At 40.1% G+C, this 72,089-nt stretch overlaps 1 protein-coding gene and 1 pseudogene across 1 annotated transcript; both read left to right on the top strand.

The window, feature by feature from the left end:
• The first annotated feature begins 25,310 nt into the window (after nucleotides 1-25,310).
• LOC147420099 (cytochrome P450 71AU50-like) lies at nucleotides 25,311-45,197 on the top strand. Its single transcript, XM_086504442.1, has 2 exons — nucleotides 25,311-26,340; nucleotides 44,517-45,197. The coding sequence occupies exons 1-2, from the start codon at nucleotides 25,327-25,329 to the stop codon at nucleotides 45,132-45,134; spliced, it is 1,632 nt and encodes a 543-aa protein (XP_086360568.1). The 5' UTR covers nucleotides 25,311-25,326; the 3' UTR covers nucleotides 45,135-45,197.
• Nucleotides 45,198-54,705: 9,508 nt separating this feature from the next.
• LOC147420098 (uncharacterized) lies at nucleotides 54,706-56,074 on the top strand (annotated as a pseudogene).
• The last annotated feature ends 16,015 nt before the right edge of the window (nucleotides 56,075-72,089 follow it).

Below are 72,089 nucleotides of genomic sequence, written 5' to 3'. Positions count from 1 at the left end.
CACGTGGCGTCTCCTTGCTCGACCTTTTTTTCAATTGCGTGCACATTCTGAAGGTGCCACCATCAATCGACACTTAGCATAGCTCCCTGCTCTATTTTTTTTAAAAGCTCCATAAAGAATAGGAATAGAAGTTCCTCTTTAAGATTGTCACTTAAAGGGGTTAAGTTCCTCTTTCCATGTGTCTCGCCCTGAGTCCAATGAACCTTTCTACCCCAAAATCCCAATCATTTGAATTTTGAACCAAACTTTAGGATTATGTGAACTTCTCTACTCTCTCTCTCTCTCTCTCTTTGTGTGTGTGCACGCGTGCGTTCTTTGTCTTGAATCTTAACAACGCTATACTTCTCTCTTTCCCACTGCTCGTCTGCTCTATACTATCTCTAATCTACTCACTCCTTATTGTTATGATTCTCTTAGATTGGTGAATGCCTCATTGGTCTATCCATTGTAGGCATTATACGCCTCTCTAGAGCTGATCAAGTATCAATGGTCCACTGATGCATGAGCTCTGTTTGGATACCTTCCACAAATTGTTTTTGACTTTTCGCAACTGCCAATGTGGCTATCTCATATGTGAATAAACGTCCTTTGAGTTGTGTGTGCCCTTTATGTAGCTGAGTAGTAAATAACAGTTGATGCTTGAGGTTCTTTTTCTCCCTCTGCAACACAATCACTATTTCCTTTAAAAACTTGGCCTGGGTTTTAGCACTAGAGTCCATCTTTCTAGCATCAACTTGCAAAGCCATTTGATTTAGAGATACTCCGATGATAGAGACCTGCACTACACATGAGAAGGGCAAGCAAATGGAGACCACACCAAAAGGGAAAGAAGTAGACGAATTCGAGTCCAATGTTGCTAATGGATGAAACAAAGAGTGTGTATCTACTATCATGTGTGAGGACTACAAAACAGCATAGTAGAAGGCAAAGGATGGGCAGTAGGTGTGGGATGGCATGGTGGGGGTGTGAGCTACTATTGGCAGTTGCCCCAAAAGGATTAGTCTCACACTATGAAAAGTATACTCTATCTTACGTTTTCTCCTCCTGCTCTCTCTCTCTCTCTCTCTCTCTCTCTCTCTCTCTCTCGCCCCCCATGCATATGTCAAATGTAGAAGTACATGCCTCATGTAGGCCCTATCTCTCTGGTTGGGAGTGTCATGAAGGGTCATTTAGCCTTTGAAATCTTTCTCCATGACACGTGTGTGTGTGTGTGTGTGTGTGTGTGTGTGTGTGTGTGAGAGAGAGAGAGAGAGAGAGAGAGAGAGAGAGAGAGAGTGAGAGAGAGAGATGAGGGTTGGACTCTTTGAAGGTATGATCCCTTAGAATACAATGAAAACAATCATGAAAATCAAGATAAATGGCGGATAAATACAATAAACCATGAATATGTTTCAACATCCATAGATATTTATAGCTAAATAAAGAAAATAGTGAGGTGAAAGAAGTAGCCAAAGAGGGGTCTTTACAATTATATATTAATGAAAGTGCATTCATTAATATATTTCTAATAGTATTCATTGATGTATGATGAAGAGTATTGTCAAAAAAATTCAAAGAAAAAAGAAATTTTACGTGTATAGTGATATTCCATATCTTCTCCTTGCCCAAGAAAAACACACATACACAAGCAATGTGCACAAGTACATCTTTAATATGCACTTACACACATGTGCATGCAGACATAAAGCCTGTAGGTGCACATGCATTCACTCATTTGAGAAATAAGAAAAAGCCATTGCAATTTAGGTTCTATATGAGTGATACCTTTAATGAAATACAAATTACACCCTAAAAATGTTGATTGGTTACCCAAAAATGGTATGGAGTTATGGAAGAGAAATGATAAAGGAAGACCCAAGCTTTTTAAAGGTGTTCCAAAAGTATTACCACCCTTTAAGTATGTTAAAGATAGCGAGAAAGTTATGGACGGATTAAAGAAGTATGTTAGTTAGTGAGTATGTTAGGTGGATCAACCCATTTCTCATGTACTAGGAGAATCTCATGCAAGCTATACAAACCCCTGGTGCAAACGAAGATATTTTATTTGATGACTTTTGGCCAAGGAGTATATGTGAACAAGATCATCCTCTTGGAGTTCCATTGGAAGATATTCTATATGAAGTACTTGATGTAATTGAAGGCCAATAATGTGGTCCAATGCACAACAAACCTATTGAATTCCACCCAACTCTTGATGTGGCAAAGGGAGACTTTGTAGTTGTGCAACCTTGTGATGAGAATTACCCAGTCTGTCTAGGCCTGAAAATGACAGATATTGATCAAAACAATGAGTTAACAACCTACCTTCAAGTCAAGATACATTACTAAGCACCAATTTCAAAGAAGAAGAATGCAAGTGATGTGGAGGTTTACAAGGATTGTTGGAGCAAGTATTGGAGAGAGAACATCAACGATCCTGAACATTGGGAAGACACTAGTTGCATCAATTGGGCATGGAAGCCCAAGGGTGGACAAATTTCTAAAAAATTAAGATTCCAAAGGCAATAATCCTCAAGTCCAAATAGAGGCGATTGAAACTTGATGGCATCAAATGTCAATGCAAATGAGGAGGAATGATTCCTAGCATTGGCCTTTCACCTTTGTAATCTTCTAGCAATGGTTCAGATTAGTTGACCCATAGCTAGAGTCCTTATCAACATTGATATTGGCATCCCACCTTTGTAATCTTCTAACAATGCTTCAAGTTAGTAGACGCATAGTTAGAGTCATTATCAACATTGTAATCTTCAAGAAATCTCATTCAATACGAATGGTTCTTTTTTTAATTTAGTCACCCAAATTTGTGTTACAACTTACATTTTAATTGTTTTGTCAATGAAGCATGTGTGGAAAGAAAATTTTATTTTGGGTGCATGTGTGTGTGTGTGTGTGTGTGTGTGTGTGTGTGTGTGTGTGTGTGTGTGTGTGTGTGTTTGTAAACTATCATGTGCAAACACACTCTAGGGTATAGTATGGTTGTTGAAAATGCCCAATATTGGATCTTGCAGACTGATAAGCATCCACTAAACATTTTATCACGATTTTCTTGTGTGCAACAACCTAGCACAACACAACCTTACCTCAAGTACATGAGACACAAAGAATCATCCCAAATTTGTGAATTTTTCCCTATTTTCCTAAATATGTGTTGAAAGAGAAATATTGGAAAAATAAGTCCTAGTAGTTTCCATGTTCTCCATAATTACCACATTATCTATATGGAAGGTTGCTTTTGAAGGCCTGCTGCATCATGCAAGTCATCTACGGGCATACAAATTCATCCTAAGACTAAAAAATATCAAGCTTGCACCAAGGGTTTGTAGACATGTATGTTAATGTAGACAAGCTCTAGGCAAATTAAGGGACTTTTCTCAAATGCAACTTCATATGCTGCTAACTTAAAGCCATGTGGCATTGTGTTAGACAATGACACGAGAAAGAAAATTCATGATGGCATTGATAGCATGGGCATGTTGAAAAGAAAAATGTTTATAGTAAATGCTCTAATTGATATGCATGCCAAGTGTGGTGTAATGTTTAAAGCACTATAGTTTTGGCAACCTTCCTAACTAGCATGTTGGAAAGGGGGAAAGGGGAACACACCCGACACACAATCAACACGGATCTCTATGGTGCAAGATACACACATCACCCCAATCCACTAGAGTTCATCTTCAATACTCACATGACTCACATGCAAACCACCGTTTGCACACAACCATATGCATACACTTTATGCGACAACATAAACAGACCCTGATCACCCCGTACAACACAATTCACTGTCTTCACCACACACACAACCTCTCTCAATCCCTCATGCACAACAGACCATCGGGGGCGCACAACTGTCGGCACACACCCAAAAACACACGTACACAAGCAAAGAAAAGGGGCAAGGGGCAACAAACACAAAATGCACAACAATGATGGCTTCAATTCTCAACAAATATGACCATTTACAAAACATGCTCCAAATCGGCAGCCTTCTCACTCCGCACAAGCATCACAACTCCATAGCCACACCTCGGCTCCGTCCACCATGACTCGATGCTCAACAACGGAGCAAAACGGCCCTAAAAGCCAACCTGGAAAAAAGCCCTCAATTGGTGTGAGAACATCCCTTTATAGGGGTTTTACAAAGCCTTTAAAAGAAAAAAATGTGTTTTCTAGCTCATGTAGACAATTGAGCTCCATTTAGAACTTTTGGTGCATTGTCCACCACTTGGCACTCCCAAATTAGCAACTCTTGCATGCTACTAACAACTCGGACACTTTCCCTTTCATATGCAGGTGAACCGCCCCTTGCAAGCCTCGGGATTTCTCTCTCCTCTTATCACATGAACAACTCCCTAGTGGAAACGACGGCACCATCGTTGCTCCCAGGTCTCCCTTCAAAATATTTTTGCCCTTGTGGATGTGGGAAACCACCCTGGGCAAGGCATACCACATCATCATGCAACTCACCACCAATCAAGCCGCCCTGCAGGGTCGTACACAGCGCCAACCAAAGAGCTCCATAGCCAACACCTTCGGGCCTCCACGAGCTCCCTCCTTGCTCGATGCCTTCAAATGGTACCCTCTTGGCTTTACATATGGGACCAATATGCTGACATGTGGTAGGTCACCATGCCTTTACCTCCAAATCCTTCGAGAATCACCACCACAAACTTCAAAAAAATATTTTTTTATGTCAACTTCTCTGCATGCCATGTGATGCATGAAGCTCCAATCCCCAAACTGGAAAATTCTCTTCAAGCTGGCATTGCCAACCTCAACCTCAACCTCACTCGTCTCGGCTACATTTCGACTCCGCCAAGCCCTCCAACCGAGTCAATCAAAAATACCAAAAAACATATGGCAACTTCTAGCTGGCAACAGAACAAATTTTATTGGGCTGTAACTCACTGACAGAGAATTTGATTGACAAGCAATCACTTCCTGTTGGCTTTACATTTTGTCCTCTATCTTCCCAAACCTCATCGAGCTTCAAAAAACCTATGATGGCATGCCTTTTGAAGCGGTCAAGCAAGGAGGTATAAAGTCCCGTAACTTAGTATTAAGGAATCATATTGCCGATCTTAAAATATTGACATGCTCCATAATTCAAGCTCTACACACCCATAATTCCCAACCAGATTGGACCACCTGGCATCACCTGCCCTATCCGTCTTAGATATGCAAACACCTTCAACTTCAAAGCACCATATCTTGCACACCGTGGCTCCGTTTGATGAGCCGCCTAAACCTACTGATTGAGCATCTCAAGATCTACATCCTCAAGTAGAAAACTAGCCCTTTGGACATCCTTCACCTGCCACCCAAATTGGCTCTTTCTGGATCCCTTTTTGACCTATAAACCGCATCAGACATACACAACCATTGTTATCTGTCTACCTAGGATCTTTCCATTTTCCCTAGCACTCAACCATGCACATGGTAGCATACATATCCCTGCCTGTGCCATCTTCTATGGTCGACCAACTTTGGCTGCACCAACATCATCTCTTGGCCTATGGGGAATGCCCATCCACATAAGCGAGGCTACGAGACTCTAGGCTGGTTTTAGTTTTCATGTATGCCAAATGTTATATTGATACTTCACTTTAAGCTCTAGGTTTTTTTTTGAACGCAATGCAAATTGAGGAACTCTCTCTAACTATGGTTTCATATGCTTCCGACTTGAACCCATGTGTCATCCTATGAGGCATTGACATGGGAAAACAGATTCGTGATGACATTGATCTTCTAGAGTTGTTGGAAAGCATCATTATTCTTGGTAATTGCTAGATTTACATGCATGCTAAGTGTGGTATACTTTTAGAAAGCACAAAATTTTTGACGGGCTTCCTATTTTGCATGTCATCTCTTAGACTACGGGATTGTCTACCATCATATGTAGGACCAGGAGGCTCTAGGCTATTGTTAGCACGTGTGTAGCTAAGGTTTCTCTCCAAATGCAATAAATATGCATATGTTTTGAAAGCTTGTGACATTGTTCTATGAATTTACACACCAATTAACTGTCAAAATTAGACTAATAGTCAGGTTGTTGGAAAACAATTTTGTGCTTGGCTATGGCATATAATTGATGCACAATGATTTTTTGACACACTTCTAGTGCATGAAATCTTCCGTAGTAGTGTAACCACATTGTGCTCTACAATCACCACACTAATGCAAGTCTCAAGTTCCAAAAGTACATGGAACCTATAACCAACGCAGTAGACTCACGATTGGAATATCCGTCAATCACAAACCATGCATACCATAAGTCTATGTGTAGCCACTACGACCATACCCAAATCTCATTCTTGCGAGAGTGGATATAAGAACACCAATTTGTGCCCAAAAGATACCATATGCATGTCAATGTGGGAGCAAAGTCGACCACAATAAGAGAGAATCATCCTCTCTATCCAATGACTGCAAATACATCAAAAGAATGTATGGAAATCAAGCCAAAATATATGCTGAGAAATCTCAATACAAACTCTCAAGCTGTAAACCGCATCATCCAAGATGCCAAAATGGCCCCATAATGTGCATAAAATGGCAATCCACACTCAACATACATAAACAAAGTGACCACGCATAAGCAAGCATCAAAAAATATGCAAAACCAAAAAATTGATCAATGCAAAAACAATGCTCTCAAGAGAGATCACCGACGCTCACCAAAATGCATGTACATGGGCATCAACCATGTGCCATAACCATATGAAAATTCATCCACAAAGATCATAAACCAAAGCACTGAATCAATGCCAAAATGTTTGGTAAAACTCTTTGCAAATTTGTGCACCACTCTCTTTGAAATCAGCTCAATCGTACGAGCCAACATGCATAACCTTTGATGATCCTGCTCTAGAATCCGAAGAGTCCACAAGTGTAAATACATCTACCAAATGTTCTTAGCTTATGCAAAAGAGAAAAACCAAGCTCAATCAAGTTCTCTGGAAGTAGAAAATCAGCTCCAAAAGCACTCTAAATCACCACAATATGCATACATGGTATGCATATCTATGCAAAAATTTCCTTGTGTGAAGTTGTAAATCTCAAAAAAACAGTCAGGAGATGCAAAAATGGAGCAAAAATGGTTCTGAAGCAGGTTGTTTTTACAAGTCAAAACAAATCTATAAAAATTTCCAGCTATCTACCCTCGACCTACAAGTAGTTTGCCAAACATACAACGAAATATATCACGGTGTTTCCGATAAAGACAAGGGGAATCAAGCTGAAAATTGCCTTTTTGGTTAGTCAAATCTATGTTGTAAGATAATGCTAAAATTTTGATGTTTCACTGCATTCTTTTCCATAACGTCGATTTTCTCTCTGAGATTGCCATGCACTCTGATACCAATTGTGAGTGTGCAAATCTGGTGCATGTTCAGAGAGGGAAAGAGAGAACACAAGATGTGGGTAGAGAAGCTCACCACAATGTGTAAGAGAGCCCCTTATTCTTCTATCTAATAAAGACTAAGGTGTGTACAAGTGATGGGCGATCAAATGTCTTTTGACACGGTCGAGATGGGTAAGCGGCACATCGCTTTACCCCAACACTAGGATGGTTTCATTGCATACAAGCACAAGATTTCTCAAAATCAATCACTATGTTTTGACTTTTGAATTCATGCATGAAAATGTGTGAGAGAGAGAGTCTGACTACATACAGTTTGTTAGTGGTTATGCGACCACAACCGCAAAATGATGAGTTCTGCATGGCGTTGGTGATCAAGTAGAGAGTGAGAGAAAAAAAGTTTTTAGCAAAATTGTGGCTAGCTGGAATGCATATTGTGCTGGAGTAAAGAGCGGCTGAAGTAATCTTGGTTGACAAAGTCAACGTACAACTGTAAGAACTAGTGTGCACATCTACATGCGATGCACCTAACAATTCACCGACACCGCTTTTGTATGTTGTTGAGGACACTAATGTCGGAGCAGCACCAAGTCGATGGAGGGCAATGGATGATGATGTTTCCGTCTACTGTCATGCGCTACCGATTGCGACTCTGACGACCACCCTTAATTGGAGCCCACCAAAAACTCAAACATTATATTTTATTACCATGCTACAGCTAATAATATGTATTAACATCCCTCAGTATGTATTAACATCCCTCAGCTGTTATATATCTATTTATGTACATAGCACCCCCTCTTCTGATTTGCTCATGGGAAGAATGGTCATCCCATTTCTCCCAAGAGTAACAAGTCTCGACTTTAGATCTCATTGAAAAGATGTTTGACTAGGTCTCTTTGGATTTTTCTTACAACATTAAAGATGACCCAATTCTTTGAGCTGCCATATTTACTCCATTTTCTTCTAGTTGATGTTTTGCTTTCGTCCAATTAATCATCAACCCTTCTTCTACTCTCTATGCTAGCCTACCTTAACTAGGTTGTTATCAATCACTATATCTTAATAATAAAGAAGGGATTCTCCTTAATTCTATAAATCACTAATTTTATCATGCAATCAATACTAATTATTATAACTTGAAGCAACTAAAAACATCTACAAGCATAATTATGGAAACAAAATACTCAGTTGCTACTTGTTGAAACCTTTAGTTTTTGGACTTCAACCTTTTCTCTGATACCATTGCTACAAACGGAGGCGTGGAAGACCCTGCAAAATAGCAAAAAATACATGCTGCAAGCCATAAAATCGATTAAACTGCATACCTTATAAATCCCGTAGCACATAATCAAGACTTCACACAATCAAAGAGAGACACAAAGCATGAGAGAGAGCAAGAGAGCATGTGCGGATGCACATGCTAGAGTGGAGTGCTACACCGGCATGACGAGAGAGAAGAGAGGAGAGGAGAGCAAAAGTACACATGCACTAGGTGCAATCTCCCCCCGTGCAAGAGTGAGTATTTTTCTCTTGCACATATTTATTTATAGATTTCTTGAATACTCAAAGTGAGTACATACTACTCAACCGTACACAATAATGTTCATAGCTCATAAAGAGCACCTGAATAATAATATATATATATAAAATGCATAGTCCATAGCTTGGTCAACTTTTTTCACTTGTCAGCTGCAGTTAATAACAAAATATCAATTTTCATTACATACATAACTTTACATCCTTTTTTATTTTATTATTTTTATCGATTTTTCAAAATAAGCCTTAGTGAAGAAGGGAGTTGGACATTCATTTGATATGAATCCATGAGCCTTTTTTTTTTGGCAAAACTCACAATTGTGAGTGATTCTATTATAATGTCACCAAGAAATATACAAATTAGTCTGAAGCTCATGCCAAGCCTTGAGCGATAGACGGTTACATCCAAGCTTAGTTAACAATACCTAGTATCGTACTATTAAAAAAAGTTCAATCCTCTATCAAGCAAGGCTCTACCGGATGGCGAGGGTCGCCCTAAGCCAATCATCTGAGTTATGCCTTTTACCTACCACATATATTATCTCCATGCTTTCTTGTACAATCTCTGAGAAGCTAGCCACAGAGAGATCACTATAAAAAACACGTCAATTCCTGGCCTTCCAGATATAACTAAAGAAACAATATCTGACAATTTGAGTACATATTAGCAGTACAAGACTTCGAAACTGTTTGCCACCAAGACACAGATCCTTCCTGAAAAACCCTATCTTCCATGTTCTTTATATCCATTTGTACATCTTTCTTGCAAGGCCTCTTATAGCTAGGCATTCCATGAAAAGGTGGGAGAGGCCTTTGCTAGCCAATCTGCACCCTGAACATATATCGGGCATGATGCCACGTACTTGAATCTTGATGCATGTTGGAATGGCCCCCCATAGAACCTTCCACAAAAATATCTTCATAAATTGAGGCCACTATGGATTCCAAATGTTCTTCGTAACCTCGACCCATCGAGTCTCCCACCATTGCTTCTTCCATTGCTTGTCTAACGGGGTGAACCAATCAGCCTCGTGTATTAACACTTGGTATGGGGTTTAGAGAATTGGCTACTCATGTTCTAATGTCTATCTCTGAAGCTAATCTTGATCCATATGAGGATTTAAAGTGGAAATCTTGATCCACATAAGTCTTTTTAGTACATAAGGCTTTTAACTAAAAGTACTTTACTTTACCCTATTTGTGTTAATGTATTTGTGTGTGGGTGTGTCCTCCAAAGGATCCACCTCAAAATATGTAACATACGAGTCACCCGCAGGGGTTTTCTATATTTTAAAGCGTTACAAAATTACATGTACAAGAGCGGTATAAATGGATCTTTTTGAGGCCCTTAAATGAATATACTCTTGCATGATTAAAAAAAGAATCATGAATTCATACTTCACATCATGGGATGAAACTGCTAGCTGGAAAGCATTCTTCAATCTCTTGTTCTCTAATATTTTTGAGCAAACCATCAAGGATAGTATGAGCCTGTCATGTCAGTATGTATCTACAATTTTGGGTTCATTTTTTCGAAACGAATCCAAGGAGATGAAAATGTTAAATAAAAGTGAAAAGTAAAGTAAATAATGAGGGGGGGGGGGGGGGGGGGGGGGATGTGCAACTGAGGACTTGTGGTGGGGACGAGCAGGTTGGGGAACAATGGGTGGTACCAGGGACAACACACGTTGACATGCACACCCCACAAGGAGTGGCTCTACATACTCTTTTTTTTATAAAGGAGCGGCAATCTACTAACGCAAAAAAACGATCGGTGAGATGGTTAGATCAACGTAGATAAAATGCTATGATGTTTGATGCGAGCTCTAACCTAGGCTGTAGTGTGGTGTTTTAGACTGTCGTGGTGTGCATAAAGAGATTATTGAAAGAGGATCTCGTAGGATTCCACATATTACATTGGAATATTGAAAATATAGAGTATAGAGGGACCCTTTCCAAACTGACAAAACGAGGGAAAGTTGTATAAGCCTATGACCCTTCTAGAAACTAAAATGATAAATATCAAGTCACTTTGAATATTATAACAACTCCCTTTATGTGAGTATTGCATTAAAAAATAATTCCTAGTTAGTGTCCGGACAGATGTTACATCTCCCATCAGGGAGACTGGCTTCCCTCATCTGTGATGCTATAAGTCGTCACCTCCAAAAGCATGTCGGATCATTTCCCCCTTAAGCTTCATAGCCAGGGCCAATAAAGATGCAGGTTCCCGAGAGGGAAGAAGAAAAAAAAAGTCTCTGGGAATCATCTCTTTAATGACCCCCTCTTCATGTCTTTAGCTAAGATGGCCCTGTACAAGCTAAGGCAAGATGTGGGAGCTACTAACTCTCGAGCATGGACCTCTCTGGTGCGTAGAATCCAATCCGTGATTAAACGAGCATGGCCTAAAGTGAAAAAGGCTTCAGAGGACGTGAACAAGGGGCTGAAGGAAGAGGTGGAGGAACTAGCCAAAAGAAAGCAAGAAGGAATATCTCTTCAAGAAGAGTATAAAAGATGGTTGGAGGCCAAAGCATGTCTCACTGATTTGCAAGCTGAGGAGATTAATAAGACCCGATTACTGGCCAGAGAACTTTCCCGGAAACCCGAGCCCACTAATGAGGCACATTTCTTTAGAGCTCTCAGAGTTAAAAGAAGAAGGGACTCTATTACAACAATCACTAACAAGAGGGGCAATGTTGTAAGGGACCAGAGTGATATGGCCAAGCTCATGCTCGACCATCTCAATCAAATTATTGGTCAGTCGATAGGCTGCACTCAGGGGATCGGGGAGGCTAGAGCCCTACTACTTGGTCAGTCGATAGGCTGCACTCAGGGGATCGGGGAGGCTAGAGCCCTACTGCTTGGTTTGGTTAAATGTAACCTACTTCCTACTGAATCAAAAGCATTGGAGATGCCTATCTCTAACGATGAGTGTTGGACTGCCTTGCAAGCTATGGGGAAGGAAAAGTCCCCTGGGTGGGATGGACTAACTGTCGAGTTATTCAAAGAGTCCTGGGACGATCTTAAAATCCCGATAGTGCAACTAGCTAACAGGGTTCTGTTGGAGGGTCGACTGGATGCAAGCCTAAAGAGAGGATTGATCAAACCTATCCCCAAGTTGGTATGCTGCTCTTTGTCGAAGCACTAGAAGCCTATCTCGATGATGAAAGTTGCGTACAAGATCATTGCTAAAGTGATTGCTCTAAGATTGGCTCCAACCTTGAATAGAATCATCACTCCCCACCAGCATGGAGTCATAAACGGTAGGTCAATTTATGACAACATCTTGGATACCATGGTTGGTATTGAATACAATTCCTTCACCAAGCAAGAATGTATTCTCCTCCACCTTGATCTAGATAAGGCTTATGATAGAATTTCATGGTCATACATTGAGGCAGTCATGAAGGCTTTGGGCTTTGGACCCGGAATGTGTGCGGTTGTCCCACATTGGGGGAAGGAAGTTACTCTGATCTCCTCTTCAACAACAAGATAGTGGAAGGGTTTGAGTTCAAATGCTAGATCAAGCAAGGCTGCCCCCTTTCCCCGCTGTTTTTTTGCTATTGGCTCTCACCCACATGTGACTCAGTCACTTGATGACACAGCAACAAAAGGCGAAATTCAAGGTCTCTTACTACTTGGAGGAAAGCAACTACTTGCAAATCCCTTTGAAGATGACTCTTTTCCTTTTCTCAAAGCTGAATTGGAAACGATAAGAAGATCCCTTGAGATTGTTCAACTTTTTGCCTGTGCCTCTAGTTCAATGTGCAGTATTGAGAAATCAAGATTGATATCTCTCTCAAAAAGGGACACCTTCAACCCCACGGGATGGTTAGGAGAGTTTATAGGCAAGGGAACTATGTTTAGGCACCTAGGTGCTCCTCTTGGAGTGGGCATCACAGATAAACAAACAGAGATTTGGTTGGATCTTGACCAAACTTAACAAAAAATTGAGAAGATGCATGTTTGTGCTCCTCCTCTTTCATAGTAGAGTCACGGTGATTATTGATTTCATGATAACGTATATTTCATTTTTATCATTGTTCCTAAATGAGCAAATCTAATTGGAAAGAATTCTTGAAGACTTTCAAGCGTTTTCTATGGAAAAGCAGCATGAAAGCCACAACCCCTTCCAATGGGGGAGATGGGAATGGATAGCAAGACCTAAGAATCAGGGCGAAATAGGGATTATTGATCCCATGGTGCATGCGAAAGCTTCATGTGCCAAACTTGTTGTCTCTTTGATGGGTTTTTAACAAAGACCCCACCATGGGATCTACGGCTAGGAGCTATGCGCGTAGATCTCAAGGAGATTCGACATTAAACAAAAAAAATAGATGTGGCGTGTCTCCCTCTAGACTCGAACCCGGACATGCACCGTGGGATCCCAATGCATTAACCACATGCGCACATGGCTTTTAATGTCCACAATGTGTAAACATTAACATATAAAGTGAACTAATTTGGCTGGCAAAAGTAAACTAGGACAAAAATAATAAACGCAGACACGCTTGAATAAAATCAAACAACTGATTTTGTCTTGTGTCTCTTACATGTAGGTGATCACCGTCGATCCCATGACATTGTCTTCATTAAAGACCCCATGGGCTTTAGTGTTGAGGGGGGTGAGTAGGAAGGAGACAAGTGCAAGGGGAAAAGATTCAGTGGAATCTCGCAATAAATGTATCTTATTTAAGTCAAGTAGTACACATTTTTTTAAAAGAACACCATTAAACGCGTTGAAGGTAGTAGGGAGAAACTTTACAAATACCAGTTTGGCCGGCGGCCTTCGATCACCCCTCTCCTTGTGTGTGTGTGTGTGTGTGTGTGTGTGTGTGTGTAGCCGAGAGACGTAGGGCACACTGACCGATTCATGCTGGTTCTGCCACGTGTCAAGGGGGGCCGGAATCTCTTCTCCTTTTATTATAGTATAGATCATGTAGTATTTACAATTAACTACACACTACTGTACAATACACCCTTTGCCCAAGAGAATGCAACTAGTGAGCTTCGAACTGTGAACCACAAAGAGCTCACCAAGTGAGCTACGCTTCTTTGGTACATTAAAAACAAGGTGAGAAGGCACTAAGGCCTTCTAAGTTAAGAGGGGGGATGAGAGTTATGGAAAGTAAGTTTAAATAAATGTCCATAATCAGATGGCACTTTTGTTGTATTATAATGTAAAATTGTATTATAAGCTCTACATACGTAATCACAAATGGTTTATATATTAACCAAGGGCCCCATTGAACATTAGCATTTTAAAACAAAATAAAATAAAATAAAGAAAAATAAAATCAATAAAGTAAAGAGATACATTGACAAACTAAAATCGAAAAAATTTTAATGCTATCATAAAAAAATATAGATGTAATAAGCATAAAAAATAATAAAATAGTCCTTAAACGAAGGGGCTCTTTGCAAAATAATATATTAAAAAAAGCTCATTGAACCAATATAAATTCCTTAAACGAAGGGACTCTTTGCAAATTAAATATATTTTTTAAAAAGTTCATTGAGCTAATACTTCTTTAAAAAAAAAACCATAAGCGCAAGAGTTATATTAGAAAGGTAAAAATTTACAAACAACAACCGAAGCTGACCGGACCAAGGCCAAGATAAGTACAAAAATTCAAATTTACACATCAAAGATGTCCACTAGCTCAGCTTTGAGCCTCTCCAACCAATAATTCCCTTCCTGCACTCTGGATTCTAAATGGGCTAGCTCAATATTAATCTTCTTCTCCCATTCCTCTCGTGTCAGCTCTTTTTCCACACTCGCCTGCCACCCTTCGTACTACCATTTAATTTTTCATGGTAATACTTCACATCATGGGATCAAACTCCTATGAATAATGCACTCTTTATTTTTGTTTTCTCTAAAATCTCTTTAATATGTCAAAGAAATGAATGCAGATTTTGGGAATAGCATTAGGCCTAGAAGGACATGGTACCTTTCTCTTCAAGACTTTCAAGGCCCCTTTGCATGACACATGTCAAAAAAATAGAGATTAATGACCTGCACCAATGGATACTAAGCAGTGTTCAGGAAAAATCATTTTCACAAACATACAAAAATCCCTCCAAGAAAATTCTGAACCGAAAATTTTACAATACTAGCCAGTATTTTTGCAAAATTACACTATTTTTCATGTATTTTAAGCAAAATTTTCTCCTTCTTGCCCTCCCCTCAACCGGCTACTTTGATTTTGCAACCGGCTCAAGGCTAAGCTGACGCACACTTTTCCCGAACACTGATACTAAGGCCTTCAAGAGGCCAAAAAAAAAAGCACTAACATGATGAAGATGGGAAACTTTAGGCTGAGGCTTAGTTATCAGTTATCTGAACAAATAACTAAACCTCATTCTTGGTCACATGCAAAAATGAGCATTAAATGAATAACTATGCCCGCCCTTTGTAACTATGCCGATTTTGGCATAGTTGTGAGGTTCGCTTAGTTGGGAGGATGAACGAATAACTAAGCCTCGGGTGACCATGAAAGAGGCTTAGTTATTCATTTAATGCTCTGTCTAGCATAGTTGGCTTAGTTCTTAATAACTCATAACTAGGCCTCTTATGAGCATGCTCTTAGGATATGGCCACGCGAAGCTTAGTTAGAACTAAGCCCCGACAGCCTCTGACAGGAGCTTAGTGTGTCCACCATCAGTATTAATAGCAGGTAGAGAGAGGAAGAACAAGGTGAAACTAGGAGAGAGAAAGCTTGTGTTGACCGACAGTGGGTGGACATAGCTGTGTGACTATGCCTTGTTAGCGTACGAAGCCGATGGACGTCTGTGAAAAGCTGCCTCGCGTCAGACTCTCTGGTCAAGTTTAAAAAAAACTAAGCCTCGTGTGACCATAGCCTTAAACATATCATGTATTTGCAACTGTAAATTGTTGCACACATTACACCCTCAAAGGGAGATGCTACCGTGGCCCCATTACCCAACAAGGCTATCATCACACGAGGCTTAGTTTCCACAAACAACAGCCGACCAAGCCTGACAGCATGGAGTTTTCCACCGGCATAGTGTTGTGAGAACTTGTGACTATTGTAACATTTAATGGCCTAAAAACTTGTGTGTAGCGGAAATTAGCATGAACATAGTGGGCATTTCATTAGAATAGATTCCTAATGAGAATTACAAGAGTGCTTGGGTGGAGAGAGCAACAAAAAGCATAACACCTAGTTAAATAGCATGAACAATACTTTCAAAAGAGAGAGAAATTAAGCTATTGACAATAGTTGAGGACCGGATTTCCATGGAGCCTGTCCCCCCTCCAAAAGGCTTTGTATTATGGTTTCTCCTATCAAGAGAGACATTGTACAATACAATTCTTTGTGTTCCTTCAAGACTAGCTAGTGCAATGAAGACTAAAGCTTCATGCACTAAGAAAAACAATTAGCAAACACAACATCAATTATCCCCGGTCTCAGACCCAAGACCTCACACACCTTCAAAAAAGGTGAGAGCTAGCAGGGTATGAGAGTAGATTGAGAGGAAGAAGGAGTATCTTACGAGAAATATGTACATCTCCTTACATATTAGCATAACTTAGCTTAGTAATTAGCATGGTAGAGGAGATGAGCATGCATTGAAGCTTGGCCCTTGGTTGGATTTGCATCACAAAGCCAAGAGTTGTTGGTGTAGGCCTCCCTTCTCACAAGCTTGGAGTAGGTGGTAAGTTTTCCATTAAAGCTTGAGAAGGAGAGAGAGTCTTCTTTACTTCACACATGAGATTGTGTGAGTGTGTGTGTCATAATGCCTTGCAAAAATCAGCCCCCTCTCTCTCTCTCTCTCTTGGGCGAGCCCTCTTGCTAATTGCTCTTGCTATCCTCCCATTGGACCTCCCCAGGGCTAGCCAATGACTATTAAGCAGAAGAAGTGATAGCCCTCTGACATGTGTCCCCCTTTCCCCTTTTGTGAGAGCTTTAGGTAATTTAATAATTCAACTAAACTCTCATTGCACCCCTTTGCCTCCTGGACAATAGGAATCAGGCAAGCCATTGGGCTGCTGAATGCTCATTGGACCCCTTCGGAGACTGTCCAATAGTCTTCTAGAGGACTTAATTCTCATTGGTTCTTTTATTAAGTGTTTTTAAACTAATTAAACTAGATTTACTCTAGCCTAATTCTCATTGGTCCACCTCCAAGGCCATCCAATAGGAATTGGGTACTCCTTGTGGGCATCTGGCCTAGGGAGCTGACATGTGTCCCTCATTCCCTTTGTGTAAAGGGAGCTTGTGTGTGTGTGTGTGTGTGTGTGTGTGTGTGTGTGTGTGTGTGTGTGTGTGTGTGTGTGTGTGTGTGTGTGTGGCTTTCTCTCTCATTCCCTACATGCAAGGCTCGCCCCCTCCCAAGTAGGGATTGCAAAGACTTTTTTGTACACACACGAAGCATCCAATTCCCTTAAGGTTGACCTTTGGACACAACCTTTGAATTTTGGAACCTTAGCATTTTGGAAGTCTTAATGGGCTGAACCTTAGGGTCTTTTTAGCCCATTGTTGCACATGGATCTTTTGCAGATGTCTCCCCCTTTGGATCCCTATTTTCCCTCCTTTGGCCTACTGTGGCCGGTCTGCTAGCTTAACCAATATTCTAGCTTTTTCTCCCCTGGCACTTCCCATATTAAATGATCAGTTTAACATGAGAAAATCATTTAGGAGAATTAGATATTGATTATTATGACATTACCTCTCTCTTGAAATCATAGTCGTCCTCGACTATGGTGTAGAGAAGATAGAGCATATTCATGAGTCCTTTTCTTAGCGGGTAGAGGATCCCTATGTTACCCTATGACATCATTCCACAATGGATGACTAGTCCATTTGGCGCTTGAGAGCTTGAGGATGTGGCAAGCATGTCTGCACATTAGTCCTCTCAGTCTTCCATAGTAGAGTGACAAGCTCTACTTGGTGTTTGGGAGACGTCGTCTCCGCAAACTTGATCTAAGCATGCATACTACTTCATTTTTGTGCACAATAAAGAAAAGAGAGTCTTATAAGACAAAAACATTGTTCATTTTTAACATTTTGTACATTTGCTTACTCTTGGGAAGCATTGTAAGCATTGACAAGGTTTAGGTTATCCTTTAATTGTATGCCTTGCATCCATCTAGCATCTTCAAAAGGATAATTATTAAACTTAATAAGATATCGTCGGATAGTCTTACCGCCTCTTAATACCTTGTCTTCATGTCAGAGAATGGACTCGGGCTGCAGCACCTCCTCTTGGTCCTCGATCTCCGGTGGGTCTTCAATAGTTGGTTCTTGAGGTGGCTCTCCTTTGTAAGGCTTTAATAGGCTCACATGGAAAGCATTGTGTATGAGCCAATGATTGGGCAACTTGAGTTGATAGGCCATCTCATTGATTGGCCTAAGAATCTGGAACGGACCATAGTACCTTTTTGCTAGTTTAGCATAGTACTTTTGGTGTCCCATAGGATTCTTGCCCGTCGTGTGCCTTAATCGAGTCTTGGAAAACTTTAATAAGACCCAATCATTTTCTTTAAAGGCTTGGGCTCTTCTGTGCTTGTCAGCAGCAGCCTTTTTCCTTTGCTGTGAGATAGAGATAGCATCCTTAATCTTTTGAAAAGATTCTTGTAGGTCTCGGCTATACTCATCTGCAGCGAATATCTTTCCATGTACCTTAAGTAGCAAGGGACTTTTTTATCTTCCCTCAATTACCTCGAAAGGTGCTTTTCCCGTGGAAGTATGTACAGTGTTATTGTAAGCATACTCCACTAAGGTTAAGTACTTCTCCCATTGGGATCTTTGATCTACTTCCGTTACATAGGCTTTTAGTAGATCGCGGATTGTTAGGTTAGCTATTTCACTTTGGCCATCCGTTTGTGGATGATAGGCCGAAGAGAAGTTTAGCCTTGTCCCTAAATTCTCAAAGAGACCCTTCCAAAAATTACTGGTCATTCTAGGATCTCTATCCGACACTATGGACATTGGCAAGCCATGGTACTTGAAAATTTGTGAAATGAAGAGGGTTGCCATTTGATGGGCTTTGATAGTCTTTTTGACAGGTACAAAATGAGCTTGTTTACTGAACCTGTCTACTATCGTCCATATTCCCGTATTCCCATGGATAGACTTAGGCAATCCAAAGATAAAATCCATGGATATGCTCTCCCATGGTGAATTAGGGATTGGAAAGGGTTGAAGCAATCCAAGTTGCTTCCCTCGATCAAATTTTGTCTTTTGGCATACCACACATTTAGAAACATACTCTTGTACATTCACTTTCATGGTAGGCCAATAGAAATATGTTTCGGTTCCCTTTAAGGTAGACTGAATCCCTCTATGCCCCGCATAAGGTGGAGCATGTGATTCATACATTACTTTCTCACGTAGTGAGTTAGTAACACATAGTCTATTGCCGTAGAGAAGATAACCATCTTGTAAAGTAAATGGTTCTTCTTTCTTCCCTAATGCAAGGGCTGAAGTCAGATCTCTAAAATCGGGATCAATAGCATACTCATCTATCATTGAAGATAGATCATTGTGAGTTGATATGGAAACCGCATTCACTCTCGGCCGTCTTGAGAGTGCATCAGCTACTTGATTATGCTTGCCAGCAATGTGAGAAATATGAAAATGAAATTGCGAAAGGAAATTTGCCCACCTCATTTGTTTGTCGGAGAGCTTGGTCTGCATCATGAAGTACTTAAGACTTTGGTGATCTGTTCGCAGAATGAAAGGAGTCCCCAATAAATAGTGCTTCCATGAGTCTAAGGCGTGTAGAACTGCAAGGAGTTTCTTTTCATATATGCCTAGAGCTTGCTCAACAGGGTCGAGCCTTCGACTCTCATAGCCTATGGTGTGCCCTTGTTGGAGCAAAACAGCTCCAAGGCAATCACCACAAGCATCACATTGGACCTCAAATGGTTTTCAGAGATCCGGTAGTGTAAGCACAGGTTGAGAGATAAGCTTTTCGAAAGCATTGTTCTCCTTAGCACACCATGTATACGTAACGCTTTTCTTTGTTAGGTCATGTAATGGTCCCGCAATTTGTGAGAACTTTTCTATGAAGCGTCTATAGTATGCACACATACCTATAAAGCTTCTTAGTTCATGAAGATTCCTTGGTTTAGGCCATCCTTTTATTACCTCTAACTTTGATGGATCCATTTGGATGCCATCTTGAGAGATAATGTGACCTAAATATTGAATCTCTTGCAAGAAAAATTCACTTTTATTTCGATTAACATAAAGTTTATTCTCTCTCAAAACTTGAAATATTACCTGGAGGTGTTGCTTGTGTTCGTCCAATGAATTAGAGTAGATGATAATATCATCAAAGAACACTCCAGTGAAGGTTCGATGAGGCCTGAACAGCTTCTCCATCAAGCGGTTGAATGTGGCTGGTGCATTGGTCAAGCCAAAAGGCATGACAATGTATTCATAAAGACCAAATGTGGTGCGAAATGCGGTCTTTACAATGTCTTGATCAACTATCCTTATTTGATGATAGCCACTTTTTAGGTCAATCCTACTGAAGTAGGTCAATCCTTGTAGCTTATCAAATAGGTCTTCTACCCGTGGAATGGGAAACCTATTCTTGATAGTGATCCTATTTAGTGCTCTATAGTCGACACACATACAATATGTGCCGTCTTTCTTTTGCACTAATAGCACAGGTGAGAAAAATGGAGATGAGCTAGTCCTAACCATGCCCTTCTCAACTAACTCATGCACTTGCTGCATAATCTCCTCTTGTTGAGCTTGAGAAACTCTATAAGGAGGTTTGTTAGGCGGTGAACTTCCTGGAAGAAGTTCAATTGCATGGTCATCATTACCTCGTTTAGGAGGTAGCTCACAAGGGATGTCGTCAATAAAAACATCTTGAAAGTTGCTTTTATTTTCTTTTGCTAAAGCATTAGGTTCATTTTGAGAATCTTTAACCAAAATCATGTACACGGAAATAGAGCTCTTTATTGACTTGTTGAAAGCTGGTGTATGTACAATGGGGATAGTGTTACCCATTTCCTTAGCATCTATATACATGTCTTTTTCCCTGAACTTTTCTTTTTCCCTGAACTTTAAGGAGATTCTTCTTTCATGAAATTTAACATTGGCAGCCAGGCGATCAAACCATGGTGCCCCTAGGATTACATCCTCATGCTTGAGAGGAGAGATAAAGAAGTCCTCTTTGTCCACATAGCCTTGGACATGAAGCCTCAATTTCCCGATTAAGGGAGTGACTGAAGCTTCTTGCCCCTTGAAGGTACTGTCTGCGGGTAGGACATCTCCCATCTCGTAAGCTTGTATGCCTAGCTTGGTGACCAACTCTATAGATATAAAATTGTGAGTAGAACCAAGGTCAAAGAGAATAAAGGCATCATGTTCTCTTACCTTTCCCCAAGCATGGCATAGAGGAGATCCTTTGTGATGAGTTTGGTGAGTCTCCTCCTCTTGGATTTCAAACAAGGAAGCTCTAGGAGGATCTTGGCGGTTGTTCTTTTGGGGACAAGCGCGGTACGCATGCCCTTGTTCACCACACTTGAAACACCGGTTATCCTTGCGATAATGCTCAAGCTCTTCAGGAGAGAGTTTGTTTTTACCTTTGTAAACTCCCTTCTCTTTAGCTTTGTTGGAGTTGCCCTTAGGAGAATTTTGGACATTGTCCTTCCCCTTAGGCTCGTTGGAACCCTTGTTTTCCGTGGGCTTATTATTTCTTTTAGCCCCCGTTTGGAAATTGATTCGAGAGGCAACCATAGTATGGTGTATTACCGCCGATATGGTACGTGGCCTTTGGGAGTTGACATACTCTGCCATTTCTTCGGTTAAGCCCGCACAAAATTGTTGCTTTTGCTCTTCAAAATCCAACTTTTTGAAGACAGTGGCTTTGAGTTGTAAGTCCCAAAACTTGTCTACATATTTGTGGATTCATAGGGAGAGAGATTTAAGCTTCGCCATTCGGTGAGTACTTTGTCTTTGGCATCGGTGGCCAAAAACTGCTTTATAATGGAAGCTCTTAAAGCTTTCCATGTTCGTGGAGCTTCACCGTTGGCTCGTAGGCTAGACCACCATTGCCTGGCGGAATTTTGAAAGTGCATAGCTACATGGCGTAGCTTAGAGGACTCCGTGAAGCCCTCATCTCCAAACGCCGCATCAAACTGTTGGATAAAGGCCAATACTTTGTCCGTAGCACCAAAGGTGCCATCATAGGTAAGGAAAGAGATGCTCTTCCCTCCCTCTTTGAACTTCTTCAGCTTGGATGACCTCTTCCATGCGGCATAGCATTTCCTATGGCCTCTTCTTTTTGATGGTTCAAAGGTTGCACCATCACTTTCTTCAAAAGGTGAAGAATTTGAAGAAGGTGGAGAAGAGGGTGACCTCTTTCTCGCCTTTTTCTTGTCTTGATCTTCATCGTCTTCACCATCACTTTCATAAGAGGATGAGGATGAAGAAGATGGAGAAGAGGGTGTCCTCTTTCTCACCTTTTTCTTCTCTTGCTTTTTATCATCCCTCTTTGAATTATGGTGTGGAGAAGAGTGTGATGGTCTTCTCCGCTTTGGTGGTGATGGAGAGCGTTTAGCCCGCCGTCTTCGTGGAGCCATCTCCGCCGAGGTGGCGGGAGACGCACTTCTTTCTCGTTCCTTCGGTGGAGGCTCTTGAGTTCTCCTTTGGGAAGGAGATGCATCATCAAGAAGTAAATTCTTGAGCCCTTCGTATGGATTCTCTTCATCTTCCCGAATCGGAGAGAGACCTCTTTTGGGAGTCTCACAAGGAGGCTTCCTAGGTGTTCTCTCGTCATGGTGATGAGCTTGGAGAATCCCGTGAGCATGGAGCTGCCGTTGCACTTCACTTTGGAGAGATGGATTGCCCATGGCTTGTTGAAGCTTAGAAACAAGATAGTTAACAACCATCGGAGCATCATTAGTAGCTTGCATATTAGCAAAATCAAAGTTATCAACATTAATTTCACTCTCTTTACTATTGTCATCCATTCTAACAACTTTTAGGTGTAAACTTTTTAGGTGTACTTTGGCACTTCAAGCCCTAGTTGCTACTCCTCTTTACCCCTTTAGAAAAAGCACTCAAGCTACTGTACCCATGGCTAGAATACCATTAATTGCAAGGAATAGAAGAGAGGGTCTTTCAACACCAAAAAAGCACCGGCTCCTGTCAAGCTTCTAATAGCTCAATAGTGGTTAAGCCGTAGGCAACCCTCGTTGGACTCCACTATTAAGACCATAGCTCTCGACGGTGATGCCCCGTTAACTGCACGAAGGCAGGCGCACTGCAAGGCTGAAAAATCCCTATTCTACTTACTCACAGGCAATTAATAATACCAACCATTTATAGCTAGCTTGAGGACCTCACTTCTTGAGCAAGAAAAGAGAAACCTTATGCTCTGATACCAATGTAACATTTAATGGCCTAAAAACTTGTGTGTAGCGGAAATTAGCATGAACATAGTGGACATTTCATTAGAATAGATTCCTAATGAGAATTATAAGAGTGCTTGGGTGGAGAGAGCAACAAAAAGCATAACACCTAGTTAGATAGCATGAACAGAGAGAGAAATTAAGCTATTGACAATAGTTGAGGACCGGATTTGCATGGAGCCGGTCCCCCCTCCAAAAGGCTTTGTATTATGGTTTCTCCCATCAAGAGAGACATTGTACAATACAATTCTTTGTGTTCCTTCAAGAGTAGCTAGTGCAATGAAGATGAAAGCTTCATGCACTAAGCAAAACACTTAGCAAACACAACATCAATTATCCCCGGTCTCAGACCCAAGACCTCACACACCTTCAAAAAAGGTGAGAGCTAGCAGGGTATGAGAGTAGATTGAGAGGAAGGAGTATCTTACGAGAAAGATGTACATCTCCTTACATAATCACTCATATTAGCATAGCTTAGCTTAGTAATTAGCATGGTAGAGGAGATGAGCATGCATTGAAGCTTGGCCCTTGGTTAGATTTGCATCACAAAGCCAAGAGTTGTTGGTGTAGGACTCCCTTCTCACAAGCTTGGAGTAGGTGGTAAGCTTGAGAAGGAGAGAGAGTCTTCTTTACTTTACACATGAGATTGTGTGAGTGTGTGTGTCATAATGCCTTGCAAAAATCAGCCCCCTCTCTCTCTCTTGGGCGAGCCCTCTTGCTATCCTCCCATTGGACCTCCCCAAGGCTAGCCAATGACTATTAAGCAGCATAAGTGATAGTCCTCTGACATGTGTCCCCCTTTCCCCTTTTGTGAGAGCTTTAGGTAATTTAATAATTCAACTAAACTCTCATTGGATCCCATTGCCTCCTGGCCAATAGGAATCAGGCAAGCCATTGGGCTGCTGAATGCTCATTGGACCCCTTGGGAGACTGTCCAATAGTCTTCTAGAGGACTTAATTCTCATTGGTTCTTTTATTAAGTGTTTTTAAATTAATTAAACTAGATTTACTCTAGCCTAATTCTCATTGGTCCACCTCCAAGGCCATCCAATAGGAATTGGGTACACCTTGTGGGCATCTGGCCTAGCGAGCTGACATGTTTCCCTCATTCCCTTTGTGTAAAGGGAGCTTGTGTGTGTGTGTGTGTGTGTGTGTGTGTGTGTGTGTGGCTTTCTCTCTCATCCCCTACATGCAAGGCTCGCCCCCTCCCAAGTAGGGATTGCAAAGACTTTTTTGTACACACACAAAGCATCCAATTCCCTTAAGGTTGACCTTTGGACACAACCTTTGAATTTTGGAACCTTAGCATTTTGGAAGTCTTAATGGGCTGAACCTTAGGGTCTTTTTAGTCCATTGTTGCACATGGATCTTTTGCAGATGCCCCCCCCCTTTGGATCCCTATTTTCCCTCCTTTGGATCCCTACTGTGGGTGGCCGGTCTGCTAGCTTAACCAATATTCTAGCTTATTCTCCCCTGGCACTTCCCCATATTAAATGATCAGTTTAACATGAGAAAATCATTTAGGAGAATTAGATATTGATTATTATGACAACTATGCCTTTTTCGGTGTAGTTTTCAAACTAAGTCTGTTGCGTGCTATTGAGTTCTCTTTTTCTCTCTTTTGTCTGCGCCTCACATTCTCTCTCACTACAAGCTGCTCCCCGTCACCCTCTGAGTTGTCGTACATGTTGTGGTCAGAATCTATTGTAAAGTACAAAAAACTAAGCGTCACGTGACTATGCCCTAAGGAACAAAGATCTCCACAATTGAGTTACGCATAGGTGGTAGATTATTATTGGGGCTCCGTCCTCGCTAGACTCTAATTAGCCCCGTTCTTCTGGAGGCTGGAGTCTCTAGAAATGTATGCCATCGTTGTCAGATTTCTTCACCAGCGGTGCAGCTGTCCCTCCCTTCCGGAATCCGCAGTTGTACTCGGTCTCTGTACTGGCCCCTGCAGCCTAGAGAGGCAAAATTAAGCGGGTGCATTTGGTCCTGACTCCTGACTACTTATTATACGAGGCGGATGGCTGACTCTTTGTCTCTCTCTCTCTGTCTCACACACACACACACACACACACACACACACACACACACACATTGTCCGCTTGAAGGAGCTTCCTTTGTATTTGCAGTCGACAGCGTCGTCATGAAAGAAGCATGGCTACTGTCACGTGGAGGTGAAGCGGTATTGGTAGCGGCAGCGGCAGCGGCAACGCTGCTCATTGCGGTGGTGTGGCAGCTGATAAGGAGGGGCAGAGGTAGCTGTAGGCTTCCACCGGGGCCAAGAGCTTTGCCAGTGGTAGGCAACCTGCTGGAGCTGATGGGAGGCGAGCTGCCTCACAGGGCCATGGCCAAATTGAGCAAGAAGTACGGGCCCATAATGTTCTTGAAGCTAGGAGTCGTTCCCACCGTTGTGGTTTCAGACACCACCTTCGCCAAAGCTTGCCTGAGCGGTCCGAATGACAAAGTCTTCTGCAGCCGGCCATCCATGGAAGTCACGCGCCGCCTCGCTTTTGGACAATCATCAGGGATTTCTATGGCTCCGTACGGCGCCGAGTGGCGGCATGCCCGCAAGCTCTGCAGCGTTCAGCTCTTCACATCAAAGCGCGTGAGAGAGTTCGAACCTATACGCAGTGGCGAGATTATGGCACTGGTGCGCAGAATCGAGCTCCAAGTAGGGCAGCCCCTCAACCTCACTCAAGCTATCGCTAGCCTGTCGGAGGCTACAATCTGTAAGATACTTCTAGGCAAGCCAATGGCAGAGATAAGCGATGCCACCCTGGGCATCGACATGGCCATGCTAGTGCGTCGCATGATCGACCTCTTCATAGTTCCGATGTTAGGTGACTTCATTCCAGCCTTGGGCTTTTTGGATCGGAAGCTCAAAGCTAATTTGGATGAGGTTCACGCGCAATTTGACACTCTCATCTCTCAGCTCATTCATGAACGTCAGCAACGCCTTCCAAGTTCCCCCGAAGTCATTGTGGACGTCTTGCTTGAAAATCTAGAGAGAGAGCACGCCAAGACTATCATCATGGTACGCTTCTTTCTCTACATTCAAACTTTCAACGGCTAACCTTCACACCTAGAGGCAAGCCTTTTCAAAAAAATTGAAAACCTTTGCAAACCTTTCCAAAATCTCCAAAACTTTAGAGGTAAATTGATTAAATTGGAAGGTTTTTACACTAAATTTCAATAATCTTTTTTTTAATAGATTTCTCACCAACAAATTTAAAATTTAGACGTAAATCTCAAAAGTTGTAGGTGGGGTTACACTAAATCTAGGGCATTGCCTCTGTGTAGGTTTCGTTTGCCAAGGTAGTTCTCAAAGTTTGTTCGCCTTCTGCTAAGACATTAATACTGCCTGCACCGGAGTGTCCCCTTGTATAGTTGTGGCTTGGCACTTAACAATGAAGAATCTTAATTCCATGAATAAGAAGTGAGACATGCTCCAAATTGCATTTTCTTCACTCCTTGCACATAGCATATGTCTTGCCTTTTTTTTGGGGGGCAATATGATGCTTGGCAGCAATTAGGTTTACGGGATTGCATCCTACACATGTCGTAGAGCGCTTAAGGACCCTCCTCTTTGCCACTATACCAACTTTCCTTGACTTCTTATCAAGCCTCACCCATGGGTGTCCCCATTGCACGCCCCCAACCCAAAAGTATCATTATTGTCATTCCATTGTGGCAAGTGTTGTCCTATCCTCTACGTTGCCTTTACGTCCCTCTTATTAGATAGGAACGTGGAGATTTTATTGAGAGCTTGAAAGTAATAAGAAAGGTAGACTGTGGAGCACAATGGCAACCATTTTTATGGCGTGGGAAGTTTCAACGTCCATAGAAAGAAAGTGGTTTACAAGTTCAATACCTACCTTTCACTTGGTTGCAATTTGAGTCTAGAAAGATGGAGAAGCTCTCAAGTTGGGTTTCCCAGGGGATAAGGGATAAGACATCTAGGAGTTTGACCTAGTGATAAAGGCAAGGGGACTTATGTACGCTTGCCATGGTTCAACCCTTGTGACATGAGGGTGTGGGTTTGTGACCGCAATCTTGTAAAACTATCCGGTGCGAAGCATCAGATTGCTATTAGAAAAAAAAGATGTACAGGTTTCCAAAGGGTCTCTACCTTTATCAAAGATGAAACCGAAAGAAAGTGGATACCCTCAAATATCAAGCTCACCTTCTTTTGTTGGTACATGGAATGTTACGCATGGAAAATTTTATAGCCTTTGAGAACAAGGTGAGAGACACAAAGGATGAGAAGTACAGTCACAGTCACATGCCATTTTTTTTGTTGTGTTTTAAAATGAAATTGTATTTTCCATTATATGCAAGGTGAAAGGTTGACATTAACATTGTAAAACAAAAGAAAAAGAAAACGAAGTAAAATAAAAACAATATAATGAAAGAGCCTTTCAAGACTAAATTTAAATTGACATCACATGGAAATAAAAATTGTTGTTTAGCATTATTTCTATTTTACACATTAATCAACTAATTTAATTTAATTCTCACTCACAATTTGTGAGTTTTGCAAAAAAAAAAAAAAAGTTTGTCTAGGCTTTTGGATGTAGGATCTACTTTTTACAATCTTTTCAATTATACGTTGATGGGGTTTTGATGAAGCCTTCATGAATTTGAGCGGGTTGTTCACTCTGGACAAAATCAAACATTCTTATAGGCCCTTCTTGAGAGTCCAAATTTTCCCTAATGACATGCAACCTTTATCAACAAGCACGGCCAGGGCTATTGCTAGACCCAAAATCTTGGGAAATTGATGACATCACATCTACAACACAATCTTCCGAAGATTAGTCAGATATATGAGATGTTACCGTTTGGACAGTCCTTCCATCGGTATTTTTTATATACTAATAAATATATATATCATTTCAATAGACGTGAGCATCATAATCATACTCTTAACACATCTCTTGACTATTTCACACTTCTACTTTTTGTTGGAGGCACAATTTCATTTCCAAAATGTAATAAAAACTATGTTGTGACGAAATTCTATTGAATTTTGCCAACTAAAATACCCCTTTATAGGAACTCATGTGCTATATTTACACTCTTGGAGGTACACCCTTAGAGAGTGTGAATTGTAAAAAATCTTAAAAGAAGGCATGAGACTCCATCACCAAATGAGGGAGTACAAGCTGAAACTGAGAGGGCACAAACACCAATCCACCAAACCAAGAGTAAGAAGCAAAACCCATGGGCTAAATAGGGCAGCCTCGCCCCTCCTTGTGGAGTCATCAATTCAATGTTGCATAGCAAATCTACCACCTCTAGAGTCTGCCTCATCGAGCCAAGAGCACTTTGATTGGATGCCACTTCCCCCCCCCAAGAGAGGCGTAGGAGATTATACCTCTCTTGTTGGTAAGAAAAACGAGAAGGGGGGGGGGGGGGGGGGGGGGGAGATATGTCGGATATGCAAAATAGACATGGGTGGGGCTATTGGGCCTCCGTATAGTGGTGCACATAGTCCCTCGGGCCATGCCATTTTACTAGTTTGCCTCTAGTGCTTGCTCATGCGACAAGATACCTCCGCCTTGCTTCAAGACATTCAGAGCGCTCCTATTCATTGCTCCTCGCAAGCAACAGACGATTTAGGAATGCAAGCCCCCACAATCTTTTTTTTTTTTTTTTGCAGAACTCACAGGAGTGAGTGATGTTATTATATAACCATGGTTGGCAAGCCCCCACAATCCTAAACCAACATCTAAAAAATAGCTAGATAAGACAAGTGAAACTTTATTTCATGGTGGCATACAAAGTAGAGAGAGAGCTAAATCTAGAGTAATATGTTGATGCCCTTCATGTGGATTTGATAGGAACTAGAAATAATCTTTTTCTTTGGTAGCAAATCGCACAAATCCCGTATGAATAGATACGAACATCCTTATGATTGCATAGGGTCGCTTGGCTGCCTTTGAACCTATGACATGGCTCACAGAAGAACAAAGACTCAGCCAATTAAACTAGCACCTTTGTAGTCCATTGTGGAGTACAATTCCACTTCTCTTCACAATGGACTACAAATTAGAGAGACCTTACTGTACATAAGTGTTTATTGAAGAAATGTTAATGAAATATTTACCAAAACTTAAAAATATGGATGATCTTCAAAATAAATTGAGAGAGCACGTCTTATTTCAAAAGTAGACTATGATATAGATTCTCCTTTAAAGTAGACTTATTTAACTTGCAGAAGGTTTCATGATTACTTTTGTTGAAATAGTGGCATACAAACAAGAGTTAGAGAGTATAATGGATGGTTGTGTGAACCAAGCCTAAGATAGATGATGCCTTGGTGCCCAAGTTGATGCCTTGGAGCTCGTCGGGTGCATAGTTCAAGCCTATATAAACATCTGGAATTCTTCTCTTAGAGGATGGACCAAGTTGTACTCATAAGCAACTTAATATGAAAGATCTTTGGACTTCTATGTCACATATGATCTAGAAGGGCTGGAAAATACACGTCTTGCTTGAAAATCTTGAGAGAGACCACGCCTAGGCTATCATCATGGTACGCTTCTTTCTCTACATTCAAATTTTCAATGGAGAACCTTCACACCCAGAGGCAAGCCTTTCCCAAAATTTGAAAACCTTCCCAAAGCCTTTTCCAAAATTTCCAATACTTTAGAGGTAAATTGATTAAATTGGAAGGTTTTTACACTAAACTTCACTTATTTTTTTGTTAATAGATTTCTCACCAACAAAAATAAAATTTAGACGTAAATCTCAAAAGTTGTAGGTGGGGTTACACTAAATCTATGTTATTTTGGAACATTGCCTCTATGTAGTCTTTTTGGGTTCTAGAAGTTTATTCGCCTTGTGCTACGGCACTAATGGACCTGCACCTGAGTGCCCCCTTGCATAGTTGTGGCTTGGCTTTTTTTTCACTTAACGATGAAGAATCATAATTCCATGAATATTAAGTGAGACATGCTCCAAATTGCATTTTCTTCACTCCTTGCACATAGCATATGTCTTGCTTTTTTTTTTTTTTGGCCAATATGATGCTTGGGAGCAATTAGTTTTATGGGATTGCATCCACACACCCTCATATGCATGTTGTACAGCGTTTAAGGACCCTCGTCTTTGCCGCTATGCCAACTTTCTTTGACTTCTTATCAAGCCTCACCCATGGGGGTCCCCATTGCACACCCCCAACCCAAAAGTATCATTATTGTCATTCCATTGTGGCAAGTAGTTGTCTTATCCTACACGTTGGCTTTACGCCCCCTCTTATTAGATAGCAACGTGGAGATTTTATCGAGTGATTGAAAGCAATAAGAGAGATAGACTTGAAAGTAATAAGTGAGGTAGACTGTACGTGGAGGGCAATGGCAACCATTTTTATGGCATGGAAAGTTTCAACGTCCATAGAGAGAAAGTGGTCTACAAGTTTAGTACCTACCTTTCACTTGGTTGCAATTTGAGTCTATAGAGAGCGAGAAGCTCTCAAGTTGGGTTTCCCCTTTCTATCTCGTCCCTTAAAGCTCCAAGGGATAAGACGTCTAGGAGTTTGGCCTAGTGATAAAGGCAAGGGGACTTATGCACACTTGCTATGGTTCAACCCTTGTGACATGAGGGTGTGGGTGTGTGGCCGCAATCTTGTAAAACTATTTGGTACGAAGCATCAACTAGCTATTAGAACAAGTGATAAAATCACAAGGCCTGCCAAATTAAGGAAACTAATAAAAAACATGAAAGTGAAACAAAAAACTACTAGGATGGTAATCATATTGATCCATAGAGAAAGTGATTTACAGATTACATCATAAATGTTGACCGCGATGAAGGATTGAAGAGTATCAAAGTGGTGTTATGATAGGATAAACACAAACATAATGTATGGAATCATGCCAGGCCTGATAAAATTTTCTTCTTGAGATGCAATTTTTCAAGTACCCTTTCATATGCTTTGTGTAATGCAATCAATTTATATAATTTTCCATATATATCGTTAACTCAAAGATATAAACACAAAAAATGATAGGCAATTTTGAAGAGATTCTAGCGTGTCAAATGACATGAGTTTTTTTTAAAGCACATGTTTTGATAGGCAAATAGCCCTTGACAAAAAACAAGCGTCAATTTTAGGCCTTGATCTAAGGCTAGATCCCACTTTAAAATCTCTACGACTCTAAGCTTTTAAAAAAAACATAAGCATAGTGAATTGAATTAAAAAAGCATCCTTAAGCTCTACACTCTAAGCTTTACATCCCTATGCTCTACACCCCACTTTAAAAATTCTACATTTTTAAGCTCTAAGAGCGCCTTTTACAAATTAAAACTATAGATCCCTAAGTTGTAAATCCCACTTTAAAAGCTTTAAAGTTCTAAGTTAGTACGCCTTAAAACTCTAATGTCTCGGGGTGACCCTCTCCCTACCTGTGAATCCATGTAACATTTTCACTTTCTTTAATTCAAATTTTTACCTTCTAATAAAAACAAACTATAGTTCCTCATTGGACTAGCTTTAAAATCTCAAAAAAAAATCTTTAAAGATTAAAGCTCTAAATGATAAATTCCTTCCATAAAGTTTTAACCAACAAAAATGACAACTTTAGTTATTACCTAACCCTTGAAAAAAAAAAGCGTCAATTTTAAGCCTTGATCTGAGGCTAGATCCCACTTTAAAATCTCTACATCTCTAAGCTTTAAAAAAAAACATAAGCATAGTGAATTGAATTAAAAAAGCACCCTTAAACTCTACACCCTAAGCTTTAGATCCCTATGCTCTACACCCCACTTTAAAAATTCTACATTTTTAAGCTCTAGAGCGCGTTTTACAAATTAAAATTGTAGATCCCTAAGTTGTAAATCCCACTTTAAAAGCTTTAAAGTTCTAAATTAGTAAGTCCTAAAACTCTAACGTTTCGGGATGACCCTCCCCCTATCTGTGGATCCATGTAACATTTTCACTTTCTTTAATTTAAATTTTTAGCTTCTAATAAAAAAAATTTATAGTTCCTCATTGAATTAGCTTTAAAATCTCAAAAAAATAAATCTTTAAAGATTAAAGCTCTAAAGGATAAATTCCTTCGTTAAAGTTTTAACCAATAAAAATGACAACTTTAGTTATTACCTCAAGTTTCAACCGTAAATGAAATTCTCAAAATGAAAAGATGGTTAAAAGAACTTCTCTGATTTCAAAATGAAAAAGTGACTCTTGGGATTTGTGGAGCCTCTATACTTTATCCTTTAACATATAAGACTGCCAAAGTTTCATGCTTTCTAAAGCACTGGGCAACACAAAATCTTTTCTTTGATATATGAGCGTTCATTTCATTTTTCAAAACTCAAGACATGTCCATCATTAGATTTACACACTCTTCATTTCAATGAGTGCCCACTATTTTATTTCAACTAATCAACATTTTAAGTCTATCAAAAAATACTTAAAAATACAATTCAATTTTTTTCCTATTTTAGTAAGCAAAAAGAGAAGTGATCTCTATATCCTTTGCCCTTTGGCCGGGCCAAAAAAAAGATGTGTACAGGTTTTACCAAAGGGTCCCTACCTTAATCAAAGATGAACTGAGAGAAAGTGGATACCCTCATAAATATCAAGCTCACCTTCTTTTGTTGTTACATGGAATGTTTTTTTTTCCATTTGGCCATACTCACAATACAATTGTGAGTTGTATTGGCACATGGAATGTTAAATACTAAAATTTTATAGCCTTTGAAAACAAGGTGCGAGATAATGCGGGATGCGAAAATGGTCTCGATGAGTGCCTGCAGTCACATGCCATTTTTGTTGTGCTTTAAAATGAAATTGTAGTTTCCATTATATGCAGGGTGAAATAACAAGGTGAAAGGTTGACACTAACATTGTAAAAAAAAAAAAAAAAAAAAAGAAGTAAAATAAAAACAATAAAATAAAAGACCCAATAAAGACTAAATTTAAATTGACATCACATGGAAATAAAAATTGTTGTTTAGCATTGTTTCCAATTCTCACTCACAATTTGTGAGTTTTGCAATTTGTCTAGGCTTTTGGATGTAGGATCTACTTTCTACGATCTTTTCAATGGTACGTTGATGGGGTTTTGATGAAGCCTCCATAAATTTGAGCGGGTTGTTCACTCTAGACAAGGAACAAAGTCAAACATTCTTATAGGCCCCCCTTGAGAGTCCAAATTTTTCCCCGATGACATGCAACCTTTATCAACAAGCACGGAAATTGCTAGACCCAAAATCTTTCTAATATTAGTTAGATATACCGTTTGGACACTCCTTCCATTTGTATTTTTTATTACTAATAGGTATAGATATCATTACAATAGATGTGAGTATCATAATCATAATGTTAATACATCCTCTTGACTTCTACTTTTTGTTAGAGGTACTTAAACCAACACCCTTTTTCTTGAGAAAGCTTACAATTTCGTTTCCAGATTGTAATAAAAACTCTGTTGTGACGTAATTCTATGAAATTTTTCCAACTAAAATACCCCTTCTTTTAAACTCATGTGCTATATTTACATTCTTGGAGGTACACCCTTAGAGAGTGAAGAGAAGGACTGAGACTCCATCACCAAATGAGGGAGCACAAACTGATGTTGAGAGGACACAAACACCAATCCACCGATCGAGACTAAGACGCAAAACCCATGGGCTAAATAGGGTAGCCTCGCCCCTCCTTGTCGAGTCAGCAATTTCATGTTGCATAGCAAATCTATCACCTCTACAATTTTCCTCCTCGAGCCAAGAGCGCTTTGATTGGATGTCATTTCCCCCCCCAAGAGAGGGGTAGGAGAATATACCTCTCTTGTTGGTAAGAAAAACAAGAAGGGGGGGGGGGGGGGGATGTGTCGGATATGCAAAATAGACATGGGTGGGGCTATTGGGCCTCCATTCAATGGTGCACATAGTCCATCTAGCCGTGCCATTTCACCAGTCTGTCTCTAGTGCTTGCTCATGCGACAAGATACCTCCACCTTATTACAAGACATTCGGAGGGCTCTTGCTCATTGCTCCTCGCAAGCAACATACAATTTAGGAATGCAAGCCCCCACAATCTTTTTTTTCTTTTGCAGAACTCATAGGAGTGAGTGATGTTATATTAACCATGGCTGGCAAGCCCCCACAATCCTAAACCAACATCTAAAAGATAGTAGAGAAAAGACAAGTGAAACTTTATTTCATGGTGGCATACAAAGTAGAGAGTGCTCAATCTAGAGTAAGATGTTGGTGCGCTTCATGTGGATTTGATAGGAACTAGAAATAAATTTCTTTTTGGTAGCAAATTGCACACATCTTGTGCGAATCAACATGAACGTCCTTCTGAGCGCACAGGATTGCTTGGTCGCCTTTGACCCCATGACCTGGTTCACAGAAGAACAAAGACCCAACCAACCAAACTAGCTCCTTTGTAGTCCATTGTGGAGTATAATTCCACTTCTCTTCACAATGGACTACAAATTAGAGAGACCTCACTCTACATAAGTGTTTATCGAAGAAATGTTAATGAAATATTGAACTTAAAATATGGATGAACTTCAAAATAAATTGAGAGAGCACGTCTTATTTCAAAAATAGACTATGATACAAATTCTCCTTTAAAGCATTATCATCACTTATTTAATTTGCACAAGATTTCATGATTACTTTTGTTGAAATAGTGGCATACAAACAAGAGTTAGAGAGTATGAAGGATGGTTGTGTGAACCAAGCCTAAGATAGATAATGCCTTGGTGCCCAAGTCAGTGCCTTGGAGCTCAAGTCAGGTGCATGGTTTAAGCCTATATAAACATCTAGAATTCCCTTCTTTAGCTAACTAGATGAGAGGAGGGACCAAACTGTACTCATAAGCAACTTAATATGAAAGATCTTGTTTCTTTTTTCTTTGGACTTCTTTCAAGATTTTGTTCATTTTGACATCGTATTACAGACACTTTTAGGTTATCAAGGTAGAGTGAGGTGAGGTGGTGAGAGTTATCTTTATTAAGAAGGAATATTTTATACCTTCTCTCTTAAGGCAAGTGATGGTTCTCTTATTGCTCATGCATTTTGAGCCATAGCCATATCTTACCTTTTTCTCATGTCATTTTTGTAGAAACCTATCCTCCATGTCCTTTGAACCCACTTGCACAATTTGCCAGCAAGACCACCGATAGTAGCTGGGCAATCCTTGAACATGTGAAGGAGGTCCCCACTAGCTATATTGCAACCACTGTATCTATCAGGACTGATCCCTCTAGCCAAAATTTTCACTCCTGTCGATAGAGCCCCCCACAATACCTTTCATAAAAAGTACTTCATTGCCATGGGCCATTGAGGGCCCCAAATGTTATGCACTTCTACCTTCCATCTTGCCTCCAACCACTATTTTCCCCATTGCTTGTTGAGAGGAGAGAACCACTCAGTCGAGGTCATAAGAGAAAGATAAACATATTTGGTCTTCGGCTTCCCAAAGTGCCTATCCTGGGGCCATCACCAAACTTTACTCGAGCTCCAATTCACATATCGGCATACAATAGTTGTCCTGCCCTTCCAGAACTCTGATTGCTAGTAGACACTCTATCCCACGTAGATTGAATTGCATAGCTAGTTGATCAATAACTCTCCATCTCATGTCGTCGTTGTCCCAGAAGTGGGTAAGATTTCTTAGGACTTTATTGTTCATCTTTCTAGCAATGTCCCTCCAGGTAGGGTTCAATGGTATGCCACTAGATTTAGAGAGACATGGGGACTAGTGACTGATGAAGTTTTGGAACTATCTGGTTAGCTCCCCACTCCAGGTTCTTCGCTACTCTATTGCACTTCCGTACCAACTGGCCCATTATTCCTCCCAGTTTGAGGTTGGTCCACCTAGGGGCGATAAGCTTGTCATGTATCTCCAGGCCTTTTTATTGTCCACCCTAAGAAAATAATTTAGCCTTCCTAACCATGTCCCTTATCATAACAACCCATGTCTGGTCATGCTCAGAGATTTCCATAAGAAATTTGGTACATTGGGCCTCTTCATGGATAGCGGGGTTGATAATCCCGATCCCTCCTTGCTCCACCGGCCTCTTGACGACATCCCACCATGACCATTGCCAAGGCGCCGTATCTCTGGTGTTATTTTTCCATAAGCACTTTTTTATTGTTTTTAGGAACTTCTTCCAAAGGCACTTGGCTAGTTTGAGAATCCCGCTAGTGAAGGCTATGTATGGGACCATAAATGAATTGGTCACTTTCATTGATCGTGAAGGGCAACAACATATACTCCCATCTACACATCTTTCTCCTAACCTTGTCCAAGACCCATTGGAATCTTTCTCAACCCACAATAGAGTACCAAAGTGTCTAAAGACATGCCTTTTGAAATTGTCTCTCTGGTCCACATAGATGGATCGAAAGCATCATTTTCTGACAAAGAAATCAATATTGATTTTTCAATATTGCAATTTGACCCTGAGGCTAGGGAAATTGTTTGCACAATCTCTAGAGCCTTTTTAACTATCTGGAGGAACGCTTTGAGGAAGAGAAGGGAGTCATCCGCAAACAGCTTTGCAAGAAGCTCATCATTGTTAGGCATGGACATGTCTTAGGTCTCCCCTCTCGCAACACTATCTTCTAGCATTGTAACCAACGGATGAAATCCAATGGCGAATAGTAGAGAGGCAAGTGGGCAAGCTTGCTTGATCGATCTTTTGAACTCAAATGCGTCCACAATTCTGTTGTTAAATAATAGCTTAGAGTGGATTTTAGTACTGAGGATGCAAGCTAACTGACACATCCATGGCCCGAAGCCCAAAGGTTTCATGTCCTCCTCGATGAACAACCAATTCTTGCCATGATATTATTGAAGTAGATTTTCCTTTGATGAAACCATGTTGGTGAGGAGTGATAGCTTATTATATAATGGCTCAAGGAGAAGATAAACCTTGAATGCATAAACTTAACAAAGAAAAATTTCACTCATGGAAAGTGTTGATCAAGTACAAAATGATGAAGAAAGGTTATTGATCTATTATCAAAGATACAAGGAAAATCAACTCTGCAAATCTGGAAAGTATCAAAGGTGATGGACGAGAACAAGCAACTATCATGCTTCATCTTGATGAAGTTCTCATTCATTGTTTGGATGAATTAGGCACTAGCAAACCAAGTGGGACCAACTTGACAATTTGTATGGGGTTTAAGGGAAGATTTCTAAAATAGTGTTGAAGATTGGCTTCTATCTTGGGCTATAGGTAACATGATGGTTTGAGAGATTTTATATCTCACATGAAGAGCTCCAGAGCCTAGTTACCCTCAATGGGAGCTCTAGTTTCAAATGAAGGTGCCATTTCCATCAGGAATTTTCAAGTGAGCTAGTTAATGTAGCGTTAACATCCAAACTTTAGTGATTTCCTTCAACACACTTAAATATTTTATTTTATTTATAAAGGAACAGTGTCAATCAAGTTGAGACTTTGAAGCAAATAAGGATTTTTAGGATGCACTCCGCCGCTCAGTGAGCTCAATCCATGTCAGTGTATTTGTTACTGCTCAGTGAGCACAAAACATGCGACTCTGACACAGAGTTGACTTGGTTCCTAGCTGTGTGTGTACATGCAAGCGTGTGTGCATGCATGCATTTTGAATTGTGCAGGAAATCCAAGTAATGACCAATCCCTCTCTCTCTCTCTCTCTCTCTCTCTCTCTCTCTCTCTCTCTCTCTCTCTGCTTGTGCAAGTGCTAGGGCTTCAAGAGACACTGATGAAAGTAAAGAGCTTGCAACATGTGTTCGGGGGAGGAGGCTGGAATCCCTCCCCCCAACTATACATAGTATATATACAGATATGGGTTATCATGGGTCATGTTTCTTGTTGCAAGTGAAATTTGTTAAGATAATGGAGAGATAATGAATGGAATCTTTTTTTTTTTTTTTGCAAAGCTCACTCAATATAGTGAGAAAAGGTAGATTAGAACCACAAAACCATACATATCCTTGCTAACATTGAGCCAAGAAGTCCAAAACATCACATCAAGACATAAAGGTTCTCAAGACTAGCATGAATGTTTACAAAATACCTCGTGGTTGCCATGGAATACTTTAGGATTTCCACCCCCGAAGGACATCCCCCTGAAGGAAGACCATAATCATACAAGATGACACAGGGCTTTACAGGGGCCCTTTACCCATTATAGACTCAAAGGACAACAATAACACCAGTAAGCACAACATCAAGAAAAGACTTACAATTGTGGCTTGTTCAAGAAGCACCACCATAGAGGATCCCACGATCGTTCCTTGCCGCCACCAAGATCCAACCCTAGAATGGAGGGGGCCATCCAAACACGACCAAAAAATAGACCAGCAACATATGGAAGAAGTGCAGAGAGAAGCCAAACCAAGGACCAGAACTTCACCACTAGAGACCCTCCAATGGTGCTGCATGTTGTTGATGCGGAGCCAAGCCCCAGCCAAAGGACCCTTGGTGCCATAGGGCTGCCCCATGACTACCACTTAAAAGGGATTCTGCAAAAGGGAAGACGTAAATGAACTGGCCTCCCTCTTCTTTTGAATCAATGCCTTGTATGTATGCAAATGAATTTTCCATAGTTTTCTTTGTCCATAATTGCATCAAGATTTATCAACTTTCATGCATCTTGGCATTCTTTATAAAACCGCCTTTTTTGTGATCTATCTTTGTTGATACCATGGACATGCTTTATGGCAAAGCATTCTTCGGCACAAGAACAAAAATCTTTCTTGAACGCTTCCCATTTAGTTTTCAATGGTGTGTCATATTGAAGCTTTGTCACTCATAAGTTTTGCTCAACCTTTTTTATATACATAGATGCCCATTTGAAATCCCTACATAGTGATAACTTCTCTTTCCTTTGGCTGAGATTATATGCTTAGTTGCTTCTCCACATGCAAGGTCAATACATAATGTTCGATGGTCTGATTTTGGGCTCCATTGGCCAACCGTAAAACTCTTTATGCGATACATGATGGCTTCAAAGAGTAGAATATAGTCAATCACACCATCCCCATTATGTTTTCTACATGTAAATCCATTGGTTCCACTCCACAAAGATACACCATTGGAAATGAGCATACACATGCTATTACACATGTGTAAAAGTAACTTTCCATAGGGATCCGGCTCTTTCTCATCCATTGAAGTACGATCATACAAGTGAACTTCCTCCAATTCCCTTGAAATGTATGGCATATCAAATTGCTGAGTATCATGTTGCAATGTTTTTTATGCAAGCATTCATATCCCCAAAGACAACAACATCACCTTCACCTTTAAAATAAGAAATATCATCCTCTAAATAAAAAATGGCTCATCTTTATCCATGCAAGCATAAAAGGGAGAATCGTGATGAGGAATGTAGAAATCAGTTACAAAAATATGTGTTCTTTTTGGTGCCATGATTTTTAGCCAAGTTATGTTGTGCTTGTCATCTTTCACAATTGATACAAAATCTTCTAGTCCTTTCTTAACCACACATGCTACCCCTCCTTTCCCTCTTTGTTGCTTGAGATTCTTTGACTACATCAAAGGATGTACATTGTAATCCTCCAACCCGTTAATCCTTTGTGTATCATGCTCCCAAGTTTCAATAAGTAGTACAACATCGGCTTTTCTTGTTAGTTCATCAATGAGAATCTCCGCATTCCATGGGTATCCATTGCAATTTCAAAAGAATACTTTCAATTGTAAATCGATCTCCTAGGTCATGCATTCCTATTTGCTTGAGAGACTTGCATCCTCCTTGGGTACATTTTCTTCATGAGAGATGTCCTTGTTTTTCTTATTCTTCTTCTCATATACCTTGAGACACATATTTTGTTGCTTAATAGTGCAATCTTCACATAAAAAACATTTTGTATACCTTACATAGATCCAACTATTTTCAAGGATAATCTTTCGTTTGGTCTCATCCGGGATGTTGCATACAATTGGCCGTTCTCCCGAGCGAAAAGCTCCTTGCTTACCCACTCTATTTTCTCCATACACCATAACTCCTAACATGCCAAAGTGGGTTTTGAAGAAGTTCTTGCTTGCAATACACACACACCCCCCCCCCCCCCCCCCCCCCCCCCCCCCCCCAACACACACACACACACACACACACACACACAATGACCAAATCAAGTTCTTGAGAAGGCTATCATGTGTGTGTGTGTGTGTGTGTGTGTGTGAGAGAGAGAGAGAGAGAGAGAGAGAGAGAGAGAGAGAGAGAGAGAGAGAGAGGCCACAACAACGGAGTAGATGGGTAGTCAGTAGTCTTGTCAGTAAGGTGGAGAAGAAAATATATGCACAAAACCAAGCCCAACTTCATGTAGCAGAAGCTCGACCAGATTCTGGTTCTCTTGGTGCAGTTATTGTGAGGCAAGGCCTCAACATAGGTCAAGGTCATGGAAGCCAAGGAATCTTTCTTGCAAATCAACACTCTTTGATGCAAGGGTAAGCTTTAGAGAGGCAATACCAATTGGCATCTCATAGTTGATGCACCTTGCTTGCAAGTTTTGGGGTGCTTGACATGCAGGTTCAAGGGGCAACTATAGGCGGCATTGTTGGAGGCTAGAATATCTTCATGCATAAATCATGTAGAGCTGCCATAACTACAATTTGTCGCACTTGCCTATTTTCTACTATTAAGAGTACATGTCCTGCCTTGAACCTTCTCTCTCTCTCTCTCTCTCTCTCTCTCTCTCTCTCAGATTGTAGGTAAGTAGACAAGCTTTGTAGACGTAGTAGGGAGGAAGAGATAAAAGAGATTTCCGTGTTGTAAAAATGCTGCTAATTGTGTTGGTGTTAGTTACACGTACATGACATACAAGTATATTGGTAGTACAAGCGGATGGTTTTCCGCTGTGTTTGTGTCGCAAAGTTTGTGAGGTTGTTGAAGAATTAATTTTTTTCTCCTTACATTCTACTGTATAGCTTGAGATGTGATATTTTTTTGTATTTATTTAGCTCATTAAGTGCACTTATGGTGAGGCAAGGCCTCCACATAGGTCAAGGTCATGGAAGCCAAGGGATATTTCTTGCAACTCAATGCTCTTTGATGCAAGGGTATGCTTTAGGGAGGCATCACCAATTGGCATCTAATTGTTGGTGCACCTTGCTTGCAAGTTTTTGGGTGCGCTTGACATGCAGGTTCAAGGGGCACCTACATGAGGCATTGTTGGAGGGTGGAATTGCTTCATGCATAAATCATGAGAGCTGCCATAACTACAATTTGTCTATTTTCTACTATCAGGAGCACATGTCCTACCTTACAAGTTTTCTTCATTCATTCTTCTTCTTCTTCTTCTTTCTCTCTCTCTCTCTAAGATTGTAGGTAAGTAGGAAAGATTTGCACACTTACTAGGAGGAAGAGGTAAAGAGATTGCCAAGATGGTGAAAATGTTTGTAAGAGTGTTTGTGTTAGTTACACATACATCACAGACAAGTATATTGGTAGTAGAGACCAAATGGCTTCCCACTATGTTTGTGTCAGCAAAGTTTGTCAGATTGTTGAAACTTTAATCCCTTTCTCCTCACGATCCATTGTATAGCTTGAGATGAGATAGTTCTCTATATTTATTTAGCTCATTAAGTGGCATGAAGTAATTAGGGGTGAAGGGACATAGAGACGAAGAATAGAGGTGGTAAAGAGCTCTTGACACAAGTGGGGCTCTTCAAGAGTCTGCTTGCACTCATCCTTCTTATGTTACCCCTTTGCTTATATATATTTCCTGATGGAATACTTCACCTTTTAGAGAGACAAAGGTGCGTCATTCCCAAATGTGGGTCATGGCCAAGATCTGCTCTATCCCCCTTTGGTGTTAGAGCAAAAGCATAGGTTAGGTTCATCAATCAAGGTGAGGCTAGGAAGCACTAGGTTCTTTGCACAGATTCCGGACCCTCAAGTGAAGTTCACTCTCTATTATTGGAGCTTGGGAGAATGTAGTTAAGCGTGATCAAAGGTTGTTTAGTGGGAAAAGGGGGACACAAAGGGAGTAGATATTCACACCATGTTGGAAGTCTTGTGTATATGCGCATCTAAACTTATTTTATAAGGGCAGGGTGTGTGCTTGTGTGTGTGAGAGAGCGAGCGGGTTGGGGAGGGGAGGCGACTACTTCAACAAACCCTCCGTCATCTGTGTGTTAACTGTGGATATGTGTTAGTGTACTACCAGAATTAACTCAAAATGATTAGAAATGTACACATACCACAATTAAGGTTCAATAGACCGTAATGACAACAAACAATACACCCGAACACAGATAGAAGAACAGGTTTGTGCAGCATTGCATTCTTGAATAAGACAGTATGTCGAACCAAGAGCAACTACAAAAAGGTGTAGCCAGTGTTAATAATGTATCCCTTCACACTAATTCCCCTAACACAGATGTCCTTCCAGATCCGCCTATATATAATCGTAGGATTAAGGTAAGGTTCCTGCGGCCTAACATTGCTAACTATGAAAAAAACTAATTAAAGTCATATAGGCACAACTTAATTAAGAAAGTTGTTTTCACACCTTATAAATACCATGTGTGTCATGGTAAGAGTGAGCGAGACACGCTGAAGGCGGGTCGCGGGAGCTAGTCTCTCAATCCTAATGGCTCAATTTCCAATGAAAGCAGAACACAAATAAACATTGAGGCCATTAATATCGACACACATAGAATAAGAGCTTGATTTGGATAAAGCGCTTATATAAAAAAATCCTCAAAATAACATTGTACGTAGACAGAAAACATTGGAAAATCTCTCAATCTCTCTCTCTCCCTCACACACACACACACACACAAACACACACAGTCTTTCAATTATGATCCTCATGCCCAAAATCTTGAGCATCTAAAGTCATTAGTTGACTCATTATTTAGGATGTGAAATGTTTCATCCAGTATCCCTCTCTCTCTCTCTCTCTCTCTCTCTCACATACACACACACACACACACACATGTGATAGTGTATATATACTCATTTATTTATATACTTATATTTATACGTGAGTGTTTGTACTCGTGAACATGTAAGTATATAAATAAATGAGTATATATACACTATCGCATGTATGTGCGGAGGTGTGCGTGCGTGCGTGTGTGTGTGTGTGAGAGAGAGAGAGAGAGAGAGAGAATAGATGTCAATCTCTACCCTTTTGTAATTGTTATTGGGATATATGATTGAAACGTATCTGTATTTTATTAAATTGTATATAATTAAATGTATCTAAAGTTTATTTGTGAAAAACACACGCGTGCGTGCGCGTGCGCACACACACACATACTCTCTCTCGCACGCGCCCACACACACAGTCTTTCCATTATGATCCTCATCCCCAAAATCTTGAGCATCTAAAGTAATTAATTGACTCATTATTTAGCATATGAAATGTTTCATCTAGTCTCTCTCTCTCTCTCTCACACACACACACACACACACACACACACACACACACACACACACACACGATAAATGTTTGTACTCATAAACATGTGCATATAGATATAAATAAATGAATATATGTACACTAAATGAATACATATGCAGAGGGGCGTGTGTGTGTGTGTGTGTGTGTGTGTGTGTGAGAGAGAGAGAGAGAGAGAGAGAGATTGAGATTATAGATATATGTCAATACAACAAACACATCTCAATATATATGTCAATATATGTGTGTGTAATTGTTGTTGGGGTATATGACTTCATTAAATTCTATATGATTTGACACTATATATTAAACCGTGTTTGAATTTCATTAAATTCTATATGATTTAACACTATATATTAATCTCCCCCCCCCCCCCCTCCCCTCCCCTCCCTCTTCTCCTCTTCTTCCCCCTTCCCCTCCTTACATGCAAAAGGAAAAATTGCACACTACAAGGATGTCCACTAAAACTACACTTAGACACATGGAAAAATATGCAGACAGAAACATACGACACATTGAAAATCGCAAGAACACAATGGTGTGCATTCAAAGACACACATTGAAAATCGCAAGGACACACATGCATAATTGAATTTATTGATCCTTTCTTTTTCAATGGCACATAAAACAACACAATAAATTTCAATAGAATGATAATTAAGTCCTTGCACAATCACATTTGATGTCATCACGACAAACACATGCAAAGGTGGATTTGCCTTTCTACTAGAGCACACCCAACAAAAGTTTAGTCTATAAAATCATTCACTTAGTTGCATGGTTTGTGGTGATATGTGGATGAACATTTTGTGTGTGAATAGGAGCTCATGTCAGCAAGTATCGACTCATCTAGCACCACAATGGATTGGGCTATGGCAGAGCTAGTGAGGACTCCCCAAGCAATGAGTAGACTACAAATGGAGCTAGATTGTGTCACAAAGGGGGAGAGCAGAATGATAAAAGAAGAGGAGCTAAGACACTTGGTGTACTTGCAAGCAGTGTTGAAAGAGACAATGAGGCTACATCCACCAGGACCAATATTGACACCACGTATGTCCATAGAAGAATGTAAGGTTGGGGGCTACATAATCCCTAAAGGGAGTACATTGCTAACAAATATGTGGGCCATTGGGCATGACCCTAAGATCTGGGAGGATCCAGAGAAGTTCATGCCAGAGAGGTTCTTAACTGAAAAGGGTGAACTCATTGATTTTTGTGGACAACACTTTGAGCTACTACCATTTGGCACTGGGCGACGAATTTGTCCTGGATTGCCTCTAGCTATTGCCTCAATCCAATCCACGCTTGCTAACCTCGTTCATTCTTTTGAATGGATTCTTCCTCATGGCCACTATGTCAACCTAGAGGAGAAATTTGGTATAGTTTCCACGCGTGCCAAACCTCTCATGGTCATTCCGCAAATGCGTTGCAAAGAATAGCATGTAATGCATATCACCTTTGACTATTGTGAGGTTCATCTTTCTTTGTGCATACTCTGTAAAAGTAAGGGGTTTATATAGTGTTTATACTATATAAGCTTCTAAATTTAACTTTGGATAGTATGTGTGTGGTTTATATAGTGTTTATACTATATAAGCTTCTATATTTAACTTTGGATAGTACGTGTGTGGGGGTTTGCGTGCAAGTGTGTGTGTGCGTGTGTGTGTGTGTGTGTGTGTGTGTGTGTGTGTGTGTGTGTGTGTGTGTGTGTGAGAGAGAGAGAGAGAGAGAGAGAGAGAGAGAGAGAGAGAGAGAGAGAGAGAGGGTTTCCTTTATAAGCATAACTATATGCAATGTATAGAAGCTATCTAAAAACACTTTAGATTCAAAAGGCGGGTCAATATTCACTATACTTTAATGTAGTAGGTTGAAATAGGATATTGTGTACTTATTTAGTACTGTTTTTGGCAAAATCATTGGTGGGTAGAAAGTCTACCTTTAGTACAAAATAGTGCTTCATAGATCACCATGGGAAGACATTTTTAATTTTAACTATCAATGATCTACCCAGCGCTCAAAAGATTTGAACCTGGCTACATTATAAATTGGATGTATTGATTGCTCCTTGATCATTACAAAATCTCTCTCTCTCTCTCTCTCTCTCTCTCTCTCACTCTCACACACACACACACACACACACACACACACACACACACACACACACACACTCGGGAAAAACCTTCTCTATATTACATTGTTGTGTACATACTTATTTACATATTCCTACAAGGCATCAATATACCTTTGCATCTAATTTTGCATAGTTGTAGGCAAGGACATATAGTCCTCAAGAAGCCTGATCTTTAGGAGACCCCATGGCAGTGGAAATGCTTATAAAATACTGACGAGTTCTTGGCTTTCCATATAAAGGATAACATCCAAACTCTAATAGAAAACAAGAACAATTCAAGACCCTCTTCATCACAATAATCATTAACCCAAAGAGCATCCTATACTTGATGATTTTGGTCTGCAAGCACAACATATAGTATTCTGGAGAGTTTTCCACCATATTCTAACTTGATTACAATTAAAAACAAGTGTCTCATAGACTCAAGATTATTACATCTGATACAAGTCCCTTGCATTACATTTCTCTTGGGTAATAACTCTCCAATTGGTAAAGAACCAATCAAAATTCTCCACATGAATACTTTATGTTTGTAGGTACAATGTACATCCCAATTGAAAGTCACTTTCAACCACCATTGACTGATGTTATCAAAACCCCAATATTACATCTCACATGAATATGACTATCAAGCAACAACAACTGATAAAATTGTATGGTAGGAGAGGTCCACCAATTCGCAGAGGAGTTTGGTAGTTCCCAGTCCGAGAATCTCTAAGTTGATTACATGGAATTTGGATGTTGAAAACAGAAGCACAAAGCAAGGCCCATGCCACTCTGAGTCCATTCCCCAACCTAAAAAGTCTAGTGGCAACTGAAAAAAAAGGCAACCAACTTGTTGTTAGAGTCCACAATTTGTTCAATTACATTGACCCCTCTTTTAAAGTGGGTTAGGTCTTTCTTCCCCAATAATAAGGCAGGAGGCTTTTTAAACACAAAACTCCAAAAGCAAGATTCAACACCTAGAGAATTCTCTATGTATCTAGCCCTGCCAGCCCACACAAATTTTGAACATACATCTTTCCATGACTTAACAAGCACATTACTAGTTTTACCATATAACTTCAGAGGAGCAGCAGAGAAACACTTATCCTACGACAACATGTCCCAAATACCATGGAATAGACAACAACTCTATCAATCAGAAACCATAACAACCTCGACCATCATTTGTTAGAATTCAGCATATGTTTAAGGAGAGTAGCCCTTTTGGCTTGCATATGTAGCTTCAGATGCAAGATCCCCAATCCACCTAATTCAACAGGCAGAGCAACATAATCCCAAGCTAGCCATGCTTTGTTATTGGACCCCACAAAAACTTAAAGTACATTGATTTGAACCTATTCAAAGCTAAATTAGACCAGTCCAATAGGGGTAGAAAATACAATAGATATGGAACCAAAATAGATTACATAATCGTGATCCTCACATGGAAAGGCCACTCATCATAGTGCCAACTGGCAATTTTAGAGCATACTCTAGCTTCTACCCAATCAACCAACTATTTGGAGGTCACATCCACACCAATAGGATAGCCCAAATGCCTAAAGATTGTTCCTCTATATATTGTTTTCCCTCTCCAAATGAGCTTATCAAAGTTTTCTACAGACACATCTATAAGGTAGGATTTTCCCAAATTTATTTCTAGCCCTACAGAAAGTGAGTAAATATTTAGATAGTTAAAGCATTCCCCAATATTGGCATTATTAGCGTACAAAAAAGTGATTGTATCATCTGCAAATCCCAAGGCCACCACATGTTCTTGCCCTGTTTGTAGCCATTTTAAGTGTCCCCCAATAGCTTGAGCAGTGAGAAAACAAAATAGTGGGTGAGTAGCAACATCAAATAGTAATAGACTCAAGGGACAGCCCTGTCTTACTGACCTACATATCTACACAGCCTCAAAAATTCTTCCATTAATCAAGATCTTAGAGGATGCCCCCAACCCCAACAACAGGATGCATGAAGATATTCTATTCCCAAAGCCCATCTTTTTGAGAACCCTAACCATAAAATCCCATATCATAGACTCAAAGGCCTTATCAAAGTCAAGTTGCAACATAACTACCTTTTGATTATTTTTTTTACATGCCTCAATGCCCAACATCACACTCAAGATGTTATCCACCAGTTATGATCTTCCCCCTATGAATCTAGTTTGAGCTTCATGCAAGTGTTTCCTAAAAAAAGGAGATATCTTATAGCCACTACCTTGACCAATATTCTATACAGAATGCCCATCATGGTTATAGGTCTCCAATCTGAAAGGGAGACAAGAAAGGTCTTCATGGGAAACAGCTTGATGAGTCATTGTTTCAGTAGAGGATCAATGCATTGAGTTTGCCAAATATGATTTATAACTGTTAGGATCAATGGGCTCAATTTCCACCAATATTCTAGCACAAAAGTTTTAGTCAAACCACAAACACCATATGTTTTATCATCTCTAGATTTCTTCAAAGCCCATAGTAATTTATTTTCCTCAAAAGGAGCTTACCGGAATTAAATTTCTCAATGCATGGATACACCATTGATTAAAATAACTCAAAATCTTGCTACCTCTCAGGAGACTCATCAACATCCTTGTTTAAGATTGACTCATTAATGCTTACATTCTGTCATTATTGCATCTGGTTCTGATAACATTTGTCCATCTTCCTTGATAACCCTATTGATGCATTGTCTAGCATGCTTAGACTACAATTTACTAAATAACATCTTTCACCTGATGTTGTCTACGTAAAAATATAGCTCTGTATTCCGTCTCTGTATCAAGTTTCTTTGGCACTTGTCTAGCTGATCTAATCCTCTTTATGGCATCGTCAGATAAGTTTGATACATCCTGGGACATTACATTCTTGATGTATTTAGAGCTTGTGTAGATTCCAATTTTTTCTGCTTGGCTACACCCTTCCCCACTTGTTGAATACACTTCTGCATCTCTGAATAGAAATACAACCAGGCTTGCAAAGGTTGCTCAAGGCCAAACTCAAACATCAAACAATACCTTAACAATAGTTTGGTAACAAAAAGGACACTTTAGCGTTCTTTTTTCTTAATATTCAAAAAAATTCGTGTGCTTGAAAGAAAGAATCTATACAACTCCCTTTAAGAAGCATATGTACAGTAGTAAAAGAGTTCTTATAAATTATCTCCTCACATATTTGAGACTACAAGGATAACCAAATTGACCCATAATCATAGTTGTGTAAATCTACATTCAAATTTTGCAAATAATAGGCACCATAAGCGTTAAAAAAAAATCAAAAGTCCTAGGAGAAAATTTCATATTGATCCTTTATACCAATGCTATATAATTATGTAGGATTCTACTCAAAAAAACAAAATTCACATTTGTATTCAATTATGCCTAGCTATGTGGGTCAAACATGCATGTTTTATATATTGAATCATATACAAAGTAAAATACAATATATCTGTGCATTGAAATCTTGATTATGTTATATATACATGTATGATTCTAAATTCCAAGGGAGAATATAATTGAAGAGCATTGAAGAAACTAAATGAGGTAATGTTTCCTTTGTTGTAACACTATGCACGCTAAAATTTTTGACATTTTATGTGCAAGATAGTAGCTAGAAAATTCCATGTAATTCTCAAATTTTTTGACAAAACTAGTAAAGTATAGCTAACTCCTTAATAAAAAGGCATTTGGGGCATGCAAGAAAATAGCATGAATTGTTTGAAAAGAGCTTTGAAATGCTTAAAATTACCTCTTTTTTTTTGCCATACTCACAATTGTGAGTTGAGATAATTTATATTTACCCGATAAGAATACATTAGCCCTCAAGAACCACATGTGCCTTGAGGGGGCTAGAGTTCCAGCAGAGTCTTGTACCCCAAAAAACCTACTATATGAGTAGCTCCTATCCTCTTGGGTGTTCTAAACAGCTCAAAGTATGCATCCATCCTTTGAGTCTTTGTCTACTACCCCTCTTCTTGCTCCTACCATGTGAATGAGCTCAATGCTTGATCTCACAATATCATCTTTGTCTACTGCCCCTCTTCTTGCTCTTACCATGTGAATGAGATCAATGCTTGATCTCACACTATCATCAAAGATAGCTACCTCTAGTTTTCCCTCAAAGACTCGAAGGTTCCTGGACTTCCATACTTGGTTCAGGTAGCAGAATCTAATCATTTGAGTGCATATCATACCGGCCTATTGGATGCCACTCCCTCCCAAGATCAGGTCATCCATAAACTTACCTCTTAAACAACATTTTGTAAAAATCAATTTCTCATTTACTACTTATAGTAAATGTTAATTATAGGCTTTCAAATATGACATTTTCAAGATGGAATTTGCTATTAATATGGTTTTATAAGTAAAAATATATACTTTCTTTAGGAAGCTATAGAGTTCTTATGTTTTGTTTTACCAAAAACAACTCAAAGTTTGAGTGAATTTTCATTGTAAAACTTATCATATATCTTTTACTATGGTACATATTTTGACGTGAAAAAAATGGTGTACTTTTTTCACCACATAACCTATGCACACAATGAGCAAGGTCGGGCAGATACACTGCTCGCAGTTGCTAGTAAAGTGAGAACTAGGCTAACAAACAAGATGTCAACCAAGGATGGAGCTTGACCCGTAGGCACATGGAAAAAAATATATTGACAATCACTACCAAGGGAAATCATCTCAAAGCACACTATGTATGCACAATCGCTACCTAACCTATGGCATCTATGTTCTCCAAAACATGACTTAACATTGTCGAATCATCACAAAACTCAAGGAGTAACCTCTACACACCTAGAGGACACTACCTTTAATTCTCTAACCCAATTTACTACCTACAAACACTTGGTACAAAAATCATGTATGAAGACATGCCAAAAATTACAGGTCATTGACTCTGAATGTTTAACTCATCATGAACACAACGACATAAATCAATGACAAAATGGATACACGGTTAGAGAGAAAACTCGCTTCAAAGCTTGTGGGAGATCTCTTCGTGAAGAGACCAGAATTGTGTAAGCTTGGCGTTGAAGCATAGCTATCACCATTGCTAACGTGATGGTGTATTCGCCTTCACAATGTAGCTTCCATAGTGCACATAGAGAATAGAAGAAGACCTCACTCACTCTCTCAGACAAAATACATAGTCACATCATGCTTAGTTGAGCTGAAAAAGATAATGAGTTCAAAGTTTTCCTAAGGGTTATAAAAATTGGCTTATATACCTTAGCCTTCGAGGTACTAACTCATCAAAATTACCTCCTACGTTCTACCATGGGTTTTGCTTTCTCATATTTAAGAAGTTACAATATGGAAACTTGATTGAGTCCCAAAAAATAATTACAATTGAGTCCGTCAAGTTAAACAATACAAAGAGTGGAGTAGCCCAGTTTTTTGTGTTTAGCTATCAACACCCCCCCCCCCCCCCCCCCCCCCCCTCCGCGTCCATGTCGTCCTCGACATGATCATTCCATGTGTTGAGGCATTGTCTTTGTAGTGCTTTGGGCCCGTGTCTTTTGAGGTTGTAAGCAGTCTTCTGCCATTTCTGTCAATGGAAACCTAGTGGCTTTAAAAACTTGAGATATGACTCATATCTTATGTTTCCCATGGTGATTGTAGGGCCAAAGATTTTGTTTCATAAATAAAAGAAACAGTAAGAAGGCTTCCTTGGATGCTTGCATGTGGTAGCTTGGCAAGAACATTAATCTTTGATAAAACAAGTGCAACACCTCTAGGGATGGCTGCTTCGATGTCAGTTGGGTGATGGTGTCACCCATTGATAGTAATGTTGAGTTCGTTGCCTTGGACAACGCGAACACTTTAAGGCATGCCATCAATGTTTTACATATCTTCCTAAGCATTACACATGTCAAGTAAGGGGAGCCAATGAAAAGCTTAATGGAGCCTATGAGGGTTTTTGCCATATAAGTTCCACTTATTCTCTCTCCTTCCTTGGGATGTAGAAGCTTAGAATAATTTAGCCAATTGGGATGTTTCTCTAGCAGTCTGTAATGATCCTTCGAGGTTCTAACTCTGGGTACATGGAAAAAGGAGACATCATCCCTTACTAATTTTGGTGCCTCAACCAGACATACAAGGTATGTTGGGTACTTGGAGAGCCATCCTCTTCACCATTTAGGCTATGAATCCACTATCCTTTTGGAGGCCTCTTGATCAAGGATTTCAGTGATGTGATCACAATTGTTTGTTTACGTTAATAATACCAGTAATTAAACAAGAAAAAGACGTGATCATATTGATTTTTAACGTTGTCAGGCATTTTTTGGATGAGCATAAAGTCACTAGATCATGCCAAAAAGCTTGCCCACTAGCCTCATGTATATATGTGTATATAGCCCTATAAGTCTTGGAAGTGACCATGTAAAAATTCATGTACAAAGGTGTGATTTTTCCAAGCTTGAATGCTGATGTTTTGGGTTGTTTGAGTCCCCAACACATGTTTTCTAATAAATATTTTCAGTCATTCTTTATAGCTCGTGAATCGGACTTGTACATCATGAGTTATGAGCATCCAAAGTGGGCGGTCTCAACTTAGAAAGTGATTGCGGGTGCATGCGACAAAGGCAACTAGGACAACTTGATGATTGGAATTAGAAATTATGAGATTTGAAATTCTAGAAGTAGCCGAGGACTTGGGCTCCAAGCCGTGTGTTACGTACGGTGTGTCATTCGGTGAGACCGGAGTAGCAAGTTATGCTTGGGGGAAGTCCGAGAAGCTCTCCCGCCTTGGGGAAAATCTGGAAATTTGTTGGGCACAAGGGATTTGGGAGGATTGAGGAGGAGGTTGCCATGTGGTGGGGGGATCATCCCACATGGAAAGGGAAAAGTGAAGAGTGGGGTATATAGCCTAAAGGGGGAGCCCATTATGGGCGCATACCTTGTGAAGAGCTCTCAAGGCTTGCTATGGACGGGCTCGTGGACTCATGGGGAGGGAGGTAGCGCATTTTTGGATTCCCACCAGCTGGACAGGTGCTTGGAAACTCGTTTTACTCCCCGGCCACTTGCGCCCACCCCATTCCCTTGGCCATACGGTCATCGACACCTCATTTTTTGCCCAAAAAAGAAAAAAATGAGCCAATTAAAAGATGCCTTGATAGAGAGCCTTGTCGGTTGAGAAGAGAGAGAAGATAAAAGATAAGGGAACCCCCATTCTAATAGCTGCAACACCTGCACAACTTCCAGAGAGCTCATTTCTTAGTAAGAAAGAGTACACCCCTATGTTCGAGTGGCCATAACTCTTTCATATCTCATCTGTTTTTTGCCTATGGATACTCTATGAACATCTCCACATAATGAGCTTTGTCATGATGTCCTCGGTTTCTCCTAATTTTGAGTGTGTTCTATGCTTGATGGGTTTTTCATAAATCTCTACAGGTGGTTATCATAGGTGTTTTTGGAAGTGTAATAGTTCTTCCTTCTGACGGTGTGATTCGTGCAAGGCTATAGAGACACTCATTTTTCTTGCCATTTGCATGCTAGCATCATTTTGGTAATGGTGACCTGCAAAAAACAATAGAGCCGGTTAGCCGGCCGGGTAAAAACATATTCCCTCAAGGCCCGTCGGGGTTTTTATATTTCCCGACGGCCCGCAGGGAAAAAGGCATTGCCTTGCGGGCCCATCGGAAAAATAGAAAACCCCGATGGGTGTAATTATATAAAAACAATTCCGTGCTTACCATGGTGCTTTGACTAGGAAAATCCCTGGGGAGTGTATCCGAGCGTCGGGTACAATCATCTCCTTGTGAATTGACCTAAGGTTACAGAGTCACATGTCCGATGTGATTCTTAATTTGGTAATCACTTCTAAAAATATTTAAATCCTTCACCGAACATAAAGGTACAAAACCAAAACAATTGAGAATTTAGAGAGTCATGCTCATTGCGACGAAGCCATTGGTCCATAAAAGGGCTGAAGTTGGTTTTAGAAGATGAGCATATGTTAATGATGAGTCAATAGTCAAGGGTCGGATGCCTTGTAATAGTGTACTGGGTATATAAAGATCCATGAAGTTTTGCATTCTTCACCATTATAGATTTGAGTTGATATACATTGTAAATGCACAATATAAGAGCTATAATCCCTAATTGGGTGAAAATAGCTCTTATATATTGAATCGGATGCATAAGGTGGCTACAATTCTTGACTGGGTACAAGTAGTCCTCAATTGTGTGATTGTATTGATAATTTCTTTGTGTTGTTTCATGCATTGGTTTATATAAGGAGTGAAAGGACGTAGCATTACAAGATCCCATTGCTCTTAGCCTCTTTAGTGTCACTTAGACCATTATACATGAAATCCAAATAAGCTTAAAGCATAGGATGCTCTCGGTATGTATTTGGCATTAGACAATAACCTATGGCCTTATGGAAAGGGAAAAGTACAAATACAACTAACAATCGCCTTTAAAGTACAAATGGGAGCACCTGCAAAGAGAATCAACAATAGCATTGTAGGTGCTCATTTTAAACGATACATAAGTTGTCAAGTCTTCAATTTCATGGTTTCTTTAGGGTAGTTAGCCCAAGGATCATTTTTAAAATCTCAAAGGCTAGCTATTCCAAGTCAGTGAGGAGTCACAAATGGGATCATGACTTGTCTCTCTCCCACTTTCTCACTCTTTCTCTACACCCAACATTTAATTCTTCTGCTTTATTCAAAGTCCTCTTCTTGCAATCTGTTCTTCTCTTAGAGGAAAGGCAGGTACAACTCTCTCTCTCTCTCTCTCTCTCTCTCTCTCTCTCTCACACACACACACACACACACACACACACACACACACACACACACACACACACACACACACACACACACACACACATGCTTCACATTCTTGCAATCAATCTGTTGTGTGTGAAATCAAACACCATGTGAAGAGCAAGTGGCTCTATTCTCATTTCCAAAAAACGTTCAAAATGTCTTTGGAAATGGGATTAGGAGCGATTCTGGGTTTGCGGTTTGGCAAAAGGAAAGGATACTGGGCAGACATTAGGGCATACATCACACTAGGGTGGGTTTTGTAGGAACTGCAAAAGGAATCTCTTCCAAGACTTTTACTTTTCACACATAAGGCACTATGGAAAGATCTTATTATGGCTTGCTTGTTGTTTTAGTGACCAAAAAATTCCTTTTTCTATGCTTGGTTTCTCTTATATCGTGGGTGATTTTCACAAGCTTTCTAAGATAGAGAAAGATTTATGACCTTTCTAGTGCAATGTTGGCCTTTACTGGTGGCGTAGTCATACTGGCCAGGAAGAACAAAGATTCAAGTGATGAGTCCTTTATAGTAGTTTGAATTGTAGAAGCATTCATGGGCATGACCTACTTCATTGTAGTTGAGATGCTTGTTATGCCTTTTAGGGCTGCACGTGTAGTCAAAATTGAGCTGATTTCAAATGAAAATCCATGTGGATGTTGTGTTTTTGATGTTTCTAGAGTTGCAATGTGTAAAGTGCTGCGCCTTAGCAGTGGTTGACTTAAAGGTACGATTAAAGTCATTAAGGTGCTCAATTGCCTGCGTGCAAGAGCTCATAAAGGAAGCAACAGAAGAGCCACAATTTTGGTACTCAACTTTTCCTTGAAGTGCCTCATGAAGTTGCTAGAAATACATGGCCAAATGGTGGATTTTCTACATTTCAGTGTGTGCGTATTTGAGATAATTGTGGAAACTCTTAGTAATGCAGACATGGGTACTCACGAGTTGCATGGTGCCTTTGATAGAATGTTTTTTTTGAAACAAATTGTCCTACTATTTCTCAAGTTTCTAGAGGATGCTCTTCAATCTAACAACGCTAACGGGATAAGTGAGAGAAAACCATCTTGCAACATGTTTAAGAGAGATGAAATGGTTGCTGGTGATCACGAAAGATTGGTAGAGAGAGACAAACCTCTAAGTAAGGGGGGTAGAGATTACTCGGACGCATCTTACTGAGAATGCGCTCAATGAAAGAATTTTTTTTCATGGAAGAATTCGAGAAAAGTTATCAAATATCTAAAACAAGGATTCTTCATGCTTGTTTAGATGAGGTAAGAGAGTGGCACATGGAGAAATATAGAAAATTGTTTCTCCTATCTTTGGGTGCTTTGGCTTTTAGTCTTGAGGGCATCCTAAGAGAAGCATCAAAACTTGAGCAAGATGTGCATGAGCTTTTGTAGTTGGAGATCCCATGGAGTCTCATTGAGTTGTGGCACTCCATTGTCCTCCCCACAAGAAAAAATAGCCTAGCTTAAAATCCCATAGAAAATTTTCAAATGTGGTGCAGGATTTTAGGGACCCAGTGGTGTGAGGATACATTCACCCATGTATATAGGATTTGAAGCATGCTTTCTTTGGCAAGGGGTCATAATAAAGAATGATAAGGTGCTTTTGACAAAGGCAAAGGAATTTGACAAGATTTTGTCACAAAGTAATTCTATTAAGCATGTGCCAATTTTAAGGGCTTTGCTTAGTGAATATTCTCTTTGCAAAACTCTTGTGTAGAATGAATAGAGTATTTTGTCACTCAAATTGTGTGGAATTTCCTTGGGTAATCTTGAAAGGCCCAATAGATCAATTATGCAATTAACATGTTCGTGAATGGGCATCAAACCATACTATGCTTCCATTAACAGAAGTTATGGCAGCCTTCTTTCACTAAACCTAAGTGGTTGCACGTAGGTAGAAGATTTGTAAAAGTTACAAGGTCTAGGTTAACCCCTTCATGACGCATCTTCTGAAAGCAAGCCATGGCTATGATGAGCATAACCAAGAATACTTGCATTCCATTCTTCTACGCCATGCCCTTGAGCAGTTGCAAAGACTCTGTGGGCTTCATGAAGACTTGGACTATAGTGCTGCTTTTTGATAGGTATCTAGGGACAACTTGCTTGCTCTAGATTGTTTCTGTTGCAGATGCTCCTCTCTGTACTGGGGCCTTGTACACCTTGATGTAGATATTGTGCTTTCATGGAGATAACATTTATCAGCTGGCATCTAATATATGCGGGTTTGTGTGCCTGATTGTTTGCTCTTGAGGATAGTGGATAGACCAATGTCACCACATGTGGTACTATTTATGATTCTTAGGATGAGGGACTCGAGGCTTGAAAGCCGTTTTTGTTGTTTGAGGATTGCTCAAGTGGGAGCTAGAATGAAGAGCATCAGATGGGCCTAGTTGCCTATTTTTTCCCTTGTGATGGGGAAGTGTTGAGGTATGAGGGAATGACCAACTTGAGAGCGGATGACTTTCTTACGTATAATGTGATGGTAACCTCTTTGAAGGAGGAAATGGCTTGGTAAATAGATAAAGAACCTAAATTTTTGGGCATGACTTTAGGAATCTGGCTTTGGTCAATCATTAAAATACAAAGAATAATGGAAGGTTGCTTGGAATATGGCATGTCAATTATAATGCATGATGCTTGCAAATTACGCCAGAGTTTGAGTCCACATTAGGAGAACTTTGAACTCTCTTTTGGGCCTTGGAAGAAGTTCCACCTCATCTTAAAGAGAGAAAATGAAAATGTTAGATAGTATATTTTAGGTGACGCTTCTTTGCACCAACAAACAACCAAAATGACATTCATTATTTGGCAGCCAGAGTCTTCTTTTCTTGTCCTTCTTTTTCTTGTTAGGGTTATAAATAACCGTATAACTAATGATTTGAAACACCAATTTACAAGGCGTTCCCTCCAAAAATTTAAGTTACAAGAACTCTATCAACTCTAAACATGGTACTACAGTGATTTCAAACGTGAGCTTCCATGCCTTCGCTACCAAAACTTGAGATTTTTTGTTAGTGATAGGAATTGTTAGCAGCAAGCTAACACAGACACCATTTTTCGAAGCTCTCTTTGTAAAACATTTATTATTTTGATATATCGGGAATATTGTAACTCCTATTTTCTCGGATAAACTTTGTAATTAATGAGCCGGGGCTACAAGCTTCTAGGTTGTATCAGCCAGTCATTACCCACCTTTGGTAGAACTCCAGATTATTAGTTTTGACCACCCAAAAACCTTGGCTAAGGTATAAAAGCCAATTTTTGTAAGTTTTTGGATAATGAAATACACAGCGTGAGCTAACGGCATTGACGTAAGCAGTTCACAGTATTTTGTAGATTTTGGCGTCATCGATCCATGGCTTAATTTCATCATAACTGGGAATTTACACTTTTAAATAAAAACCTAAGCATAGGCGGGGTATTGGGGCATCATTGTGAAGCATTTAGATGCATTCTGGGTCGAAAACGACTAGGTAAAAAATCCACTGCTGTTAATAATCGTGATTTTGGAACTTGACCTAAAGTGGAGTCTGAGACCATAAGCATGTGTGCTTAGGTCTGATAAACATGTGCTAGAAGTTTCGTTACGTTTGGATGTCATTGATGCTGTAACAGATGTGATTTCTTTGCCGCGATTGGCTTTTGGTGATTTCAGTCACTTGAGTGTAGCTTGAGTTAGATGTGAGTTGTTAGTTGTTTTTCGAGAGATTGAAACCCTCTTGTAGCCTCTATGCACTAGTCGAGTCAGCTTCGTCCCATGGCTTGACAAATTAATCGTGGTTCTCGCTAATACTTGAATAAGATAGGATGGTGAGGTTAGACATACGTCCCACATTTGGCTCCGTTTTCGGGGATCGAAGAGACCTAAACTAGGGAAAAACATGAGCGTCTTGTGAAGTTATTCTTTAACTTCCTCTAGGTTCTCCTAGAGTTCAAACTTTCTTTTAGAAACTGCATAGCTTAAGATAGTCATCTTTTGATGTGTAGAGGTAGCTTGGAAGTAATTGTACTTGATGAGTGCCTTCAGGATTGTAGGATTGTAGATTTAGATTAGGATTTGGAGAATGACTGAAAGGAGAGACAAGTCTTAAGATCAAGGCTCTGAAAACCATAAAAAACAAGAAAATGAGTGTTTGTGGACACTTTCCGCAACCCCATCGCATGAGAATCTAGGAGTAGGGTAAGTAGGATCCGAGGTGGATTTCATAACATTTCTCTCTCCTTTGAAAGAATCAAGTTTGAGTTGTTATTGGAAGTTGCAAAATTTTAGGTCTACGACTAGAAATAGCTCGAAAAGACTCGAAACCACTCAATCCGATTGGAGAGTAAGCTTAAGAGTTGTCTGAACCAGTTGGTAAGCTCAAAGACACTTCGAGATAAAAATTTCAAGAGTTGGCCAAAACTCAGATTATTTACTTTTTCTTGACATTTTAGGCCAAATTAAGTTTTGACTTGATTCATAAGCATAAAATAGCTCATATAAGGACTGTGCTTGGAAAAATTGCAAAAAAGTGTTCATTTCAAGCCTGAAGTCAATAATCATGATTATTAACTTTTTGCTCTAAATTGACCAAGGTTCATGCCATTGACTCATTGCATGTGTACAAACGACTTTTGTAAAGGCCCAAGAGATTTGGATCACCAAACTGGCAAAAAACTGGGTGAAAACTAAAGTTTGTACTGACTTTTTGAAATTGAGTGTAAATTGGGAAAAATTCGTCCAAAATTGTTGAAAATTGATGCATAGGCTTATATTGATGTGATAAACACGTGTACATGCTCAATTGACCAAAAATTTGCAAAAACTTGTCAGTTGTAAATAATCATGATTATTTACATCTATCCCATTTTCAACTTTTTTGACCAAGTGAGCATACCACTAGTTTTAACATGTTATAATAAGACCACAAAAAAAATTTGGTAAGATTTCGATCATTGGATTGAAAATTGTGACCAAATTTACAAAGTTAGTGTGCGGACTGATAATTGATGACCATTTGACCAAAAATTGTCCAAACTTGATGAAACTTGGCTAGTGACCTTAACTAGAGGTGCTTAACAGATCTGTGTCAAAGTTGGGGCAAAAAGTTGCAAAAATATAGCTGAAGTAAATAATCGCGATTATTTACATCAGCTTCAAAACTTAAGAAATTTGCAAGTTTGAGTATAACACAAGGTCAAGCATATCCCCCCAAGTAGACCTCACAAATCAATTTGATGAAAGTTAGATAATAAAAGTGAGACTTAAGCCAGATTCTCGAAATCAGAGTCTGTGGACACAAAACAGTTGATAAACTTGATCAGATTTTGTCCAAACTTGTTGAAACTTGTCCAGAGACTTTAGCAAGTTGTATACTTGCCAAACCAATCAAAAAAGTGTGACAAAAGTAAATAATTGCGATTATTTATTTCTGCTATCCAGAGACATCAATTTTGACTTTTGAGCTTATACAATGTTAGACCAACATAATATAAAGCCACAGGGCAGTTTTGGGTTAAAGCGGATCAAAATTGGTACATGTTCACTCGGTTTTTAAGTTGTAGATCAAACCTTTGATTTTTGCTAAGTCGAATTTGAAAGTCAAATTTTGACTCCCATAGCTCGATTTGAAGAGACACATAAAGACCAATCACGAGAGTTAGCAAAAACTATACTGTCTTTATAGAAGAATAGCTAACTTGATCAAATTTTATAGGAATCAGGTTGCAGATGAGGAATCAGTGGCTTCGCAGAAAGTTGCAATTGAATCAAGTGGAAATTGACGACAAGTCAATCCAGTACTCTATCCAGGGCTTCATAAGTCTATATGAATCTTAGATCTCGTCGTGTACTAGGAAATCAAGACATACTTGGAGAAACCTCCAGTAGAGTATACATTGAAGAAAGCGTGAATCAAGGCAATTCCTTGCACACAATTCTTAAAGAAGTCTCAGACACTTTTTCAGACTCAATATCTGAAATGTCTTCTTACTCGACTCACTTGAAAACCGGAACGACAATGTGCTATGAGCATATACTATCTTTTTACAAGACTAACCGCCAAGGAGCCCAGGTTTACTTGGACCCTAACGAGGAGTATGCTATTCACATTGATGACCATGGTATTGAATTTGAAAAAGAGGTTAGGGCAAACAAACAAGGAAAAATGTACATGGACAGAAACGAAACTCAATATGTACAAGTTGAAAACCCTGATGTGGTAGACAAATGGGGGTTAGAAGTAAACACCATAATCCTAGATATGTCAGCAAAAGAAGGACCACCAACTTTAGAATTTGAGGGATACAATCAAGTAGACTTGAAGCCTTTAAAACAGCTTATTACGGATAATCCTAGGATCGGGGTCTATTGTTGGGAAGATAGAAACATAAAAGATCTTTTGTGGACTTTGCATGCCAAACTAGGACAACTAACGGCCATGAAGATCATCTATATGTTCAAGATCAAAGATAAGGGGTCAGCAGACCTACCAACCTATCTATTTAGGGATTGTTATAACAACAACTTTGTTATGATGACTCTTGAGGAGGTAGAACAAACCAAATACCAAGGGTATTCCATACGGGATTGAATATTGGGACAAGGACCAGAAACAATTTCAAGAGATGAACACCGTGAGAGATCATCTGAGAGTAATGTGAAGAAACCTGAAACCACCTCATCACGTAGAAAACCGGGTGACACTAAGGCCAGTCCAAGGCTACATGAGTCACTATTTCCAATAGACTGGTTTGAAGGACTCGGGATAGGACCAGCTCTGCTAGAAGACCTGGAGTTGAACCAAACAGACGCGTCAGACCAGCTGATTTTCAGAAATGGGTAAGGAAATACAGCAGATCAGGGGATCCATATGACCACTTAGCAAGCTTTAAGCAAGTGCTAAGAGCAGAACGTATATTCGATTTCCATACTCAATTCAAGGGGTTTGGAATGACATTAGGAGAAAAAGCATTGGCATGGTTCCAAAACATTCCACCAAGGCCAATCATGGACTTGAACACATTAGCTCAAGGATTTGTAGCTGCTTGTTCCAAAACAGGGATCAAACATTATATGGTATCTTAAATCTACATCTTTAAACAGAAACATGGTGAGTCTGTTAGGGATTGTGCAACTCGAAATGAAACAATACATTGCCAGATGCCTAGAGCTGGAGATACCAACAGAAGAACGACTTGCATCTTTGTTTCTGGAGGGACTTCTAAACAAAGAACTTCATGCTATACTCTGTAGTAAAAAGCATACAACCCTAGAAGCATGTGTGTCAGATTCTATTGACTTAGGAGACAATTGCAAAATTTTTAACGAAGAAGATGTCCTTAAGGATAACCAAAGCGAGAAAACAGCATCCACTAAACTAGCACAAGTGGGAACGGCTGCTGTAGCACTACTCTCAGCTATCGAAGATATGCTAAAAAGGATGAATGACATGATGAACAACATGAAAAAAGCACCTATGAGGAGACCATGACAGGGGATACCTCCAGAGGGACAACCAATTAGGCCACAAAAATGGTGTGCAATCGAGGGTAAATGGACCAACCATGAGACCCACGAGTGCTACTTCAGACTAAAGTATGATGGGAATGTTCAGTACGTGCCCATGAGACCACAAGGAAACCCATGTATAGATATCAACCTAATATGGCCTAAGCTCAAAGACCACCAATGGGTATGGAATGTTGGAATTAGGGTTGCAGAGAAACACACACAGCTTGGAGAAGACGAAGGAAGCTCAAGGCACACAATAGAGAGTGTGTTACTTAGTGTGCAATGGAAAGATAGATAGCCCTAGAGTCATGGGCGTATATACAATGCACGGGGGAAAAAACCTCCTAAAGAGGGAAAAAATGCCCCGGTGGTCCTAGTGTGTTCACACACATCACTACCACATGTATATGGTAACAAATCCCCCCTGGAGTGATGCGGTGAACGAGAGCTGGCACATGTGTAAAGGGAAGTGCCATGCCCTGAGGACAAGATCAGTCCACAAAGGGGAGTAAGCCCAAAGCTTTGCGGAAAGCTTCAAGCTTCTCACGAGACAATGCCTTTGTGAAAAGATCTACAAGGTTGTCCTGTGTTGGCACATAAGCCAAGCTGATCTCTCCTGTTGAGAGCCTCTCCCTGACATAGTGGTAATGCACCTCAATGTGCTTTGTGCGAGCATGAAAAAATGGGTTCCTCGCAACTGCCAATGCGCTCTGACTGTCAGTGTAGATACTGTTGGCAGTGTCCTGTCCAACACCCAAATCAGCCATAAGGCGTCTGAGCCATACACACTCAACCGTAGCTGTGAAGACTGCCCTGTACTCAGCCTCACAACTCGAAGTGGCCACAGTAGGTTGCTTCTTGCTCAACCATGATATACATAAACTGCCAAGCATGAGACAAAAACCACTTGTGGACACTCGCGTGTCAAAACAACTAGCCCAATATGAGTCCGAAAAAGCATGTAAGTATGGCGGCAATGGTCCCCCCTTGGGATAAAACAAGCCAAGATGTAAAGTGCCACTAAGGTAGCGGAAAATCCTCTTGACATCCTGCCAATGCTTAGACCCTGGGCTATGCATAAATCTGCTGACCTATGAGACTACAAACTGAATATCCGGCCTCGTGTTGCATACATAAATGAGGCAGCCAACAACAGTTTGGTAAAGAGTGACATCAGTAGGATCGCCATCATCATGTAGACTCAACTTCAAACCTGTTTCCATGGGAGTGGCAATAGGTTTGCAATCCTCAAGTCCAAACTTACATAGCAATGTCTCTATGTAACTTTTCTGACACAAGGCAATACCACCATCACACTGCTTAAACTGTATACTGAAGTAATGATGCAACAACCCCAAATATTTCATCTTGAAAGTAGCATTCAAATCAGCCTTAAATTCAGCAATATGTCTCTCATTTGGTCCAGTGATCAGCAAATCATCAACATAAAGTACCACAATGAGAAGTACATCACCCTCACGCTTTACATACAATGTGCTTTCTGTTGGACTGTTATGAAAGCCTCGTTTAACCAAATGAGTGTAAGCTTTCTCATACCAAGCACGAGGAGATTGCTTCAACCCATAGAAAGCCTTCTTACATCTGCACACTTTGTCCTCTTGCCCTTTTATGACGAAACCGCGAGGCTGCGTTACATAAACTTCCTCAAATATGTCACCATTCAAGAAAGCAGTAACAATGTCTGATTGATGTACATCCCAACCAAAATGAGCTTCCAATGCACATGGAAAACGTACATTAGTCATACAACAAGTGGGAGCAAAAGTCTTTTCATAATCTATGCCTTTTTGTTGTGCATAACCTTTTGCAACAAGTCGAGCCTTATGGCGATCGATCTCACCATCCGACTTGCGTTTCAACTTGTAAACCCACTTTGTACCAATGGCCTTTTTTCTAGGAGGCAAATCACATAAAGTCCATGTGTCATTTTCTATCAGTGCATCATATTCTGATTGCATGGCAGCCATCCAATTTTTTGAATTCTGTGCTTCATCAAAAGACAGAGGCTCCTCAACATCATGTAAGCTAGACACAGCCAAATCATAACAATCTGATGCATAAGATGCATGGCGAGAGCCTGAACGAGTACGACTAGACAAAGGTGCATCCAATTTACTGTCACGCAAAGTGTGCACCAGCCATTTTGCATACCTCTAGCCTGCTCATTTTCAGCCCTTTCCTCATCAAGTACATCATGTACATCTGCATCAGTAAAATAGGCTGATCTAAAACATTTTCAGAAACCCCCATAGGCTGTACATTTGCCTCATTGGAACTTACATTTGTATTTCCACCACTGAAAAGAGGCAACAAAGTGTCATAAATGTCCTGTGAGCTTACATTACTGTCTCTAGTACATGACAACAAGGGCTGAATAGAATCTTCCACAAACACTACATCCGGAGAAACCAGAATACGTTTTGCTTGCGGATGATACAACGTGTAACCTTTTCTTTCAGCACTATAACCGACAAAAATACATTTGACAGCCTTATCATCCAATTTTGTGCGCTGCACTTGTGGCACCAAAGCATATGCCAAACAACCAAAAACACGCATGTGCTCAATAGAACACTTTCTATCATGCCATGCTGTATATGGAGTAATAGACTGCAAAGCTTTCGTAGGACACCTGTTAAGTACATAAGTGGCACACATGATGGCCTCAAGCCAAAAAGAATGTGGCAAAGCTTGACTTTTGACCATACATCGTGCCATTTTCGTCAGTGACCTGTTTTTCCTCTCAGCAACACCATTTTGCTGAGGTGTATAAGGCACTGTACATTGGTGTTTTATCCCATGACTAGCCAGAAATGCATTTAATTCATGAGACATATACTCCCCCCCTCGATCGAAACGAAGGGTGCCCATAGTACATTTCGAGACATTTTCAACCATAGCCAGAAATTGTTTGAAACACATAAAAACTTGGGACTTCGCTTTAAGCGGAAATACCCACGCATGCCTGGAGTAATCATCAATGAAAGTCATGAAGTACAGGTAATTGCCCAAGGACGGAGTTTGCATGGGCCCACAAACATCACTTTGCACAAGCTGCAACCTACATGTGGCCCGAACTGAACCATCCTTTGGAAATTTAGAACGCTGCATCTTACCCAAAATACTGCCTTCACAAACATGTTTGACAGGTGCTTCAAGAGGCGGCAAAGAAGCAACCATATCAGATTTCTGCAAATACAGCAAACTGTCAAAATTCAGATGACCAAAACGTGCATGCCAAAGTTTTGCATCTGAAATAGCCCTTGAATCTGCAACAGCCTTTGCAAAATTTTGTCCACACTTGTCATACAAAGTGAGCTTATACAGCCCACGGCACAAAAGCCCAGATGCAACAATTTTATCACCAAAACTGAGATCATGAACTGTACATCTGTCATCCACAAATTTGACTACAAGTCCAAGTCTAGCAAGTGCGGATACAGACAAGAGATTCTTCTTGATCCCAGGTACATAAAGTGCATCAACAAGTGTGAAGGAACTGCCATTAGCAGCAGTGAGCACAATCTTTCCAACTCCCTAAACTGGATAAGAGGCATTGTTGGCACAAGTGACTGAATTCCCATGAGGGAGAGACTCAAGAGAGGTAAACAATTCACGATGTGAGGTAATGTGCTTTGTAGCACCACTGTCGAAATACCACACATGTGAATCTGCAGTCAACTGACAAGCATGCATCATGGACAATAGGATTGTAAGTGCACTCTGCGCTAAAAGCCCATTCTGCATCAACATCAGCAACACAGTCTCCTTTCACAGAAGACTCAACAATGGCTGCATTTGTAGTGGAACCACCCTCTTTCTTCTTAGCCTCTTTGGCCTTCAACTTTGGACACGACTTGATCAAGTGATCATTGGCTTTATAATAATGGCAACGCATCTTCTTTTTGCCCTTATCACCAGAATTTCTAGACGAATTGGTGCCAGCAGAAGCATTAGGACACGACTTGATCAAGTGATCATTGACTTTATAATAATGGCAACGCATCTTCTTTTTGCCCTTATCACCAGAATTTCTAGACGAATTGCTGCCAGCAGAAGCATTAGGAACATAATTTTTTCCACTCGCAGCAGAACCATAAAAAGTGGCTGCATTGCTGTTACCACCCTTTCTTTGAGAACCAATAAAAGCCTATTCAACTGCACGCTGTCTAGTCCTCTTTTTTCTGGAAAGTGACTTGCAACAGCAATGTGCATAATGCATCAAACTTGAAAACTTCTGGATTTCCTTGGGTCATAAGTCTCCAAGTACTAGCAAAAGTCTGGTAAGAATCTGGTAAGGCATCAAGAACAATCTGCACAAGGGAACTGTCTGAAATAACTTCACCTGCAGAAATAAGTTTCTCATTGATATCCTTGACACTAGCAAGGAAAGTGTCCATATCATCTTCCTCATGCATAATCTTCGACTCCAGCTCTTTACGCAGCAAAGCAATTTTAGCCTCATTGCGGCTTGCATAAAGACCTGCTAGAATATCCCAAGCTTGTTTTGCAGATTTTGCTGAACGGATGTGAGGAACAATGGTGCGCTTCACAGACAACGCAATCAATGCATGAGCCTGTGCATCCTTAACATCCCAAGGAGCTTGTTCTGCCGTAGGCAAAACAACTCTAACAGCTGCAATCCTTGCAGCAAGACCCGCAACATCCTCAATATCGCCTACATCCTCAGAACGAGGACATACATCAATGCCCTGCACAATGTTCCAGACACCCTTTGACACAAGAACATGTTGCATCATATAAGCCCACATAGGGTAGTTGTCCCCATCCAACCTGTCCTCAGTAGCAAACATCTTGAACACATCTACGTTGTTGTTGTCAGCCATGGTAAATGCTGCACCTGATGTGAAACTTGCCCGAAAATAGGAGAAACGGAGCGGGAACAGCCTGTGCTATATAGCACAAACCGTAGAAGACTATAAGGCACCTGTTATGCAGAAAACGGTACTGAAATTTTTTTTGTACAAAATGACGAAATAGTCTGTGCAGTACTGCTTGTAGTGGAAACGGAGGCCGAAATGAGCCCAACTCAAAATTCTGAGCTGCGCAAACGCTTGCCAAAGCTCACTGAAATCAGAGAAAGTGAGCAGGCACGTGCTAGAGCAGCTCGCGACTAAGCCCGGGAGGACGTGACCTGCTCTGATACCAATTGTTGGAATTAGGGTTGCAAAGAAACACACACAGCTTGGAGAAGACGAAGGAAGCTCAAGGCACACAATAAAGAGTGTGTTACCTAGTGTGCAATGGAAAGATAGATAGCCCTAGAGTGATGGGCGTATATACAATGCACTGGGGGGAAAATCTCCTAAAGAGGGAAAAAATGCCCCGGCGGTCCTAGTGTGTTCACACACATCATTACCACATGTATATGGTAACATGGAAAGACCTCCACCCATGTTGGAACAACAACCTCCGTATCCAAGACATAATGTAGTGCCTTTAAAGTACATGCACTCCGAAGGAGTTATAGATGAGCAAGCATTAGTGCCTGTTACACCCTATGTAGAGCCTAGTCCATCTACATTAATGTTAGAAGGAGATTGGTATAATCCACATCCACCACCAATGGAATAAATAGTGACTTATGCTCCACCAGAGCTCGCACCAATGTATTATGTAGCTAATTAAGGTGTGAGATCTCCCATGGTAAGACCCATGATGAAGCCAAGAATAGGAAACTGTCATAACTATGGTACTGATGATCATTGGAAAAATGAATGTCCAGAGCTTGACAAAAACCTCAAACCAATTGAATCTAATGTTCTAAAAAGGGAGGATATTTTTCGAAAGATTGTCCAAAAAATCCTTTGAACAAGGGTAACATCGTAGTAAACATAGTCCAAGTGATACCTAGTAGCTCATCAGAGAGTGAACCGATTGTCCCAATCAAGGTAATCACTAGAGCCTAGGCCAAGAAAAAGAAACACAACTCCTTTGATGATTCGGAAAATACAAAATTATCCTCTCAAAGAATCAAAAGGAGCAGAAGCAAAAGATATGAGATGAGAAAACAAAAACAACGGGTAGAAATTGAGGAGAAAGCAAAAAATCTATTCTAGGAAAAGTTGAAAGAAACTGAAAGTAAATTCAAGGAAACAACTGTGAAATCTGAAGGATCCATTCTGGTTGATAATTTTTTTGAGCCTATTAATGCTGCCTTGGAAGACTACCAAGCAGGACTTAAGGCAGGCCAAAACATGAAAAACAAATGGAAAAACTATCCTTCTCCAAACATGGAAGCAGCAAAACTGGAAGCTTATCAAAATTTGGTAAGAATCACGCAAGAAATTTTGGAAAAACAAAAAACCAAGCTTGAAAGTATCGAAAAACCTGAAGAGCTTGTGGTGAGAGACACTAAAGAAAAATCCAATGTGGTGGCAGAACCCCTCCTTGAAACAAAATAACCAAAGCTTATAGTGCCTGACAATGAAGATGCCTTAGACAGAATTCCATTCGTAGAGGAAGACTGGCCAGGACACTTATGGGAAGAAGTGAGAGAGATCAATGATGGAAAACCTAACTCTAAAGTCAGCTCCTATAGAGGAAGTATGGTTGGATAACCTACTATCTGATATGAACATGGATGTACAATCCTTGTACGAGGATTGCGGATTGAAAGCTTTAGGAATGTCGAAACCATTGACCTTGAAAACATTACCTTCTTACTTGGGAGATAACAAAGATGAATCCATCGTGTGCAAGACCACTCAAGTAAAAAGAGCTGAACAGAACCTAGAAGTAGACAACATTCATTCAATCATGTCTACACCCATCCAATCACTCTTACCTTATGGAATGATTTACAGAAAACTCTAGAGAAGGTGGGGATAACGGGGTTAATCTCAAAAAATTTGGGAAAATTGAAAAATGAAATGGACAACAAAGAGATTCAGTCAGTTCCCATGAACAAAGTCAGAGAATATTACGAAGGGGAAGAAGGAAACACCGCCCTCCCAGTGAAATATAATGACATTAAAGCCATGGAAATACTGGATAATGGAGCTGGCATAGCCATAGCCACTAAAGCAGTATGGGAATTCTGGGGACATCTATCCATTAGACAAACTTGAATGAAATTGCAATTGACTGATGGACACATTGAGAGACCATTAGGGCTGCTTGGAAAAGTGATAGTCAATTCCTGTGGAATTGAATATAAACACACTTTTGCCATAGTAGACTTTGGGAAAAACTCAACTATGAAATCATATTCAGAAAACCTTTCATGCAACGGGTACATCTTATCCAAGATTGGGGAAACAATTATGTGTACTTGAAGCAAGTGGGATCTATAACAAGAGTAGATCTAAAAGATCACACTTATAAAGATGTCTTGAAAACACCCATCCAAGAGTTTGATTCAGTCTCTTCGGTTGAAACTAAACTCCCATCCTGGTTAAACAAAGACACTCCTGTTTGGATGTGTGGATCTTTGAAAAACGGAAGCTTAAGACGAGAAGAATGTATCCTAGAAAGGGACTGCACAGATGAAGCCTGTGTACCTGAACCCTTTCCAGAGCATTTGTTTGAGCCATTTGAGTGGACCCAAATTTTAGCAACTATGGATGTAAGTGTGAATACGTCTATGCCTACTCAATTTTGCAATGAGGATGGCTACGACATAATTCCCATCCAAATGATCTCAATCCTCAACATTGAAGACAAAGATGAGGAACCCAAGGACTTAATGAAAGCTCAACAAGTCTTTTCAGACCTCTATTATGATACAACTGATGAGTTAGATGAACGCTCAACTACCTCAGAAGATTTGGGGTCAGAAAAAGAGCATATGAGAGCTAAGCTACTTTTGAAAGGAGGGGAGGAAAAGTTTTTTGACTTTCCAAACTAGAAATCAGGAAGACAAAATGGTATAGACGAAAGAGACACCAGAATTGTGAAAACACAACCTATGCCATCAGTCTCCAGTAGAACACAATTTTTGATGCAAATAGATGCAAATGATTGTGTCAAGGACAAAATCTTTGGCAAATACCCTTCAAACAAAAACTCAGAAATGTCTCAAACATCAAGAAAAACAAGGAAGGGTACTCAAGAAAATCCACAGGATAAGAAACCACTCATGCCTCGAGTCGAGCGGAAAAAGAAATATCAAGAGTTGAAAAAAAGCTCTAAAGGAGATGTACACAACCGAAATGGAAACCACAAAAGAGGATGGTAAGGATGTAATGCATGTTCCATCCCATTTCAAAAAGTATACTCTCCAAGATAAGAAAATTATAGTCTAACAACCTGTTAGGGAACTATGGAAACAGGGCGAGTCTTACGAAGGACCTGAAAATGCTAAAAGGATAAACTTGGCTGAACTAGGAGAAGAGCTTAGACTGGCTTACATTGCGAATGACCTAACAGAAGAAGAAGAAGAGCTCTTGCTGAGCTTGTTAAAGGAACACCGAGATATCTTCGCTTGGTCGTACACTGGGATCTCAAGGGTGTTGATCCAGAAATCTGTCAACATACCATACCCATGAGAGATGATGTGAAACCAAGTAGACAGAGGCCATACACGTATAATGAAACATTTACCAGGAAGATAAAAGAAGAGATTAAAAAACTAAAGGAAGCCGAATTCATTTACGAAATTGAACACATAGATTGGGTGTCTCCAATTGTAGTAGTACCCAAGAAGAATGGAAAATTACGAGTGTGTGTTAATCTCAAAAAGGTAAATGCAGCTACCATTAGAGACAACTTTCCTCTTTCGATAACTGAGCATATTTTAGAACGAGTTGCAAGAAAAGAAGCTTACACCTTCTTAGACGGCTTTTTGGGATACAATCAACTTTTGGTTGACCCAAAAGATCAGCATAAAACTGCTTTTGCAACAGAATGGGGTATATTTTCCTATCGGGTTATACCGTTTGGGTTAACTAATTCTCCAACCACATTTCAAAGGTTGATGAGCCATGCCTTAAGAATATCTTGGAAAATTCTTAGAAGTATATATGGATGATCTATGCGTACATTCATCTATCCGGGCTGATCATTTTGAACATCTCAAAAAGGTATTCAAAAACATTAATGTAGACTTTATAGGATTTGCTTAAATCCTGAAAAGTGCACATTCATGTGTAGACAAGGAAAAATTCTTGGACATATAGTGTCTAAAAATGGTATAGCTACTAATATTGAGAAGATTCATGTCATTTGCTGATTTTCCTAGACCAACAACAGTCCAGGGGGTACAAGCCTTAATGGGACATTGTGGATATTATCGACGGTTTATCTACATGTACGCTATAATTGCAAAACCCATGTATATCTCGATTACACACTTTGAACGGATCGAGGCATGTGAAGAATCCTTCATGAAGCTTAAGCAAGCTCTCACCTCAGCTCCAATATTGAAAGCACCAGATTGGAATAAAGTATTCCACGTACAAGTAGATGCTTCAAATTTTGCTATCGGTTGTATACTAGCTCAACCAGGAGATGGAAAAATTGACTTTCCTATTTGTTATGCTAGCTGACAATTGAACATGACAGAAAAGAATTACACCACCATCGAAAGGGAAGAATTAGGAATGATCTATGCTGTTGAAAAGTATAGACATTACCTATTAGCCAACAAGTTTGTGTTCTTTGTGGACCACCAACCTTTGTTGTGTTTGGTCAACAAGCCATGCAGCACAAGGAGAATAGTGAGATGGTTCATCATTCTTCTCGAATTTCATTTCACTGTGGTTGTAAAAAAGGGCACTACATATCAACGAGTAGATCATTTGTCAAGGATTATTTCAGGAGAATCACCTAAAGGGATAGACGATGATCTACCAGATGCCTATTTGTTCTCCGTGGAAATGATACCTAGATGGTCGAAAAATATTGTGTTATGATGAAAATTACTCAAGTGGATTCACAAATACCACTTCCTATCACAATCAGGTTAATTGAGCAATGGCTATGTATCAATTACTAGCTGGTAGGCTA

The sequence above is a fragment of the Adiantum capillus-veneris genome, chromosome 28 (genome assembly GCF_014529385.1).
Source record: "Adiantum capillus-veneris isolate H3 chromosome 28, ASM1452938v2, whole genome shotgun sequence".
Lineage (NCBI taxonomy): Eukaryota > Viridiplantae > Streptophyta > Polypodiopsida > Polypodiales > Pteridaceae > Adiantum > Adiantum capillus-veneris.
The sequence above is the reverse complement of the archived record's forward strand: the minus strand, read 5'-3'. Positions and strand labels throughout refer to the sequence as shown.

Bases quoted from the DNA above. Each gene is read 5' to 3' on its own strand.
- LOC147420099 (XM_086504442.1), top strand. From the start codon at position 25,327: ATGGCTGACTCTTTGTCTCTCTCTCTCTGTCTCACACACACACACACA. The intron at 26,341-44,516 runs GTACGCTTCTTT...GTGTGTGAATAG, and splicing joins ACGCCAAGACTATCATCATG to GAGCTCATGTCAGCAAGTAT.